Genomic DNA, 72089 nt, shown 5'->3' with positions numbered 1-72089 from the left:
AAAAACTCCGCAACTATAAACTCCGAAAATAGAAACTCCACAGCTAGAAAGTCCGCAACTAGAAACTCCGCCACTGCAATCTTCACAACTGGGAAACTCTGCAACTAGAAACTCTGCAACTAGAAACTCCGCAACTACAAACTCCACAGCTAGAAACTCCACAACTACAAACTCCACAACTAGAGACTCCACAACTATAAACTCCACAACTATGAACTCCACAACTACGAACCCCATAACTACAAACTCCACAACTAGAAACTCCACAACTAGAAACTCCACAATTTTAGACTTCGCAACTAGAAGTCCACAACTAGAGACTCCACAACTAGGAACTCCACAACTAAAGACTCCACAACCAGAAACTCCACAGCTAGAAACTCCACAACTAGAGACTTTACAACTAGAAACTCTGCAACTAGAAACTCCACAACTAGAAACTTCACAGCTAGAAACTCCAAAACTTGAATTACCACAATTGATACCACACAACTAAAATTCCACAACTAGAAACTTCACAACTTGAAACTCCATAACTAGAAACTCCACTACTAGAAACTTCTCAACTAAAAACTCCACAACTTGAAACACCACAACTATATACTCCACAACTACAAACTCCACAACTAGAAACTCTGCAACTTGAAACTCCGCAACTAGAAACTCCACAGCTAGAAACTTCACTACCTGAAACACCACAACTAGATACTTCAAAACTACGAATTCCACAACTAGAAACTCCGCAACTAGAAACTCCGCAACTAGAAACTCCGCAACTAGAAACTCCACAGCTAGAAACTCCACAACTTGAGGTTTTGCTACTAGAAACTCTGCAACTAGAAACTCCGCAACTAGAAACTCCACAGCTAGAAACTTCACTACTTGAAACACTACAACTAGATACTCCAAAACTACGAATTCCACAACAATAAACTCCAACACTAGAAACTCCGCAACTAGAAACTCCCAACATGACACTCCGCAACTAGGAACTCTACAACTTCAAAATCCACAACTATAAACTCCACAACTTGAAACTCCAAAACTAAATACTCCACAACTACAAACTCCACAACTACAAACTCCACAACTTGAAACTCCGCAACTAGAAACTCCATAACTAGAACCTCCACTACTAGAAAACTCCGCAACTAGAAACTCTGCAACTAGAAACTCCGCAACTAGAAACTCCACAACTTGAGATTTTGCTACTAGAAACTCGGCGACTAGAAACTCAACCACTAGAAACTCCACAACTAAAAACTTCTCAACTAAAAACTCCAAAACTTGAAACACCACAACTAGATACTTCACAACTACAAACTCCACAACTAGAAACTCCACAATTAGAAACTCCACTAATAGAAACTTCTCAACTTGAAACTCCATAACTAGAAACTCCACTACTAGAAAACACCACAACTAGAAACTCTGCAACTAGAAACTCCGCAACTAGAAACTCCAAAGCTAGAAACTTCACTACTTGAAACACCACAACCAGATACTCCAAAACTACGAATTCCACAACAATAAACTCCAACACTAGAAACTCCGCAAATAGAAACTCCCAACACGACACTCCGCAACTAGGAACTCTACAACTTCAAAATCCACAACTATAAACTCCACAACTTGAAACTCCACAACTAAATACTCCATAACTGCAAACTCCACAACTACAAACTCCACAACTTGAAACTCCGCAACTAGAAACTCCATAACTAGAAACTCCACTACTAGAAAACTCCGCAACTAGAAACTCTGCAAATAGAAACTCTGCAACTAGAAACTCCAAAACTTGAGATTTTGCTACTAGAAACTCGGCAACTAGAAACTCAACCACTAGAAACTCCACAACTAGAAACTTCTCAACTAAAACCTCCACGACTTGAAACACCACAACTAGATACTCCACAACTACAAACTCCACAACTAGAAACTCCACTACTAGAAACTCCACAACTAGAAACTCCACAACTTGAAACTTCATAACTAGAAACTCCAGTACTAGAAAACTCCACAACTAGAAACTCTGCAACCAGAAACTCCGCAACTAGAAACTCCACAGCTAGAAACTTCACTACTTTAAACACTACAACTAGATACACCAAAACTACGAATTCCACAACAATAAACTCCAACACTAGAAACTCTGCAACTAGAAACTCCACAACTAGAAACTCCTCAACTAGAAACTCCACAACTTGAAACACCACAACAAGATTCTCTAGAAACTCCACAACTAGAAACTCCACAACTTGAAACTCCGCAACTACAAATTCCACAACTAGAAACTCCACAACTTGAAACACCACAACTAGATACTCCACAACTAGAAACTCCACAACTAGAAGCTCCACAACTAGAAATTCCGCAACTAGAAACTCCACAACTAGAGACTCCATAACTCTAAACTTCACAACTAGAAACTCCACAACCAGAAACTCCACAAATAGAAACTCCGCAACTAGAAATCCCACATCTAGAGACTCCACAACAAGGGACTTCACAACTAGAAACTCCGCAACTAGAGACTCCACAACCAGAAACTCCACAGCTAGAAATTGCACAGCTTGAGACTTCGTATGTAGAGACTCGGCAACTAGAAACACAACAACTAGAAACTCCACAACGAGCAACTCCACAACTAGAATCTCCGCAACTAGAAACTCCACAACTAGAAACTCCACAACTAGAAACTCCGCAACTAGAAACTCCACAGCTAGAAAGTCCGCAACTAGAAACTCTGCAACTAGAAACTCCGCAACTAGAAATTCCACAGCTAGAAAATCCACCACTAGAAACTCCACAACTAGCAACTCCCAAATAGACACTCCGCAACTACGAACTCTACAACTTCAAAATCCACAACTAGAAACTCCACAACTTGAAACTCCACAACTAGATACTCCACAACTACAAACTCCACAACTACAAACTCCAGAGCTTGAAACTCCGCAACTAGAAACTCCATAACTAGAAACTCCACTACTAGAAAACTCCACAACTAGAAACTCTGCAACTAGAAACTCCGCAACTAGAAACTCCACAACTTGAGATTCCGCTACCAGAAACTGGGCAACTAGAAACTCAACCACTAGAAACTCCACAACTAGAAACTTCTCAACTAAAAACTCCAGAACTTGAAACACCACAACTAGATACTCCACAACTACAAACTCCACAACTAGAAACTCCACAATTAGAAACTCCACAACTAGAAACTCCACAACTTGAAACTCCATAACTAGAAACTCCACTACTAGAAAACTCCACAACTAGAAACTCTGCAACTAGAAACTCCGCAACTAGAAACTGCACAGCTAGAAACTTCACTACTTGAAACACTACAACTAGATACTCCAAAACAACGAATTCCACAACAATAAACTCCAACACTAGAAACTCCGCAACTAGAAACTCCCAACTTGACACTCCGCAACTAGGAACTCTACCACTTCAAAATCCACTACTAGAAACTCCACAACTTGAAACTCCACAACTAGATACTCCATAACTACAAACTCCACAACTACAAACTCCACAACTTGAAACTCCGCAACTAGAAACTCCATAACTAGAAACTCCACTACTAGAAAACTCCGCAACTAGAAACTCCGCAACTAGAAACTCCACAGCTAGAAACTCCACAACTTGAGATTTTGCTTCTAGAAACTCGGCAACTAGAAACTCAACCACTAGAAACTCCACAACTAGAAACTTCTCAACTAAAAACTCCACAACTTGAAAATCCACAACTATATACTCCACAACTGCAAACTCCACCACTAGAAACTCTGCAACTAGAAACTCCGCAACTAGAAACTCCACAGCTAGAAACTTCACTACTTGAAACACTACAACTAGATACTCCAAAACTACGAATTCCACAACAATAAACTCCAACACTAGAAACTCCGCAACTAGAAACTCCACAACTAGAAACTCCTCAACTAGAAACTCCACAACTTGAAACACCACAACTAGATTCTCTAGAAACTCCACAACTAGATACTCCACAACTTGAAACTCCGCAACTAGAAACACCGCCACTACAATCTCCACAACTGGAAAACTGCAACTAGAAACTCTGCAACTAGAAACTCCGCAACTAGAAACTCCACAGCTAGAAACTCCACAACTACAAACTCCACAACTAGAGACTCCACAACTAGAAACTTCACAACTACGAACTCCACAACTACGAACCCCACAACTACAAACTCCACAACTAGAAACTAAACAACGAGAAACTCCACAACTTTAGACTTCACAACTACAAACTCCACAACTAGAGACTCCACAACTAGGAACTCAACAACTAGAGGCTCCACAACCAGAAACTCCACAGCTAGAAACTCCACAACTTGAGACTTCGCATTTAGAGACTCGGCAACTAGAAACTCAACAACTAGAAACTCCACAACTAGAAACTCCACAACTAGAAACTCCACAACTTGAAACACCACAACTAGATACTCCACAACTACAAATTTCACAACTAGAAACTCCACAACTAAAAACTCCGCAACTATAAACTCCGAAAATAGAAACTCCACAGCTAGAAAGTCCGCAACTAGAAACTCCGCCACTGCAATCTTCACAACTGGGAAACTCTGCAACTAGAAACTCTGCAACTAGAAACTCCGCAACTACAAACTCCACAGCTAGAAACTCCACAACTACAAACTCCACAACTAGAGACTCCACAACTATAAACTCCACAACTATGAACTCCACAACTACGAACCCCATAACTACAAACTCCACAACTAGAAACTCCACAACTAGAAACTCCACAATTTTACACTTCGCAACTAGAAGTCCACAACTAGAGACTCCACAACTAGGAACTCCACAACTAAAGACTCCACAACCAGAAACTCCACAGCTAGAAACTCCACAACTAGAGACTTTACAACTAGAAACTCTGCAACTAGAAACTCCACAACTAGAAACTTCACAGCTAGAAACTCCAAAACTTGAATTACCACAATTGATACCACACAACTAAAATTCCACAACTAGAAACTTCACAACTTGAAACTCCATAACTAGAAACTCCACTACTAGAAACTTCTCAACTAAAAACTCCACAACTTGAAACACCACAACTATATACTCCACAACTACAAACTCCACAACTAGAAACTCTGCAACTTGAAACTCCGCAACTAGAAACTCCACAGCTAGAAACTTCACTACTTGAAACACCACAACTAGATACTTCAAAACTACGAATTCCACAACTAGAAACTCCGCAACTAGAAACTCCGCAACTAGAAACTCCGCAACTAGAAACTCCACAGCTAGAAACTCCACAACTTGAGGTTTTGCTACTAGAAACTCTGCAACTAGAAACTCCGCAACTAGAAACTCCACAGCTAGAAACTTCACTACTTGAAACACTACAACTAGATACTCCAAAACTACGAATTCCACAACAATAAACTCCAACACTAGAAACTCCGCAACTAGAAACTCCCAACATGACACTCCGCAACTAGGAACTCTACAACTTCAAAATCCACAACTATAAACTCCACAACTTGAAACTCCACAACTAAATACTCCACAACTACAAACTCCACAACTACAAACTCCACAACTTGAAACTCCGCAACTAGAAACTCCATAACTAGAACCTCCACTACTAGAAAACTCCGCAACTAGAAACTCTGCAACTAGAAACTCCGCAACTAGAAACTCCACAACTTGAGATTTTGCTACTAGAAACTCGGCGACTAGAAACTCAACCACTAGAAACTCCACAACTAAAAACTTCTCAACTAAAAACTCCAAAACTTGAAACACCACAACTAGATACTTCACAACTACAAACTCCACAACTAGAAACTCCACAATTAGAAACTCCACTAATAGAAACTTCTCAACTTGAAACTCCATAACTAGAAACTCCACTACTAGAAAACACCACAACTAGAAACTCTGCAACTAGAAACTCCGCAACTAGAAACTCCAAAGCTAGAAACTTCACTACTTGAAACACCACAACCAGATACTCCAAAACTACGAATTCCACAACAATAAACTCCAACACTAGAAACTCCGCAAATAGAAACTCCCAACACGACACTCCGCAACTAGGAACTCTACAACTTCAAAATCCACAACTATAAACTCCACAACTTGAAACTCCACAACTAAATACTCCATAACTGCAAACTCCACAACTACAAACTCCACAACTTGAAACTCCGCAACTAGAAACTCCATAACTAGAACCTCCACTACTAGAAAACTCCGCAACTAGAAACTCTGCAACTAGAAACTCCGCAACTAGAAACTCCACAACTTGAGATTTTGCTACTAGAAACTCGGCAACTAGAAACTCAACCACTAGAAACTCCACAACTAGAAACTTCTCAACTAAAACCTCCACGACTTGAAACACCACAACTAGATACTCCACAACTACAAACTCCACAACTAGAAACTCCACTACTAGAAACTCCACAACTAGAAACTCCACAACTTGAAACTTCATAACTAGAAACTCCAGTACTAGAAAACTCCACAACTAGAAACTCTGCAACCAGAAACTCCGCAACTAGAAACTCCACAGCTAGAAACTTCACTACTTTAAACACTACAACTAGATACACCAAAACTACGAATTCCACAACAATAAACTCCAACACTAGAAACTCTGCAACTAGAAACTCCACAACTAGAAACTCCTCAACTAGAAACTCCACAACTTGAAACACCACAACAAGATTCTCTAGAAACTCCACAACTAGAAACTCCACAACTTGAAACTCCGCAACTACAAATTCCACAACTAGAAACTCCACAACTTGAAACACCACAACTAGATACTCCACAACTAGAAACTCCACAACTAGAAGCTCCACAACTAGAAATTCCGCAACTAGAAACTCCACAACTAGAGACTCCATAACTCTAAACTTCACAACTAGAAACTCCACAACCAGAAACTCCACAAATAGAAACTCCGCAACTAGAAATCCCACATCTAGAGACTCCACAACAAGGGACTTCACAACTAGAAACTCCGCAACTAGAGACTCCACAACCAGAAACTCCACAGCTAGAAATTGCACAGCTTGAGACTTCGTATGTAGAGACTCGGCAACTAGAAACACAACAACTAGAAACTCCACAACGAGCAACTCCACAACTAGAATCTCCGCAACTAGAAACTCCACAACTAGAAACTCCACAACTAGAAACTCCGCAACTAGAAACTCCACAGCTAGAAAGTCCGCAACTAGAAACTCTGCAACTAGAAACTCCGCAACTAGAAATTCCACAGCTAGAAAATCCACCACTAGAAACTCCACAACTAGCAACTCCCAAATAGACACTCCGCAACTACGAACTCTACAACTTCAAAATCCACAACTAGAAACTCCACAACTTGAAACTCCACAACTAGATACTCCACAACTACAAACTCCACAACTACAAACTCCAGAGCTTGAAACTCCGCAACTAGAAACTCCATAACTAGAAACTCCACTACTAGAAAACTCCACAACTAGAAACTCTGCAACTAGAAACTCCGCAACTAGAAACTCCACAACTTGAGATTCCGCTACCAGAAACTGGGCAACTAGAAACTCAACCACTAGAAACTCCACAACTAGAAACTTCTCAACTAAAAACTCCAGAACTTGAAACACCACAACTAGATACTCCACAACTACAAACTCCACAACTAGAAACTCCACAATTAGAAACTCCACAACTAGAAACTCCACAACTTGAAACTCCATAACTAGAAACTCCACTACTAGAAAACTCCACAACTAGAAACTCTGCAACTAGAAACTCCGCAACTAGAAACTGCACAGCTAGAAACTTCACTACTTGAAACACTACAACTAGATACTCCAAAACTACGAATTCCACAACAATAAACTCCAACACTAGAAACTCCGCAACTAGAAACTCCCAACTTGACACTCCGCAACTAGGAACTCTACCACTTCAAAATCCACTACTAGAAACTCCACAACTTGAAACTCCACAACTAGATACTCCATAACTACAAACTCCACAACTACAAACTCCACAACTTGAAACTCCGCAACTAGAAACTCCATAACTAGAAACTCCACTACTAGAAAACTCCGCAACTAGAAACTCCGCAACTAGAAACTCCACAGCTAGAAACTCCACAACTTGAGATTTTGCTTCTAGAAACTCGGCAACTAGAAACTCAACCACTAGAAACTCCACAACTAGAAACTTCTCAACTAAAAACTCCACAACTTGAAAATCCACAACTATATACTCCACAACTGCAAACTCCACAACTAGAAACTCTGCAACTAGAAACTCCGCAACTAGAAACTCCACAGCTAGAAACTTCACTACTTGAAACACTACAACTAGATACTCCAAAACTACGAATTCCACAACAATAAACTCCAACACTAGAAACTCCGCAACTAGAAACTCCACAACTAGAAACTCCTCAACTAGAAACTCCACAACTTGAAACACCACAACTAGATTCTCTAGAAACTCCACAACTAGAAACTCCACAACTTGAAACTCCGCAACTACAAATTCCACAACTAGAAACTCCACAACTTGAAACACCACAACTAGATACTCCACAACTAGAAACTCCACAACTAGAAGCTCCACAACTAGAAATTCCGCAACTAGAAACTCCACAACTAGAGACTCCATAACTCTAAACTTCACAACTAGAAACTCCACAACTAGAAACTCCACAACCAGAAACTCCACAAATAGAAACTCCGCAACTAGAAATCCCACAACTAGAGACTCCACCACTAGAGACTTCACAACTAGAAACTCCGCAACTAGAAACTCCACAACTAGAATCTCCACAGCTAGAAACTTCACAACTTGAAACACCACAACTAGATACTCCACAACTACGAATTCCACAACAAGAAACTCCACAACTTGAAACCCAACAAATAGATACTCCACAACTATGGACTCCACAACTAGATACTCCAACACTAGAAACTCCACAACCAGAAACTCCGCAACTAAAAACTCCGCAACTAGAAACTCCACAGCTAAAAAATCCACAGCTATAAGTTCCACAACTAGAAACTCCACAACTACAGACTCCGCAACTGTAAACTCCACAACTAGACAATCTGCAACTAGGAACTCTACAACTTCAAAATCCACAACTAAAAACTCCACAACTTGAAACTCCACAACTAGATATTCCACAACTTGAAACTCCGCAACTAGAAACACCGCCACTACAATCTCCACAACTGGAAAACTGCAACTAGAAACTCTGCAACTAGAAACTCCGCAACTAGAAACTCCACAACTAGAAACTCAACAACTAGAAACTCCACCACTTGAAACTCCACAGCTAGAAACTCCCCAACTACAAACTCCACAACTAGAAACTCCACAACTATGAACTCCACAACTACGAACCCCATAACTACAAACTCCACAACTAGAAACTCCACAACTAGAAACTCCACAATTTTAGACTTCGCAACTAGAAACTCCACAACTAGAGACTTTACAACTAGAAACTCCGCAACTAGAAACTCCACAACTAGAAACCTCACAGCTAGAAACTCCAAAACTTGAATTACCACAATTGATACTGCACAACTACAAATTCCACAACTAGAAACTTCACAACTTGAAACTCCATAACTAGAAACTCCACTACTAGAAAACTCCACAACTAGAAACTCCACAGCTAGAAACTTCACTACTTGAAACACTACAACTACATACTCCAAAACTACGAATTCCACAACAATAAACTCCAACACTAGAAACTCCGCAACTAGAAACTCCACAACTAGAAACTCCTCAACTAGAAACTCCACAACTTGAAACACCACAACTAGATACTCTAGAAACTCCCCAACTAGAAACTCCACAACTTGAAACTCCGCAACTACAAATTCCACAACTAGAAACTCCACAACTTGAAACCCAACAAATAGATACTCCACAACTACGCACTCCAAAACTAGAAACTCTAACACTAGAAACTCCACAACCAGAAACTCCGACCTAAAAACTCCGCAACTAGAAACTCCACAACTACAAACTCCACAACTGAGCTTCCACAACAAGAAACTCCACAACTAGAAACTCCACAACTTGAAACTCCACAACTAATAAACTCCGCAACTAGAAAATCTGCAACTAGAAACTCCACAGTTAGATACTTCACTACTTGAAACACCACAACTAGGTACTCCACAACTTGCAACCCCACAACTAGATACTCCACAACTACAAATTGCACAACTAGAAACTCCACAACTAAAAACTCCGCAACTAGAAACTCCACAACTAGAAACTCCACAGCTAGAAAGTCCTCAACTAGAAACTCTGCAACTAGAAACTCCGCAACTAAAAACTCCACAGCTAGAAAATCCACCACCAGAAACTCCACAAGTAGCAACGCCACAACTACAGACTCCGCAACTAGAAAACTCCGCAACTAGAAACTCCGCAACTAGAAATCCCACAACTAGAGACTCAATAACTAGAAACTCCAACACTAGAAAACTCCGCAACTAGAAACTCCGCAATTAGACACTCCGCAACTAGAAACTCTACTACTTAAAAATCCACAACTAGAAACTCCACAACTTCAAAGTCCACAACTAGATACTCCACAACTACAAACTCCACATCTAGAAACTCCACAACTAGAAACTCCACAACTAAAGACTGCACAACTAGAGGCTTCGCAGTTAGAAACTCCTCAGATAGAAACTACACAACTAGAAACTCCACGACTAGAGAATCCATAAGTAGAAACTCCACAGCTAGAATTTCAACAACTAGAAAACCCACAACTAGAAACTCCACAACTAGGAACTCCGCAATTAGAAACTGCACAACTTGAGACTTTGCAACTAGAAACTAGGCAACTAGAAACTCAACCACTAGAAACTCCACAACTAGGAACTCCACAACTAGAAACTCCACAACTTGAAACACCACAACTAGATACTCCACAACATCCACAACTACAAACTTCACAACTAGAAACTCCACAACTAGGAACTCCACAAATTGAGACTCCAAAACTAGGAACTCTACAAATTGAGACTCCAAAACTACAAACTCCACAAGTACAGACTCCACAACTACAGACTCCACAACTAGAAACTCCATCACTAGAAACTCCACAAGCAGAAACTTCGCAACAAGATACTCCGCAACTAGAAACTCCACAACTAGAGACTCCACAACTAGAAACTCCACAACTAGAAACTCCACAACTACGAACCTCACAACTAGAAATTCCACAACTAGAAACTCTGGAACTACAAGCTCCACAACTTGAAACTCCCTAACTCGAGACTTCGCAACTAGAAACTTGGGAACTCGAAACTCAACAACTAGAAACTGAACAACTAGAAACTCCACAACCAGAAACTCCACAACTTGAAACACCACAACTAGACACTCCACAGCTATAAACTCTACAACTAGAAACTCCACAACTAGAAACTCCACAATTAGAAACTCCACAACTAGATGCTCCGCAACTAGAAACTCCGCAAATAGAAAGTTCACAACTAGAGACTTCGCAACTAGAAACTCCACAACTAGAGACTCCACAACTAGAAACTGCACAACTAGAAACTGCACAACTACGAACCTCACAACTAGAAACTCCACAACTAGAAACTCCACAACTAGAAACCCCACAACTAGACTCTGCACAACTAGAGACTTCGCATTTAGAAACTCCTCAGATATAAACTACACAACTAGAAGCTCCACGACTACAGATTTCATAAGTAGAAACTCCACAGCTAGAATTTCCACAACTAAAAACCCCATCCCTAGAAACTCCGAAATAGACACTCCACAACTACAAATTCCACAACTAGAGACTCCACAACTAGGAACTCCACAAATCGAGACTCCCCAACTAGGAACTTTACAAATTGAGACTCCAAAACTACAAACTCCACAAGTACAGACTCCGCAACTACAGACTCCACAACTAGAAACTACATCACTAGAAACTCCAGAAGCAGAAACTCCGCAACAAGATACTCCGCAACTAGAAACTCCACAACTAGAGACTCCACAACTAGAAACCCCACAACTAGAAACTCCACAACTACGAACCTCACAGCTAGAAACTCCACAACCAGAAACTCTGCAACTAGAAACTCCACAACTTGAAACTCCCTAACTCGAGACTTCGCAACTAGAAACTCGGGAACTCGAAACTCAACAACTAGAAACTGAACTAGAAACTCCACAACTAGAAACTCCAGAACTTGAACCACCACAACTAGACACTCCACAACTACAAATTCCCCAACCAGAAACTCCACATTTAGAAACTCCGCAAATAGAAACTCCACAACTAGAGATTCCATAACTAGGAACTCCTCAACTAGAATCTTCACAACTAGAAACTCCACAACTACAGACTACACAACTAGAAACTCCGCAACTAGAAACCCGACCACTAGAAACTTCACAAGTAGAAACTCAACACCTCTAAATTCCACAACTTGAAACTCCGCAACTGGAAACTCCACGACTGGAAACTCCACAGCTAGAAAGTCCGCAACTAGAAACCCTGAAACTAGAAACTCCGCATCTAGAAACTCCACAGCTAGAAAATCCACCACTAGAAACTCCACAACTAGAAACTTCACAACTACAGACTCCGCAACTAGAAAACTCCGAAACTAGAAACTCCACAATTAGACACTCCGCAACTAGAAACTCTACTACTTAAAAATCCACAACTAGAAACTCCACAACTTCAAAATCCACAACTAGATTTTCCACAACTACAAACTCAACATCCAGAAACTCCACAACTTGAAACTCCACAACTAAACACTGCACAACTAGAGGCTTCGCAGTTAGAAACTCCTCAGATAGAAACTACACAACTAGAAACTCCACGACTACAGAATCCATAAGTAGAAACTCCACAGCTAGAATTTCAACAACTAGAAAACCCACAACTAGAAACTCCACAACTAGGAACTCCGCAATTCGAAACTCCACAACTTGAGACTTTGCAACTAGAAACTGGGCAACTAGAAACTGGGCAACTAGAAACTGGGCAACTAGAATCACAACCACTAGAAACTCCACAACTAGAAACTCCACAACTAGAAACTCCACAAATTGAAACACCACAACTAGATACTGCACAACATCCACAACTACAAACTTCACAACTAGAAACTCCTCAACTAGAAACTTCGCAACTACAAACTCTGCAACTGGAAACTCCACAACTAGAGACTCCATAACTAGGACCTCCACAACTAGAAACTCCACAACTACAGACTCCACAACTACAGACTCCACAACTAGAAACTCCACAACTAGAAACTCCACAACTTGAAACTCCGCAACTAGGAACTCCGCCACTAGAATCTTCACAACTAGAAAACTCCACAACTAGAAACTCTGCAACTAGAAACTCCGCAACTAGAAACTCCGCAGATAGAAACTCAACAACTAGAAACTCCACAACTACAAATTCCACAACTAGAGACTCCACAACTAGGAACTCCACAAATCGAGATTCCACAACTAGGAACTCTACAAATTGAGACTCCAAAACTACAAACTCCCCAAGTACAGACTCCACAACTACAGACTCCACAACTAGAATCTCCATCACTAAAATCTCCACAAGCAGAAACTCAGCAACAAGATATTCTGCAACTAGAAACTCCACAACTAGAGACTCCACAACTAGAAACTCCACAACTACGAACCTCACAACTAGAAATTCCACAACTAGAAACTCCGCAACTAGAAACTCCTCAACTACAAATTCCACAGCTAGAAACTCTACAAGTAGAAATTCCGCAACTAGAGACTCCGCAACTAGTACCTCCACAGCTAGAAACTCCACAACTAGAGGCTTCGCAACTAGAAACTCGGCAACTAAAAACCCAACAACTAGAAACTCCACAACTAGAAACTCCACAACTAGAAACTCCGAAACTAGAAACTCCGCAACTAGAAAGTTCACAGCTAGAGACTTCGCAACTAGAAACTCCACAACTACAAACTCCACAAGTACAGACTCCACAACTACAGACTCCACAACTAGAAACTCCATCACTAGAAACTCCACAAGCAGAAACTCCCCAACAAGAAACTCCGCAACTAGAAACTCCACAACTAGAGCCTCCATAACTAGAAACTTCACAACTAGAAACTCTACAACTACGAACCTCACAACTAGAAACTCCACAACTAGAAACTCTGCAAGTAGAAGCTCCACAACTTGAAACTCCACAACTTGAGACTTCGCAACTAGAAACTCGGGAACTAGAAACTCAGCAACTAGAAACTCCACAACTAGAGACTCCATAACTCTAAACTTCACAACTAGAAACTCCACAACCAGAAACTCCACAAATAGAAACTCCGCAACTAGAAATCCCACAACTAGAGACTCCACAACAAGAGACTTCACAACTAGAAACTCCGCAACTAGAGACTCCACAACCAGAAACTCCACAGCTAGAAATTCCACAGCTTGAGACTACGTATGTAGAGACTCGGCAACTAGAAACACAACAACTAGAAACTCCACAACGAGAAACTCCACAACTAGAAACTCCACAACTTGAAACACGACAACTAGATACTCCTAAAAAACAAATTTCATAACTAGAAACTCCACAGCCAGAAAGTCCGCAACTAGAATCTCTGCAACTAGAAAACTCCGCAACTAGAAACTCCCAACCAGACACTCCGCAACTAGGAACTCTACAACTTCAAACACCACAACTAGAAACTCCACAGCTAGAAACTTCACTACTTGAAACACCACAACCAGATACTCCACAACTACGAATTCCTCAACTAGAAACTCCACAGCTAGGAAGTCCGCAACTAGAAACTCTGCAACTAGAAACTCCGCAACTAGAAACTGCACAGCTAGAAAATCCACCACTAAAAACTCCACAACTTGCTACTCCACAACTAGACTCCGGAACTAGAAAACTCCGCAACTAGAAACTCCCAACTAGCCTTTCCGCAACAAGAAACTCAGCAACTAGAAACTCCACAACTTGAGACTTCGAAACTACAAACTCCACAACTAGAAACTCCACAACTAGAAACTCCACAACTAGAAACTCCACAACTAGAAACTCCGCAACTAGAAACTCCACAGCTAGAAAGTCCGCAACTAGAAACTCTGCAACTAGAAACTCCGCAACTAGAAATTCCACAGCTAGAAAATCCACCACTAGAAACTCCACAACTAGAAACTTCTCAACTAAAAACTCCACAACTTGAAACACCACAACTATATACTCCACAACTGCAAACTCCACAACTAGAAACTCTGCAACTCGAAACTCCGCAACTAGAAACTCCACAGCTAGAAACTTCACTACTTGAACACTACAACTAGATACTCCAAAACTACGAATTCCACAACAATAAACTCCAACACTAGAAACTCCACAACTTGAAACTCCGCAACTACAAATTCCACAACTAGAAACTCCACAACTTGAAACACCACAACTAGATACTCCACAACTAGAAACTCCACAACTAGAAGCTCCACAACTAGAAATTCCGCAACTAGAAATTCCACAACTAGAGACTCCATAACTCTAAACTTCACAACTAGAAACTCCACAACCAGAAACTCCACAAATAGAAACTCCGCAAATAGAAATCCCACAACTAGAGACTCCACAACTAGAAACTTCACAACTAGAAACTCCGCAACTAGAAACTCCACAACTACAATCTCCACAGCTAGAAACTCCACAACTTGAAACCCAACAAATAGATACTCCACAACTATGGACTCCACAACTAGATACTCCAACACTAGAAACTCCACAACCAGAAACTCCGCAACTAAAAACTCCGCAACTAGAAACTCCACAGCTAAAAAATCCACAGCTATAAGTTCCACAACTAGAAACTCCACAACTACAGACTCCGCAACTGTAAACTCCACAACTAGACAATCTGCAACTAGGAACTCTACAACTTCAAAATCCACAACTAAAAACTCCACAACTTGAAACTCCACAACTAGATACTCCACAACTTGAAACTCCGCAACTAGAAACACCGCCACTACAATCTCCACAACTGGAAAACTGCAACTAGAAACTCTGCAACTAGAAACTCCGCAACTAGAAACTCCACAGCTAGAAACTCCACAACTACAAACTCCACAACTAGAGACTCCACAACTAGAAACTTCACAACTACGAACTCCACAACTACGAACCCCACAACTACAAACTCCACAACTAGAAACTAAACAACGAGAAACTCCACAACTTTAGACTTCACAACTACAAACTCCACAACTAGAGACTCCACAACTAGGAACTCAACAACTAGAGGCTCCACAACCAGAAACTCCACAGCTAGAAACTCCACAACTTGAGACTTCGCATTTAGAGACTCGGCAACTAGAAACTCAACAACTAGAAACTCCACAACTAGAAACTCCACAACTAGAAACTCCACAACTTGAAACACCACAACTAGATACTCCACAACTACAAATTTCACAACTAGAAACTCCACAACTAAAAACTCCGCAACTATAAACTCCGAAAATAGAAACTCCACAGCTAGAAAGTCCGCAACTAGAAACTCCGCCACTGCAATCTTCACAACTGGGAAACTCTGCAACTAGAAACTCTGCAACTAGAAACTCCGCAACTACAAACTCCACAGCTAGAAACTCCACAACTACAAACTCCACAACTAGAGACTCCACAACTATAAACTCCACAACTATGAACTCCACAACTACGAACCCCATAACTACAAACTCCACAACTAGAAACTCCACAACTAGAAACTCCACAATTTTAGACTTCGCAACTAGAAGTCCACAACTAGAGACTCCACAACTAGGAACTCCACAACTAAAGACTCCACAACCAGAAACTCCACAGCTAGAAACTCCACAACTAGAGACTTTACAACTAGAAACTCTGCAACTAGAAACTCCACAACTAGAAACTTCACAGCTAGAAACTCCAAAACTTGAATTACCACAATTGATACCACACAACTAAAATTCCACAACTAGAAACTTCACAACTTGAAACTCCATAACTAGAAACTCCACTACTAGAAACTTCTCAACTAAAAACTCCACAACTTGAAACACCACAACTATATACTCCACAACTACAAACTCCACAACTAGAAACTCTGCAACTTGAAACTCCGCAACTAGAAACTCCACAGCTAGAAACTTCACTACTTGAAACACCACAACTAGATACTTCAAAACTACGAATTCCACAACTAGAAACTCCGCAACTAGAAACTCCGCAACTAGAAACTCCGCAACTAGAAACTCCACAGCTAGAAACTCCACAACTTGAGGTTTTGCTACTAGAAACTCTGCAACTAGAAACTCCGCAACTAGAAACTCCACAGCTAGAAACTTCACTACTTGAAACACTACAACTAGATACTCCAAAACTACGAATTCCACAACAATAAACTCCAACACTAGAAACTCCGCAACTAGAAACTCCCAACATGACACTCCGCAACTAGGAACTCTACAACTTCAAAATCCACAACTATAAACTCCACAACTTGAAACTCCACAACTAAATACTCCACAACTACAAACTCCACAACTACAAACTCCACAACTTGAAACTCCGCAACTAGAAACTCCATAACTAGAACCTCCACTACTAGAAAACTCCGCAACTAGAAACTCTGCAACTAGAAACTCCGCAACTAGAAACTCCACAACTTGAGATTTTGCTACTAGAAACTCGGCGACTAGAAACTCAACCACTAGAAACTCCACAACTAAAAACTTCTCAACTAAAAACTCCAAAACTTGAAACACCACAACTAGATACTCCACAACTACAAACTCCACAACTAGAAACTCCACAATTAGAAACTCCACTAATAGAAACTTCTCAACTTGAAACTCCATAACTAGAAACTCCACTACTAGAAAACACCACAACTAGAAACTCTGCAACTAGAAACTCCGCAACTAGAAACTCCAAAGCTAGAAACTTCACTACTTGAAACACCACAACCAGATACTCCAAAACTACGAATTCCACAACAATAAACTCCAACACTAGAAACTCCGCAAATAGAAACTCCCAACACGACACTCCGCAACTAGGAACTCTACAACTTCAAAATCCACAACTATAAACTCCACAACTTGAAACTCCACAACTAAATACTCCATAACTGCAAACTCCACAACTACAAACTCCACAACTTGAAACTCCGCAACTAGAAACTCCATAACTAGAAACTCCACTACTAGAAAACTCCGCAACTAGAAACTCTGCAAATAGAAACTCTGCAACTAGAAACTCCAAAACTTGAGATTTTGCTACTAGAAACTCGGCAACTAGAAACTCAACCACTAGAAACTCCACAACTAGAAACTTCTCAACTAAAACCTCCACGACTTGAAACACCACAACTAGATACTCCACAACTACAAACTCCACAACTAGAAACTCCACTACTAGAAACTCCACAACTAGAAACTCCACAACTTGAAACTTCATAACTAGAAACTCCAGTACTAGAAAACTCCACAACTAGAAACTCTGCAACCAGAAACTCCGCAACTAGAAACTCCACAGCTAGAAACTTCACTACTTTAAACACTACAACTAGATACACCAAAACTACGAATTCCACAACAATAAACTCCAACACTAGAAACTCTGCAACTAGAAACTCCACAACTAGAAACTCCTCAACTAGAAACTCCACAACTTGAAACACCACAACAAGATTCTCTAGAAACTCCACAACTAGAAACTCCACAACTTGAAACTCCGCAACTACAAATTCCACAACTAGAAACTCCACAACTTGAAACACCACAACTAGATACTCCACAACTAGAAACTCCACAACTAGAAGCTCCACAACTAGAAATTCCGCAACTAGAAACTCCACAACTAGAGACTCCATAACTCTAAACTTCACAACTAGAAACTCCACAACCAGAAACTCCACAAATAGAAACTCCGCAACTAGAAATCCCACATCTAGAGACTCCACAACAAGGGACTTCACAACTAGAAACTCCGCAACTAGAGACTCCACAACCAGAAACTCCACAGCTAGAAATTGCACAGCTTGAGACTTCGTATGTAGAGACTCGGCAACTAGAAACACAACAACTAGAAACTCCACAACGAGCAACTCCACAACTAGAATCTCCGCAACTAGAAACTCCACAACTAGAAACTCCACAACTAGAAACTCCGCAACTAGAAACTCCACAGCTAGAAAGTCCGCAACTAGAAACTCTGCAACTAGAAACTCCGCAACTAGAAATTCCACAGCTAGAAAATCCACCACTAGAAACTCCACAACTAGCAACTCCCAAATAGACACTCCGCAACTACGAACTCTACAACTTCAAAATCCACAACTAGAAACTCCACAACTTGAAACTCCACAACTAGATACTCCACAACTACAAACTCCACAACTACAAACTCCAGAGCTTGAAACTCCGCAACTAGAAACTCCATAACTAGAAACTCCACTACTAGAAAACTCCACAACTAGAAACTCTGCAACTAGAAACTCCGCAACTAGAAACTCCACAACTTGAGATTCCGCTACCAGAAACTGGGCAACTAGAAACTCAACCACTAGAAACTCCACAACTAGAAACTTCTCAACTAAAAACTCCAGAACTTGAAACACCACAACTAGATACTCCACAACTACAAACTCCACAACTAGAAACTCCACAATTAGAAACTCCACAACTAGAAACTCCACAACTTGAAACTCCATAACTAGAAACTCCACTACTAGAAAACTCCACAACTAGAAACTCTGCAACTAGAAACTCCGCAACTAGAAACTCCACAGCTAGAAACTTCACTACTTGAAACACTACAACTAGATACTCCAAAACTACGAATTCCACAACAATAAACTCCAACACTAGAAACTCCGCAACTAGAAACTCCCAACTTGACACTCCGCAACTAGGAACTCTACCACTTCAAAATCCACTACTAGAAACTCCACAACTTGAAACTCCACAACTAGATACTCCATAACTACAAACTCCACAACTACAAACTCCACAACTTGAAACTCCGCAACTAGAAACTCCATAACTAGAAACTCCACTACTAGAAAACTCCGCAACTAGAAACTCCGCAACTAGAAACTCCACAGCTAGAAACTCCACAACTTGAGATTTTGCTTCTAGAAACTCGGCAACTAGAAACTCAACCACTAGAAACTCCACAACTAGAAACTTCTCAACTAAAAACTCCACAACTTGAAAATCCACAACTATATACTCCACAACTGCAAACTCCACAACTAGAAACTCTGCAACTAGAAACTCCGCAACTAGAAACTCCACAGCTAGAAACTTCACTACTTGAAACACTACAACTAGATACTCCAAAACTACGAATTCCACAACAATAAACTCCAACACTAGAAACTCCACAACTAGAAACTCCACAACTAGAAACTCCTCAACTAGAAACTCCACAACTTGAAACACCACAACTAGATTCTCTAGAAACTCCACAACTAGAAACTCCACAACTTGAAACTCCGCAACTACAAATTCCACAACTAGAAACTCCACAACTTGAAACACCACAACTAGATACTCCACAACTAGAAACTCCACAACTAGAAGCTCCACAACTAGAAATTCCGCAACTAGAAACTCCACAACTAGAGACTCCATAACTCTAAACTTCACAACTAGAAACTCCACAACTAGAAACTCCACAACCAGAAACTCCACAAATAGAAACTCCGCAACTAGAAATCCCACAACTAGAGACTCCACCACTAGAGACTTCACAACTAGAAACTCCGCAACTAGAAACTCCACAACTAGAATCTCCACAGCTAGAAACTTCACAACTTGAAACACCACAACTAGATACTCCACAACTACGAATTCCACAACAAGAAACTCCACAACTTGAAACCCAACAAATTGATACTCCACAACTATGGACTCCACAACTAGATACTCCAACACTAGAAACTCCACAACCAGAAACTCCGCAACTAAAAACTCCGCAACTAGAAACTCCACAGCTAAAAAATCCACAGCTATAAGTTCCACAACTAGAAACTCCACAACTACAGACTCCGCAACTGTAAACTCCACAACTAGACAATCTGCAACTAGGAACTCTACAACTTCAAAATCCACAACTAAAAACTCCACAACTTGAAACTCCACAACTAGATATTCCACAACTTGAAACTCCGCAACTAGAAACACCGCCACTACAATCTCCACAACTGGAAAACTGCAACTAGAAACTCTGCAACTAGAAACTCCGCAACTAGAAACTCCACAACTAGAAACTCAACAACTAGAAACTCCACCACTTGAAACTCCACAGCTAGAAACTCCCAAACTACAAACTCCACAACTAGAAACTCCACAACTATGAACTCCACAACTACGAACCCCATAACTACAAACTCCACAACTAGAAACTCCACAACTAGAAACTCCACAATTTTAGACTTCGCAACTAGAAATCCACAACTAGAGACTCCACAACTAGGAACCCCAACACTAAAGACTCCACAACCAGAAACTCAACAGCTAGAAACTCCACAACTAGAGACTTTACAACTAGAAACTCCGCAACTAGAAACTCCACAACTAGAAACTTCACAGCTAGAAACTCCAAAACTTGAATTACCACAATTGATACTGCACAACTACAAATTCCACAACTAGAAACTTCACAACTTGAAACTTCATAACTAGAAACTCCACTACTAGAAAACTCCACAACTAGAAACTCCACAGCTAGAAACTTCACTACTTGAAACACTACAACTACATACTCCAAAACTACGAATTCCACAACAATAAACTCCAACACTAGAAACTCCGCAACTAGAAACTCCACAACTAGAAACTCCTCAACTAGAAACTCCACAACTTGAAACACCACAACTAGATACTCTAGAAACTCCCCAACTAGAAACTCCACAACTTGAAACTCCGCAACTACAAATTCCACAACTAGAAACTCCACAACTTGAAACCCAACAAATAGATACTCCACAACTACGCACTCCAAAACTAGAAACTCTAACACTAGAAACTCCACAACCAGAAACTCCGACCTAAAAACTCCGCAACTAGAAACTCCACAACTACAAACTCCACAACTGAGCTTCCACAACAAGAAACTCCACAACTAGAAACTCCACAACTTGAAACTCCACAACTAATAAACTCCGCAACTAGAAAATCTGCAACTAGAAACTCCACAGTTAGATACTTCACTACTTGAAACACCACAACTAGGTACTCCACAACTTGCAACCCCACAACTAGATACTCCACAACTACAAATTGCACAACTAGAAACTCCACAACTAAAAACTCCGCAACTAGAAACTCCGCAACTAGAAACTCCACAGCTAGAAAGTCCTCAACTAGAAACTCTGCAACTAGAAACTCCGCAACTAAAAACTCCACAGCTAGAAAATCCACCACCAGAAACTCCACAAGTAGCAACGCCACAACTACAGACTCCGCAACTAGAAAACTCCGCAACTAGAGACTTCCAACCAGACACTCCGCCACTAGGAACTCTACAACTTCAAAATCAAAAACTAGAAACTCCACAACTTGAAACTCCGCAACTAGATACTCCACAACTACAAACTCCACAACTAGAAACTCCACAACTAGAAACTCCACAACTTGAAACTCCACAACTAATAAACTTCGCAACTAGAAAATCTGCAACTAGAAACTCTGCAACTAGAAACTCCACAGCTAGAAACTTCACTACTTGAAACACCACAACTAGATACTCCACAACTACGAATTCCACAACTAGAAACTCCACAGCTAGAAAGTTCGCAACTAGAAACTCTGCAACTAGAAACTCTACAACTAGAAACTGCACAGCTAGAAAATCTCCCACTAGAAACTCCACAACTACATACTCCACAGCTACAGACTCCACAACAAGAAACTCCACAACTAGAAACTCCGCAACTAGAAATCCCACAACTAGAGACTCAATAACTAGAAACTCCACTACTAGAAAACTCCGCAACTAGAAACTCCGCAATTAGACACTCCGCAACTAGAAACTCTACTACTTAAAAATCCACAACTAGAAACTCCACAACTTCAAAGTCCACAACTAGATACTCCACAACTACAAACTCCACATCTAGAAACTCCACAACTAGAAACTCCACAACTAAAGACTGCACAACTAGAGGCTTCGCAGTTAGAAACTCCTCAGATAGAAACTACACAACTAGAAACTCCACGACTAGGAACTCCGCAATTAGAAACTGCACAACTTGAGACTTTGCAACTAGAAACTGGGCAACTAGAAACTCAACCACTAGAAACTCCACAACTAGGAACTCTACAACTAGAAACTCCACAACTTGAAACACCACAACTAGATACTCCACAACATCCACAACTACAATCTTCACAACGGGAAACTCCACAACTAGGAACTCCACAAATTGAGACTCCAAAACTAGGAACTCTACAAATTGAGACTCCAAAACTACAAACTCCACAAGTACAGACTCCACAACTACAGACTCCACAACTAGAAACTCCATCACTAGAAACTCCACAAGCAGAAACTCCACAATTAGAAACTCCGCAAATAGAAACTCCACAACTAGAGATTCCATAACTAGGAACTCCTCAACTAGAAACTTCACAACTAGAAACTCCACAACTACAGACTCCACAACTAGAAACTCCGCAACTAGAAACCCGACCACTAGAAACTTCACAAGTAGAAACTCAACACCTCTAAATTCCACAACTTGAAACTCCGCAACTGGAAACTCCACGACTGGAAACTCCACAGCTAGAAAGTCCGCAACTAGAAACCCTGAAACTAGAAACTCCGCAACTAGAAACTCCACAGCTAGAAAATCCACCACTAGAAACTCCACAACTAGAAACTTCACAACTACAGACTCCGCAACTAGAAAACTCCGAAACTAGAAACTCCACAATTAGACACTCCGCAACTAGAAACTCTACTACTTAAAAATCCACAACTAGAAACTCCACAGCTTCAAAATCCACAACTAGATTTTCCATAACTACAAACTCAACATCTAGAAACTCCACAACTTGAAACTCCACAACTAAAGACTGCACAACTAGAGGCTTCGCAGTTAGAAACTCCTCAGATAGAAACTACACAACTAGAAACTCCACGACTAGAGAATCCATAAGTAGAAACTCCACAGCTAGAATTTCAACAACTAGAAAACCCACAACTAGAAACTGCACAACTAGGAACTCCGCAATTCGAAACTGCACAACTTGAGACTTTGCAACTAGAAACTGGGCAACTAGAAACTGGGCAACTAGAAACTGCGCAACTAGAAACACAACCACTAGAAACTCCACAACTAGAAACTCCACAACTAGAAACTCCACAACTTGAAACACCACAACTAGATACTGCACAACATCCACAACTACAAACTTCACAACTAGAAACTCCTCAACTAGAAACTTCGCAACTACAAACTCTGCAACTGGAAACTCCACAACTAGAGACTCCATAACTAGGAACTCCACAACTAGAAACTCCACAACTACAGACTCCACAACTACAGACTCCACAACTAGAAACTCCCCAACTAGAAACTCTACAACCAGAAACTCCGCAACTAGAAACTCCACAACTAGAGACTCCACAACTAGAAACTCCATAACTACGAACCTCACAACTAGAAACTCCGCAACTAGAAAATCCACAGCTAGAAACTCCACAACTACAAATTCCACAACTAGAGACTCCACAACTAGGAACTCCACAAATCGAGACTCCAAAACTAGGAACTCTACAAATTGAGACTCCAAAACTACAAACTCCACAAGTACAGACTCCACAACTACAGACTCCACAACTAGAAACTCCATCACTAGAAACTCCACAACTTGAAACTCCGCAACTAGGAACTCCGCCACTAGAATCTTCACAACTAGAAAACTCCACAACTAGAAACTCTGCAACTAGAAACTCCGCAACTAGAAACTCCGCAGATAGAAACTCCACAACTACAAACTCCACAACTACAAATTCCACAACTAGAGACTCCACAACTAGGAACTCCACAAATCGAGATTCCACAACTAGGAACTCTACAAATTGAGACTCCAAAACTACAAACTCCACAAGTACAGACTCCACAACTACAGACTCCACAACTAGAAACTCCATCACTAAAATCTCCACAAGCAGAAACTCAGCAACAAGATACTCTGCAACTAGAAACTCCACAACTAGAGACTCCACAACTAGAAACTCCACAACTAGGAACTCCGCAATTAGAAACTGCACAACTTGAGACTTTGCAACTAGAAACTAGGCAACTAGAAACTCAACCACTAGAAACTCCACAACTAGGAACTCCACAACTAGAAACTCCACAACTTGAAACACCACAACTAGATACTCCACAACATCCACAACTACAAACTTCACAACTAGAAACTCCACAACTAGGAACTCCACAAATTGAGACTCCAAAACTAGGAACTCTACAAATTGAGACTCCAAAACTACAAACTCCACAAGTACAGACTCCACAACTACAGACTCCACAACTAGAAACTCCATCACTAGAAACTCCGCAAGCAGAAACTTCGCAACAAGATACTCCGCAACTAGAAACTCCACAACTAGAGACTCCACAACTAGAAACTCCACAACTAGAAACTCCACAACTACGAACCTCACAACTAGAAATTCCACAACTAGAAACTCTGGAACTACAAGCTCCACAACTTGAAACTCCCTAACTCGAGACTTCGCAACTAGAAACTTGGGAACTCGAAACTCAACAACTAGAAACTGAACAACTAGAAACTCCACAACCAGAAACTCCACAACTTGAAACACCACAACTAGACACTCCACAGCTATAAACTCTACAACTAGAAACTCCACAACTAGAAACTCCACAATTAGAAACTCCACAACTAGATGCTCCGCAACTAGAAACTCCGCAAATAGAAAGTTCACAACTAGAGACTTCGCAACTAGAAACTCCACAACTAGAGACTCCACAACTAGAAACTGCACAACTAGAAACTGCACAACTACGAACCTCACAACTAGAAACTCCACAACTAGAAACTCCACAACTAGAAACCCCACAACTAGACTCTGCACAACTAGAGACTTCGCATTTAGAAACTCCTCAGATATAAACTACACAACTAGAAGCTCCACGACTACAGATTTCATAAGTAGAAACTCCACAGCTAGAATTTCCACAACTAAAAACCCCATCCCTAGAAACTCCGAAATAGACACTCCACAACTACAAATTCCACAACTAGAGACTCCACAACTAGGAACTCCACAAATCGAGACTCCCCAACTAGGAACTTTACAAATTGAGACTCCAAAACTACAAACTCCACAAGTACAGACTCCGCAACTACAGACTCCACAACTAGAAACTACATCACTAGAAACTCCAGAAGCAGAAACTCCGCAACAAGATACTCCGCAACTAGAAACTCCACAACTAGAGACTCCACAACTAGAAACCCCACAACTAGAAACTCCACAACTACGAACCTCACAGCTAGAAACTCCACAACCAGAAACTCTGCAACTAGAAACTCCACAACTTGAAACTCCCTAACTCGAGACTTCGCAACTAGAAACTCGGGAACTCGAAACTCAACAACTAGAAACTGAACTAGAAACTCCACAACTAGAAACTCCAGAACTTGAACCACCACAACTAGACACTCCACAACTACAAATTCCACAACCAGAAACTCCACATTTAGAAACTCCGCAAATAGAAACTCCACAACTAGAGATTCCATAACTAGGAACTCCTCAACTAGAATCTTCACAACTAGAAACTCCACAACTACAGACTCCACAACTAGAAACTCCGCAACTAGAAACCCGACCACTAGAAACTTCACAAGTAGAAACTCAACACCTCTAAATTCCACAACTTGAAACTCCGCAACTGGAAACTCCACGACTGGAAACTCCACAGCTAGAAAGTCCGCAACTAGAAACCCTGAAACTAGAAACTCCGCATCTAGAAACTCCACAGCTAGAAAATCCACCACTAGAAACTCCACAACTAGAAACTTCACAACTACAGACTCCGCAACTAGAAAACTCCGAAACTAGAAACTCCACAATTAGACACTCCGCAACTAGAAACTCTACTACTTAAAAATCCACAACTAGAAACTCCACAACTTCAAAATCCACAACTAGATTTTCCACAACTACAAACTCAACATCCAGAAACTCCACAACTTGAAACTCCACAACTAAACACTGCACAACTAGAGGCTTCGCAGTTAGAAACTCCTCAGATAGAAACTACACAACTAGAAACTCCACGACTACAGAATCCATAAGTAGAAACTCCACAGCTAGAATTTCAACAACTAGAAAACCCACAACTAGAAACTCCACAACTAGGAACTCCGCAATTCGAAACTCCACAACTTGAGACTTTGCAACTAGAAACTGGGCAACTAGAAACTGGGCAACTAGAAACTGGGCAACTAGAATCACAACCACTAGAAACTCCACAACTAGAAACTCCACAACTAGAAACTCCACAAATTGAAACACCACAACTAGATACTGCACAACATCCACAACTACAAACTTCACAACTAGAAACTCCTCAACTAGAAACTTCGCAACTACAAACTCTGCAACTGGAAACTCCACAACTAGAGACTCCATAACTAGGACCTCCACAACTAGAAACTCCACAACTACAGACTCCACAACTACAGACTCCACAACTAGAAACTCCACAACTAGAAACTCCACAACTTGAAACTCCGCAACTAGGAACTCTGCCACTAGAATCTTCACAACTAGAAAACTCCACAACTAGAAACTCTGCAACTAGAAACTCCGCAACTAGAAACTCCGCAGATAGAAACTCAACAACTAGAAACTCCACAACTACAAATTCCACAACTAGAGACTCCACAACTAGGAACTCCACAAATCGAGATTCCACAACTAGGAACTCTACAAATTGAGACTCCAAAACTACAAACTCCCCAAGTACAGACTCCACAACTACAGACTCCACAACTAGAATCTCCATCACTAAAATCTCCACAAGCAGAAACTCAGCAACAAGATATTCTGCAACTAGAAACTCCACAACTAGAGACTCCACAACTAGAAACTCCACAACTACGAACCTCACAACTAGAAATTCCACAACTAGAAACTCCGCAACTAGAAACTCCTCAACTACAAATTCCACAGCTAGAAACTCCACAAGTAGAAATTCCGCAACTAGAGACTCCGCAACTAGTACCTCCACAGCTAGAAACTCCACAACTAGAGGCTTCGCAACTAGAAACTCGGCAACTAAAAACCCAACAACTAGAAACTCCACAACTAGAAACTCCACAACTAGAAACTCCGAAACTAGAAACTCCGCAACTAGAAAGTTCACAGCTAGAGACTTCGCAACTAGAAACTCCACAACTACAAACTCCACAAGTACAGACTCCACAACTACAGACTCCACAACTAGAAACTCCATCACTAGAAACTCCACAAGCAGAAACTCCCCAACAAGAAACTCCGCAACTAGAAACTCCACAACTAGAGCCTCCATAACTAGAAACTTCACAACTAGAAACTCTACAACTACGAACCTCACAACTAGAAACTCCACAACTAGAAACTCTGCAAGTAGAAGCTCCACAACTTGAAACTCCACAACTTGAGACTTCGCAACTAGAAACTCGGGAACTAGAAACTCAGCAACTAGAAACTGAACAACTAGAAACTCTACAACTAAAAACTCCACAACTTGAAACACCAAAACTAGACACTCCACAACTACAAATTCCACAACTAGAAACTCCACATTTAGAAACTCCGAAACTAGAAACTCCACAACTAGAGATTCTATACTTAGGAACTCCTCAACTAGAAACTCCACAACTACACACTCCACAACTACAGACTCCACACTTAGAAACTACACAACAAGAAACTTCCCAACTAGAAACTCCACAACTATAAACTCCACAACTAGAAACTCCACAAATAAAGACTGCACAACAAGAGACTTTGCATTTAAAAACTCCTCAGATAGAAACTACACAATTAGAAACTCCACGACTAGAGAATCCATAAGTAGAAACTCCACAGCTAGAATTTCAACAACTAGAAAACTCACAACTAGAAACTCCCCAACTAGAAATTTCACAACTTGAAACACCACAACTAGATACTCCTCAACTACATAATTCACAACTAGAAACTCCACAACTAGAAACTTCGCAACTACAAACTCTGCAACTGGGAACTCCACAACTACGGACTCCATAACTAGGAACTCCACAACTAGAAACTCAACAACTACAGTCTCCAAAACTAGAAACTCCACAACTAGAAACTCCCCAACCAGAAACTCCACAACTACGAACTTCATAACTAGAAACTCCACAACTATAAATTCCACAACTTGAAAACCACAACTGGAAACTCCACAGCAAGAAAGTTCGCAACTAGAAACGCTGCAACTAGAAACTCCGCAACTAGAAACTCCACAGCTAGAAAATCCACAACTAGAAACTCCACAACTAGAAACTGCACAACTACTGAATCCGCAACTAGAAAACTCCACAACTAGAAACTGCAGAACTAGACACTCTGCAACTAGGAACTCTACAACTTCAAAATCCACAACTAGAAAACTCCGCAACTAGAAACTCCACAACTTGACACTCTGCAACTAGGAACTCTACAACTTCAAAATCCACAACTAGAAACTCCACAACTTGAAACTCCGCAACTAGATACTCCACAACTACAGGCTCCACAACTAGAAACTCCACAACTAGAAACTACACAACCAGAAACTCCGCCACTAGAAACTCCACTGCTAGAAAATCCACAACTAGAAACTCTGCAACTAGAAACTCCACAAGTAGATACTCAACAACTACAAACACCACAACTAGAAACTCCACAACTAGAAACTCCACAACTTGAGAATCCTCAACTAGGAACTCCGCCACTAAAATCTCCACAACTAGAAAACTCCACAACTAGAAACTCTGCAACTAGAAACTCCGCAACTAGAAACTCCACAGCTAGAAACTCCACAACTAGAGACTTCGCAACTAGAAGCTCCACAACTAGAGACTCCACAACTAGAAACTCCAAAACTAGAAACTCCACAACTACGAACCTCACAACTAGAAACTCCACAACTAGAAACTCAACAACTAGAAACTCCACAACTTGAGACTGCACAACTAGAGACTTCGCATTTAGAAACTCCTCAGATATAAACTACACAACTAGAAACTCCACGACTAGAGATTCCATAAGTAGAAACTCCACAGCTAGAATTTCCACAACTAGAAACTCCATCACTAGAAACTCAACAACTAGGACCTCTGACACAACAAAATCTATAACTAGTAATTTGAAAACTAAAAACTCCAACTAGAAACTCCACAACTATAAACTCCACAAATAGATTCTCCACAACTAGAAATTCCACAACTAGAGACTCCAGGACTAGGAACTCCACAAATTGAGACTCCACAACTAGAACCTGCACAGATAAAACTCCACAACTAGAATCTCCACAACCAGGAACTCCTAACTAGAAACTCCGCGACTGGAAACTCCACAACTAGAAATTGCACAACTAGAGACTCCACAACTAGAGACTCCACAACAGAAAACTCCACAACCAGAAACTCCACAACTAGAAACTCCACAACTAGAAACTCCGCCACTAGAAACCCGACCACTAGAAACTCCACAAGTAGAAACTTCACACCTATAAATTCCACAACTAGAAATTCCACAACTAGAAACTTCGCAACTACAAACTCTGCAACTGGAAACTCCACAACTAGAGACTCCATAACTAGGAACTCCACAACTAGAAACTCCACAACTACAGACTCTACAACTACAGTCTCCACAACTAGAAACTCCACAACTAGAAACTCCACAACCAGAAACTCCACAACTACGAACCTCACATCTAGAAACTCCACAACTATAAATTCCACAACTTGAAAGCCACAACTGGAAACTCCACAGCTAGAAAGTTCGCAACTAGAAACGCTGCAGCTAGAAACTCCGCAATTAGAAACTCCACAGCTAGAAAATCCACAACTAGAAACTCCACAACTAGAAACTCCACAACTACAGACTCCAAAACTACCGACTCCACAACTAGAAACTCCACAACTAGAAACTCCAAAACCAGAAACTCCACAAGTAGATACTCCACAACTAAAAACTCCACAACTAGAAACTCCACAACTACACAGAAACTCCACAGCTAGAAAATCCACCACTAGAAACTCCACAACTAGAAACTTCACAACTACAGACTCCGCAACTAGAACACTCCGCAACTAGACACTCCACAATTAGACACTCCGCAACTAGAAACTCTACTACTTAAAAATCCACAACTAGAAACTCCACAACTTCAAAGTCCACAACTAGATACTCCACAACTACAAACTCCACATCTAGAAACTCCACAACTAGAAACTCCACAACTAAAGACTGCACAACTAGAGGCTTCGCAGTTAGAAACTCCTCAGATAGAAACTACACAACTAGAAACTCCACGACTAGAGAATCCATAAGTAGAAACTCCACAGCTAGAATTTCAACAACTAGAAAACCCACAACTAGAAACTCCACAACTAGGAACTCCGCAATTAGAAACTGCACAACTTGAGACTTTGCAACTAGAAACTGGGCAACTAGAAACTCAACCACTAGAAACTCCACAACTAGGAACTCTACATCTAGAAACTCCACAACTTGAAACACCACAACTAGATACTGCACAACATCCACAACTACAATCTTCACAACGGGAAACTCCACAACTAGGAACTCCACAAATTGAGACTCCAAAACTAGGAACTCTACAAATTGAGACTCCAAAACTACAAACTCCACAAGTACAGACTCCACAACTACAGACTCCACAACTAGAAACTCCATCACTAGAAACTCCACAAGCAGAAACTCCGCAACAAGATACTCCGCAACTAGAAACTCCACAACTAGAGACTCCACAACTAGAAACTCCACAACTAGAAACTCCACAACTACGAACCTCACAACTAGAAATTCCACAACTAGAAACTCTGGAACTACAAGCTCCACAACTTGAAACTCCCTAACTCGAGACTTCGCAACTAGAAACTCGGGAACTCGAAACTAAACAACTAGAAACTGAACTAGAAACTCCACAACTAGAAACTCCAGAACTTGAACCACCACAACTAGACACTCCACAACTACAAATTCCACAACCAGAAACTCCACATTTAGAAACTCCGCAAATAGAAACTCCACAACTAGAGATTCCATAACTAGGAACTCCTCAACTAGAAACTTCACAACTAGAAACTCCACAACTACAGACTCCACAACTAGAAACTCCGCAACTAGAAACCCGACCACTAGAAACTTCACAAGTAGAAACTCAACACCTCTAAATTCCACAACTTGAAACTCCGCAACTGGAAACTCCACGACTGGAAACTCCACAGCTAGAAAGTCCGCAACTAGAAACCCTGAAACTAGAAACTCCGCAACTAGAAACTCCACAGCTAGAAAATCCACCACTAGAAACTCCACAACTAGAAACTTCACAACTACAGACTCCGCAACTAGAAAACTCCGAAACTAGAAACTCCACAATTAGACACTCCGCAACTAGAAACTCTACTACTTAAAAATCCACAACTAGAAACTCCACAGCTTCAAAATCCACAACTAGATTTTCCACAACTACAAACTCAACATCTAGAAACTCCACAACTTGAAACTCCACAACTAAAGACTGCACAACTAGAGGCTTCGCAGTTAGAAACTCCTCAGATAGAAACTACACAACTAGAAACTCCACGACTAGAGAATCCATAAGTAGAAACTCCACAGCTAGAATTTCAACAACTAGAAAACCCACAACTAGAAACTGCACAACTAGGAACTCCGCAATTCGAAACTGCACAACTTGAGACTTTGCAACTAGAAACTGGGCAACTAGAAACTGGGCAACTAGAAACTGGGCAACTAGAAACACAACCACTAGAAACTCCACAACTAGAAACTCCACAACTAGAAACTCCACAACTTGAAACACCACAACTATATACTGCACAACATCCACAACTACAAACTTCACAACTAGAAACTCCTCAACTAGAAACTTCGCAACTACAAACTCTGCAACTGGAAACTCCACAACTAGAGACTCCATAACTAGGAACTCCACAACTAGAAACTCCACAACTACACACTCCACAACTACAGACTCCACAACTAGAAACTCCACAACTAGAAACTCCACAACTTGAAACTCCGCAACTAGGAACTCCGCCACTAGAATCTTCACAACTAGAAAACTCCACAACTAGAAACTCTGCAACTAGAAACTCCGCAACTAGAAACTCCGCAGATAGAAACTCCACAACTACAAACTCCACAACTACAAATTCCACAACTAGAGACTCCACAACTAGGAACTCCACAAATCGAGATTCCACAACTAGGAACTCTACAAATTGAGACTCCAAAACTACAAACTCCACAAGTACAGACTCCACAACTACAGACTCCACAACTAGAAACTCCATCACTAAAATCTCCACAAGCAGAAACTCAGCAACAAGATACTCTGCAACTAGAAACTCCACAACTAGAGACTCCACAACTAGAAACTCCACAACTAGGAACTCCGCAATTAGAAACTGCACAACTTGAGACTTTGCAACTAGAAACTAGGCAACTAGAAACTCAACCACTAGAAACTCCACAACTAGGAACTCCACAACTAGAAACTCCACAACTTGAAACACCACAACTAGATACTCCACAACATCCACAACTACAAACTTCACAACTAGAAACTCCACAACTAGGAACTCCACAAATTGAGACTCCAAAACTAGGAACTCTACAAATTGAGACTCCAAAACTACAAACTCCACAAGTACAGACTCCACAACTACAGACTCCACAACTAGAAACTCCATCACTAGAAACTCCACAAGCAGAAACTTCGCAACAAGATACTCCGCAACTAGAAACTCCACAACTATAGACTCCACAACTAGAAACTCCACAACTAGAAACTCCACAACTACGAACCTCACAACTAGAAATTCCACAACTAGAAACTCTGGAACTACAAGCTCCACAACTTGAAACTCCCTAACTCGAGACTTCGCAACTAGAAACTTGGGAACTCGAAACTCAACAACTAGAAACTGAACAACTAGAAACTCCACAACCAGAAACTCCACAACTTGAAACACCACAACTAGACACTCCACAGCTATAAACTCTACAACTAGAAACTCCACAACTAGAAACTCCACAATTAGAAACTCCACAACTAGATGCTCCGCAACTAGAAACTCCGCAACTAGAAAGTTCACAACTAGAGACTTCGCAACTAGAAACTCCACAACTAGAGACTCCACAACTAGAAACTGCACAACTAGAAACTGCACAACTACGAACCTCACAACTAGAAACTCCACAACTAGAAACTCCACAACTAGAAACCCCACAACTAGACTCTGCACAACTAGAGACTTCGCATTTAGAAACTCCTCAGATATAAACTACACAACTAGAAGCTCCACGACTACAGATTTCATAAGTAGAAACTCCACAGCTAGAATTTCCACAACTAAAAACCCCATCCCTAGAAACTCCGAAATAGACACTCCACAACTACAAATTCCACAACTAGAGACTCCACAACTAGGAACTCCACAAATCGAGACTCCCCAACTAGGAACTTTACAAATTGAGACTCCAAAACTACAAACTCCACAAGTACAGACTCCGCAACTACAGACTCCACAACTAGAAACTACATCACTAGAAACTCCAGAAGCAGAAACTCCGCAACAAGATACTCCGCAACTAGAAACTCCACAACTAGAGACTCCACAACTAGAAACCCCACAACTAGAAACTCCACAACTACGAACCTCACAGCTAGAAACTCCACAACCAGAAACTCTGCAACTAGAAACTCCACAACTTGAAACTCCCTAACTCGAGACTTCGCAACTAGAAACTCGGGAACTCGAAACTCAACAACTAGAAACTGAACTACAAACTCCACAACTAGAAACTCCAGAACTTGAACCACCACAACTAGACACTCCACAACTACAAATTCCACAACCAGAAACTCCACATTTAGAAACTCCGCAAATAGAAACTCCACAACTAGAGATTCCATAACTAGGAACTCCTCAACTAGAATCTTCACAACTAGAAACTCCACAACTACAGACTCCACAACTAGAAACTCCGCAACTAGAAACCCGACCACTAGAAACTTCACAAGTAGAAGCTCAACACCTCTAAATTCCACAACTTGAAACTCCGCAACTGGAAACTCCACGACTGGAAACTCCACAGCTAGAAAGTCCGCAACTAGAAACCCTGAAACTAGAAACTCCGCATCTAGAAACTCCACAGCTAGAAAATCCACCACTAGAAACTCCACAACTAGAAACTTCACAACTACAGACTCCGCAACTAGAAAACTCCGAAACTAGAAACTCCACAATTAGACACTCCGCAACTAGAAACTCTACTACTTAAAAATCCACAACTAGAAACTCCACAACTTCAAAATCCACAACTAGATTTTCCACAACTACAAACTCAACATCCAGAAACTCCACAACTTGAAACTCCACAACTAAACACTGCACAACTAGAGGCTTCGCAGTTAGAAACTCCTCAGATAGAAACTACACAACTAGAAACTCCACGACTACAGAATCCATAAGTAGAAACTCCACAGCTAGAATTTCAACAACTAGAAAACCCACAACTAGAAACTCCACAACTAGGAACTCCGCAATTCGAAACTCCACAACTTGAGACTTTGCAACTAGAAACTGGGCAACTAGAAACTGGGCAACTAGAAACTGGGCAACTAGAAACACAACCACTAGAAACTCCACAACTAGAAACTCCACAACTAGAAACTCCACAAATTGAAACACCACAACTAGATACTGCACAACATCCACAACTACAAACTTCACAACTAGAAACTCCTCAACTAGAAACTTCACAACTACAAACTCTGCAACTGGAAACTCCACAACTAGAGACTCCATAACTAGGACCTCCACAACTAGAAACTCCACAACTACAGACTCCACAACTACAGACTCCACAACTAGAAACTCCACAACTAGAAACTCCACAACTTGAAACTCCGCAACTAGGAACTCCGCCACTAGAATCTTCACAACTAGAAAACTCCACAACTAGAAACTCTGCAACTAGAAACTCCGCAACTAGAAACTCCGCAGATAGAAACTCAACAACTAGAAACTCCACAACTACAAATTCCACAACTAGAGACTCCACAACTAGGAACTCCACAAATCGAGATTCCACAACTAGGAACTCTACAAATTGAGACTCCAAAACTACAAACTCCCCAAGTACAGACTCCACAACTACAGACTCCACAACTAGAATCTCCATCACTAAAATCTCCACAAGCAGAAACTCAGCAACAAGATATTCTGCAACTAGAAACTCCACAACTAGAGACTCCACAACTAGAAACTCCACAACTACGAACCTCACAACTAGAAATTCCACAACTAGAAACCCTGCAACTAGAAACTCCACAACTTGAAACTCCCTAACTCGAGACTTCGCAACTACAAACTCGGGAACTCGAAACTCAACAACTAGAAACTGAACAACTAGAAACTCAGCAACTAGAAACTCCACAACTTGAAACACCACAACTAGACACTCCACAACTATAAACTCCACAACTAGAAACTCCACATTTAGAAACTCCACAACTAGAAACTCCACAAATTGAAACACCACAACTAGATACTGCACAACATCCACAACCACAAACTTCACAACTAGGAACTCCTCAACTAGAAACTTCGCAACTACAAACTCTGCAACTGGAAACTCCACAACTAGAGACTCCATAACTAGGAACTCCTCAGCTAGAAACTTCACAACTACAGACTCCACAACTACAGACTCCACAACCAGAAACTCCACAACAAGAAACTTCACAACTAAAGACTCCACAACTATAAACTCCACAACTAGAAACTCCACAACTATAAACTCCACAAAGAAAGACTGCACAACTAGCGACTTCGCATTTAGAAGCTCCTCAGATAGAAACTACACAACTAGAACCTCCGCGACTAGAAACCCGACAACTAGAAACTCCACAAGTAGAAACTCCCTAACTATAAATTCCACAACTTGAAAGCCACAACTGGAAACTCCACAGCTAGAAAGTCTACAAATAGAAACTCTGCGACTAAAAACTCCGCAACTAGAAACTCCACAGCTAGAAAATTCACAACTAGAAACTACACAACTAGAAACATCACAACTACAGACTCCGCAACTAGAAAACTTCGCAACTAGAAACTCCACAACTAGACACTCTGAAACTAGGAACTCTACAACTTCAAAATCCACAATTAGAAACTCCACAACTTGAAGCTCCACAACTAGATACTCCACAACTACAGACTCCACAACTAGAAACTCCACAACTAGAAACTCCACAACCAGAAACTCCGCAACTAAAAACTCCGCAACTAGAAACTCCACAGCTAGAAAATCCACCACTAGAAACTCCACAACTAGAAACTCCACAAGTACAGACTCCGCAACTAGAAAGCTCCGCAACTATAAACTGCACAACTAGACAATCTGCAACTAGGAACTCTACAACTTCAAAATCCACAACTAAAAACTCCACAACTTGAAACTCCACAACTAGATACTCCACAATTACAAACTCCACAACTAGAAACTCCACAACTAGAAACTCCACAACTTGAAACTCCGCAACTAGAAACTCCGCAACTAGAAACTCCACAGCTAGAAACTCCACTACTTGAAACACCACAACTTGATACTCCACAAATACTTAATCCACAAATAGAAACTCCACAACTAGAAACTCCGCAACTAGAATCTCCACAACTAGAAACTCCACAACTAGAAACTCCATAACTTGAAACACCACAAAGAAACTCCACCACTACAAATTTCACAACTAGAAACTCCACAACTAGAAACCCCGCAACTAGAGACTCCGCAACTAGAACCTCAACAGAAGGAAACTCCACAACTAGAGACTTCGCAACTAGAAACACCACAACTAGAGACTCCACAACTAGAAACTTCACAACTACGAACCTCACAACTAGAAACTTCACAACTAGAAACTCCACAACTAGACTCTGCACAACTAGAGACTTCGCATTTAGAAACTCCTCAGATATAAACTACACAACTAGAAACTCCACGACTAGAGATTCCATAAGAAGAAACTCCACAGCTAGAATTTCAACAACTAGAAAACCCACAACTAGAAACTCCACAACTAGGAACTCCGCAATTAGAAACTGCACAACTTGAGACTTTGCAACTAGAAACTGGGCAACTAGAAACTCAACCACTAGACACTCCACAACTAGGAACTCCACAACTAGATACTCCACAACATCCACAACTACAAATTCCACAACTAGAGACTCCACAACTAGGAACTCCACAAATCGAGACTCCCCAACTAGGAACTTTACAAATTGAGACTCCAAAACTACAAACTCCACAAGTACAGACTCCGCAACTACAGACTCCACAACTAGAAACTACATCACTAGAAACTCCAGAAGCAGAAACTCCGCAACAAGATACTCCGCAACTAGAAACTCCACAACTAGAGACTCCACAACTAGAAACCCCACAACTAGAAACTCCACAACTACGAACCTCACAGCTAGAAACTCCACAACCAGAAACTCTGCAACTAGAAACTCCACAACTTGAAACTCCCTAACTCGAGACTTCGCAACTAGAAACTCGGGAACTCGAAACTCAACAACTAGAAACTGAACTACAAACTCCACAACTAGAAACTCCAGAACTTGAACCACCACAACTAGACACTCCACAACTACAAATTCCACAACCAGAAACTCCACATTTAGAAACTCCGCAAATAGAAACTCCACAACTAGAGATTCCATAACTAGGAACTCCTCAACTAGAATCTTCACAACTAGAAACTCCACAACTACAGACTCCACAACTAGAAACTCCGCAACTAGAAACCCGACCACTAGAAACTTCACAAGTAGAAGCTCAACACCTCTAAATTCCACAACTTGAAACTCCGCAACTGGAAACTCCACGACTGGAAACTCCACAGCTAGAAAGTCCGCAACTAGAAACCCTGAAACTAGAAACTCCGCATCTAGAAACTCCACAGCTAGAAAATCCACCACTAGAAACTCCACAACTAGAAACTTCACAACTACAGACTCCGCAACTAGAAAACTCCGAAACTAGAAACTCCACAATTAGACACTCCGCAACTAGAAACTCTACTACTTAAAAATCCACAACTAGAAACTCCACAACTTCAAAATCCACAACTAGATTTTCCACAACTACAAACTCAACATCCAGAAACTCCACAACTTGAAACTCCACAACTAAACACTGCACAACTAGAGGCTTCGCAGTTAGAAACTCCTCAGATAGAAACTACACAACTAGAAACTCCACGACTACAGAATCCATAAGTAGAAACTCCACAGCTAGAATTTCAACAACTAGAAAACCCACAACTAGAAACTCCACAACTAGGAACTCCGCAATTCGAAACTCCACAACTTGAGACTTTGCAACTAGAAACTGGGCAACTAGAAACTGGGCAACTAGAAACTGGGCAACTAGAAACACAACCACTAGAAACTCCACAACTAGAAACTCCACAACTAGAAACTCCACAAATTGAAACACCACAACTAGATACTGCACAACATCCACAACTACAAACTTCACAACTAGAAACTCCTCAACTAGAAACTTCACAACTACAAACTCTGCAACTGGAAACTCCACAACTAGAGACTCCATAACTAGGACCTCCACAACTAGAAACTCCACAACTACAGACTCCACAACTACAGACTCCACAACTAGAAACTCCACAACTAGAAACTCCACAACTTGAAACTCCGCAACTAGGAACTCCGCCACTAGAATCTTCACAACTAGAAAACTCCACAACTAGAAACTCTGCAACTAGAAACTCCGCAACTAGAAACTCCGCAGATAGAAACTCAACAACTAGAAACTCCACAACTACAAATTCCACAACTAGAGACTCCACAACTAGGAACTCCACAAATCGAGATTCCACAACTAGGAACTCTACAAATTGAGACTCCAAAACTACAAACTCCCCAAGTACAGACTCCACAACTACAGACTCCACAACTAGAATCTCCATCACTAAAATCTCCACAAGCAGAAACTCAGCAACAAGATATTCTGCAACTAGAAACTCCACAACTAGAGACTCCACAACTAGAAACTCCACAACTACGAACCTCACAACTAGAAATTCCACAACTAGAAACCCTGCAACTAGAAACTCCACAACTTGAAACTCCCTAACTCGAGACTTCGCAACTACAAACTCGGGAACTCGAAACTCAACAACTAGAAACTGAACAACTAGAAACTCAGCAACTAGAAACTCCACAACTTGAAACACCACAACTAGACACTCCACAACTATAAACTCCACAACTAGAAACTCCACATTTAGAAACTCCACAACTAGAAACTCCACAAATTGAAACACCACAACTAGATACTGCACAACATCCACAACCACAAACTTCACAACTAGGAACTCCTCAACTAGAAACTTCGCAACTACAAACTCTGCAACTGGAAACTCCACAACTAGAGACTCCATAACTAGGAACTCCTCAGCTAGAAACTTCACAACTACAGACTCCACAACTACAGACTCCACAACCAGAAACTCCACAACAAGAAACTTCACAACTAAAGACTCCACAACTATAAACTCCACAACTAGAAACTCCACAACTATAAACTCCACAAAGAAAGACTGCACAACTAGCGACTTCGCATTTAGAAGCTCCTCAGATAGAAACTACACAACTAGAACCTCTGCGACTAGAAACCCGACAACTAGAAACTCCACAAGTAGAAACTCCCTAACTATAAATTCCACAACTTGAAAGCCACAACTGGAAACTCCACAGCTAGAAAGTCTACAAATAGAAACTCTGCGACTAAAAACTCCGCAACTAGAAACTCCACAGCTAGAAAATTCACAACTAGAAACTACACAACTAGAAACATCACAACTACAGACTCCGCAACTAGAAAACTTCGCAACTAGAAACTCCACAACTAGACACTCTGAAACTAGGAACTCTACAACTTCAAAATCCACAATTAGAAACTCCACAACTTGAAGCTCCACAACTAGATACTCCACAACTACAGACTCCACAACTAGAAACTCCACAACTAGAAACTCCACAACCAGAAACTCCGCAACTAAAAACTCCGCAACTAGAAACTCCACAGCTAGAAAATCCACCACTAGAAACTCCACAACTAGAAACTCCACAAGTACAGACTCCGCAACTAGAAAGCTCCGCAACTATAAACTGCACAACTAGACAATCTGCAACTAGGAACTCTACAACTTCAAAATCCACAACTAAAAACTCCACAACTTGAAACTCCACAACTAGATACTCCACAATTACAAACTCCACAACTAGAAACTCCACAACTAGAAACTCCACAACTTGAAACTCCGCAACTAGAAACTCCGCAACTAGAAACTCCACAGCTAGAAACTCCACTACTTGAAACACCACAACTTGATACTCCACAAATACTTAATCCACAAATAGAAACTCCACAACTAGAAACTCCGCAACTAGAATCTCCACAACTAGAAACTCCACAACTAGAAACTCCATAACTTGAAACACCACAAAGAAACTCCACCACTACAAATTTCACAACTAGAAACTCCACAACTAGAAACCCCGCAACTAGAGACTCCGCAACTAGAACCTCAACAGAAGGAAACTCCACAACTAGAGACTTCGCAACTAGAAACACCACAACTAGAGACTCCACAACTAGAAACTTCACAACTACGAACCTCACAACTAGAAACTTCACAACTAGAAACTCCACAACTAGACTCTGCACAACTAGAGACTTCGCATTTAGAAACTCCTCAGATATAAACTACACAACTAGAAACTCCACGACTAGAGATTCCATAAGAAGAAACTCCACAGCTAGAATTTCAACAACTAGAAAACCCACAACTAGAAACTCCACAACTAGGAACTCCGCAATTAGAAACTGCACAACTTGAGACTTTGCAACTAGAAACTGGGCAACTAGAAACTCAACCACTAGAAACTCCACAACTAGGAACTCCACAACTAGATACTCCACAACATCCACAACTACAAACTTCACAACTAGAAACTCCACAACTAGGAACTCCACAAATTGAGACTCCAAAACTAGGAACTCTACAAATTGAGACTCCAAAACTACAAACTCCACAAGTACAGACTCCACAACTACAGAATCCACAACTAGAAACTCCATCACTAGAAACTCCACAAGCAGAAACTCCGCAACAAGATACTCCGCAACTAGAAACTCCACAACTAGAGACTCCACAACTAGAAACTCCACAACTAGAAACTCCACAACTACGAACCTCACAACTAGAAATTCCACAACTAGAAAGTCTGCAACTAGAAGCTCCACAACTTGAAACTCCCTAACTCGAGACTTCGCAACTAGAAACTCGGGAACTTGAAACTCAACAACTAGAAACTGAACAACTAGAAACTCCACAACTAGAAACTCCACAACTTGAAACACCACAACTAGACACTCCAAAACTATAAACTCTACAACTAGAAACTCCACAACTAGAAACTCCACATCTAGAAACTCCACAACTAGATGCTCCGCAACTAGAAACTCCGCAACTAGAAAGTTCACAACTAGAGACTTCGCAACTAGAAACTCCACAACTAGAGACTCCACAATTAGAAACTCCACGACTAGAGATTTCATAGGTAGAAACTCCACAGCTAGAATTTCCACAACTAAAATCCCCATCACTAGAAACTCCACAGTAGACACTCCACAACTACAAATTCCACAACTAGGAACTCCACAAATTGAGACTCCACAACTAGGAACTCCACAAATTGAGACTCCAAAACTACAAACTCCACAAGTACAGACTCCACAACTACAGACTCCACAACTAGAAACTCCATCACTAGAAACTCCAGAAGCAGAAACTCCGCAACAAGATACTCCGCAACTAGTAACTCCACAACTAGAGACTCCACAACTAGACACTCCACAACTAGAAACTCCACAACTACGAACCTCACAACAAGAAACTCCACAACTGGAAACTCTGCAACTAGAAACTCCACAACTTGCAACTCCCTAACTCGAGACTTCGACACTAGAAACTCGGGAACTCGAAACTCAACAACTAGAAACTGAACAACTAGAAACTCCACAACTAGAAACTCCACAACTTGAAACACCACAACTAGACACTCCACAACTACAAATTCCACAACTAGAAACTCCACATTTAGAAACTCCGCAAATAGAAACTCCACAACTAGAGATTCCATAACTAGGAACTCCTCAACTAGAACTCGACAACTACAGACTCCACAACTACAGACTCCACAACTAGAAACTCCACAACAAGAAACTTCACAACTAGAGACTCCACAACTATAAACTCCACAACTAGAAACTCCACAACTATAAACTCCACAAATAAAGACTTCACAACTAGCGACTTCGCATTTAGAAACTACTCAGATAGAAACTACACAACTAGAAACTCCGCAACTAGAAACCCAACAACTAGAAACTCCACAAGTAGAAACTCCAGAACTATAAATTCCACAACTTGAAAGCCAAAACTGGAAACTCCACAGCTAGAAAGTCCGCAAATAGAAACTCTGCGACTAAAAACTCCGCAACTAGAAACTCCACTGCTAGAAAATTCACAACTAGAAACTCCACAACTAGAAACTTCACAACTACAGACTCCGCAACTAGAAAACTCCGCAACTAGAAACTCCACTCCTAGACACTCTGCAACTAGGAACTCTACAACTTCAAAATCCACAACTAGAAAACTCCGCAACTAGAAACTCCACAACTAGACACTCTGAAACTAGGAACTCTACAACTTCAAAATCCACAACTAGAAACTCCACAACTTGAAGCTCCACAACTAGATACTCCACAACTACAGACTCCACAACTTGAAACTCCACAACTAGAAACTCCACAACCAGAAACTCCGCAACTAAAAACTCCGCAACTAGAAACTCCACAGCTAGAAAATCCACAACTAGAAACTCCACAACTAGAAACTCCACAAGTACAGACTCCGCAATTACAAACTCCGCAACTAGAAACTCCGCAGATAGAAACTCCACAACTAGAAACTCCACAACAAGATACTCCACAACAACAAGCTCCACAACTAGAAACTCTACAACTAGAAACTCCACAACTTGAAACTCCGCCACTAGAAACTCCGCAACTAGAAACTCCACAGCTAGAAACTACACTACTTGAAACACCACAACTAGATACTCCACAACTACATAATCCACAAATAAAAACTCCACAACTAGAAACTCCACAACTAGAAACTCCACAACTAGAAACTCCATAACTTGAAACACCACAAAGAAAGTCCACCACTACAAGTTTCACAACTAGAAACTCCACAACTAGAAACTCCGCAACTAGAGACTCCGCAACTAGAACCTCCACAGCTGGAAACTCCACAACTAGAGACTTCGCAACTAGAAACACCACAACTAGAGACTCCACAACTAGAAACTCCACAACTAGAAACTCCACAACTACGAACCTCACAACTAGAAACTCCACAACTAGAAACCCCACAACTAGACTCTGCACAACTAGAGGCTTCGCATTTAGAAACTCCTCAGATATAAACTACACAACTAGAAACTCCACGACTAGAGATTCCATAAGAAGAAACTCCACAGCTAGAATTTCCAGAACTAAAAACCCCATCACTAGAAACTCCACAAATAGACACTCCACAACTACAAATTCCACAACTAGAGACTCCACAACTAGGAACTCCACAAATCGAGACTCCACAACTACAGACTCCACAACTAGAAACTCCATCACTAGAAACTCCAGAAGCAGAAACTCCGCAACAAGATACTCCGCAACTAGAAACTCCACAACTACAGACTCCACAACTAGAAACTCCACAACTACGAACCTCACAACTAGAAACTCCACAACTAGAAACTCTGCAACTAGAAACTCCACAACTTGAAACTCCCTAACTCGAGACTTCGCAACTAGAAACTCCGGAACTCGAAACTCAACAACTAGAAACTGAACAACTAGAAACTCAGCAACTAGAAACTCCACAACTTGAAACACCACAACTAGACACTCCACAACTACAAACTCCACAACTAGAAACTCCACATTTAGAAACTCCGCAACTAGAAATTCTACAACTAGAGATTCCATAACTAGGAACTCCTCTACTAGAAACTCCACAAATTCAGACTCCACAACTACAGACTCCACAACTAGAAACTCCACAACAAGAAACTTCACAACTAGAAACTCCACAACTATAAACTCCACAACTAGAAACTCCACAACTAGAAACTCCACAATTAGAAACTCCACAACTAGATGCTTCGCAACTAGAAACTCCGCAACTAGAAAGTTCACAACTAGAGACTTCGCAAGTAGAAACTCCACAACTAGAGACTCCACAACTAGAAACTCCACAACTAGAAACTCCACAACTACGAACCTCACAACTAGAAACTCCAAAACTAGAAACCCCAACACTAGACTCTGCACAACTAGAGACTTCGCATTTAGAAACTCCTCAGATATAAACTACACAACTAGAAACTCTACGACTAGAGGTTTCATAAGTAGAAACTCCACAGCTAGAATTTCCACAACTAAAAACCCCATCACTAGAAACTCCACAATAGACACTCCACAACTACAAATTCCACAACTAGAGAATCCACAACTAGGAACTCCACAAATCAAGACTCCACAACTAGGAACTCCACAAATTGAGACTCCAAAACTACAAACTCCACAAGTACAGACTCCACAACTACAGACTCCACAACTAGAAACTCCATCACTAGAAACTCCAGAAGCAGAAACTCCGCAACAAGATACTCCGCAACTAGAAACTCCACAACTAGAGACTCCACAACTAGAAACTCCACAACTAGAAACTCCAAAACTACGAACCTCACAACTAGAAACTCCACAACTAGAAACTCTGCAACTAGAAACTCCACAACTTGAAACTCCCTAACTCGAGACTTCGCAACTAGAAACTCGGGAACTCGAAACTCAACAACTAGAAACTCCACAACTAGAAACTCCACAACTTGAAACACCACAACTAGACACTCCACAACTACAAATTCCACAACTAGAAACTCCACATTTAGAAACTCCGCAAATAGAAACTCCACAACTAGAGATTCCATAACTAGGAACTCCTCAACTAGAAACTCCACAACTACAGACTCCACAACTACAGACTCCACAACCAGAAACTCCACAACAAGAAACTTCACAACTAAAGACTCCACAACTATAAACTCCACAACTAGAAACTTCACAACTATAAACTCCACAAATAAAGACTGCACAACTAGCGACTTTGCATTTAGAAACTCCTCAGATAGAAACTACACAACTAGAGACTCCGCGACTAGAAACCCGACAACTAGAAACTCCACAAGTAGAAACTCCACAACTATAAATTCCACAACTTGAAAGCCACAACTTGAAACTCCACAGCTAGAAAGTCTACAAATAGAAACTCTGCGACTAAAAACTCCGCAACTAGAAACTCCACAGCTAGAAAATTCACAACTAGAAACTCAACAACTAGAAACTTCACAACTACAGACTCCGCAACTAGAAAACTTCGCAACTAGAAACTCCACAACTAGACACTCTGAAACTAGGAACTCTACAACTTCAAAATTCACAACTAGAAACTCCACAACTTGAAGCTCCACAACTAGATACTCCACAACTACAGACTCCACAACTAGAAACTCCACAACCAGAAACTCCGCAACTAAAAACTCCGCAACTAGAAACTCCACAGCTAAAAAATCCACCACTAGAAACTCCACAACTAGAAACTCCACAAGTACAGACTCCGCAACTAGAAAGTTCCGCAACTATAAACTGCACAACTAGACAATCTGCAACTAGGAACTCTACAACTTCAAAATCCACAACTAAAAACTCCACAATTGAAACTCCACAACTAGATACTCCACAATTACAAACTCCACAACTAGAAACTCCGCAACTAGAAACTCCACAGCTAGAAACTCCACTACTTGAAACACCACAACTTGATACTCCACAAATACATAATCCACAAATAGAAACTCCACAACTAGAAACTCCGCAACTAGAATCTCCACAACTAGAAACTCCACAACTAGAAACTCCATAACTTGAAACACCACAAAGAAACTCCACCACTACTAATTTCACAACTAGAAACTCCACAACTAGAAACCCCGCAACTAGAGACTCCGCAACTAGAACCTCAACAGCTGGAAACTCCGCAACTAGAGACTTCGCAACTAGAAACACCACAACTAGAGACTCCACAACTAGAAACTCCACAACTACGAACCTCACAACTAGAAACTTCACCACTAGAAACCCCACAACTGGACTCTGCATAACTAGAGACTTCGCATTTAGAAACTCCTCAGACATAAACTACACAACTAGAAACTCCACGACTAGAGATTCCATAAGAAGAAACTCCACAGCTATAATTTCAACAACTAGAAAACCCACAACTAGAAACTCCACAACTAGGAACTCCGCAATTAGAAACTGCACAACTTGAGACTTTGCAACTAGAAACTGGGCAACTAGAAACTCAACCACTAGAAACTCCACAACTAGAAACTCCACAACTAGAAACTCCACAACTTGAAACACCACAACTAGATACTCCACAACATCCACAACTACAAACTTCACAACTAGAAACCCCACAACTAGGAACTCCACGAATTGAGACTCCAAAACTAGGAACTCTACAAATTGAGACTCCAAAACTACAAACTCCACAAGTACAGATTCCACAACTACAGACTCAGCAACTAGAAACTCCATCACTAGAAACTCCAGAAGCAGAAACTCTGCAACAAGAGACTCCACAACTAGACACTCCACAAGTAGAAACTCCACAACTACGAACCTCACAACCAGAAACTCCACAACTGGAAACTCCACAACTGGAAACTCTGCAACTAGAAACTCCACAACTTGCAACTCCATAACTCGAGACTTCGACACTAGAAACTCGGGAACTCGAAACTCAACAACTAGAAACTGAACAACTAGAAACTCCACAACTAGAAACTCCACAACTTGAAACACCACAACTAGACACTCCACAACTACAAATTCCACAACTAGAAACTCCACATTTAGAAACTCCGCAAATAGAAACTCCACAACTAGAGATTCCATAACTAGGAACTCCTCAACTAGAAACTCCACAACTACAGACTCCACAACTACAGACTCCACAACTAGAAACTCCACAACAAGAAACTTCACAACTAGAGACTCCACAACTATAAACTCCACAACTAGAAACTCCACAACTATAAACTCCACAAATAAAGACTGCACAACTAGCGACTTCGCATTTAGAAACTCCTCAGATAGAAACTACACAACTAGAAACTCCGCGACTAGAAACCCAACAACTAGAAACTCCACAAGTAGAAACTCTACAAGTATAAATTCCACAACTTGAAAGCCACAACTGGAAACCCCACAGCTAGAAAGTCCGCAAATAGAAACTCTGCGACTAAAAACTCCGCAACTAGAAACTCCACTGCTAGAAAATTCACAACTAGAAACTCCACAACTAGAAACTTCACAACTACAGACTCCGCAACTAGAAAACTCCGCAACTAGAAACTCCACTCCTAGACACTCTGCAACTAGGAACTCTACAACTTCAAAATCCACAACTAGAAAACTCCGCAACTAGAAACTCCACAACTAGACACTCTGAAACTAGGAACTCTACAACTTCAAAATCCACAACTAGAAACTCCACAACTTGAAGCTCCACAACTAGATACTCCACAACTACAGACTCCACAACTTGAAACTCCACAACTAGAAACTCCACAACCAGAAACTCCGCAACTAAAAACTCCGCAACTAGAAACTCCACAGCTAGAAAATCCACAACTAGAAACTCCACAACTAGAAACTCCACAAGTACAGACTCCGCAACTAGAAAGCTCCGCAACTATAAACTGCACAACTAGACAATCTGCAACTAGGAACTCTACAACTTCAAAATCCACAACTAAAAACTCCACAACTAGATACTCCACAATTACAAACTCCGCAACTAGAAACTCCGCAGATAGAAACTCCACAACAAGATACTCCACAACAAGCTCCACAACTAGAAACTCTACAACTAGAAACTCCACAACTTCAAACTCCGCAACTAGAAACTCCGCAACTAGAAACTCCACTGCTAGAAACTCCACTACTTGAAACACCACAACTAGATACTCCACAACTACATAATCCACAAATAGAAACTCCACAACTAGAAACTCCGCAACTAGAAACTCCACAACTAGAAACTCCACAACTAGAAACTCCATAACTTGAAACACCACAAAGAAAGTCCACCACTACAAGTTTCACAACTAGAAACTCCACAACTAGAAACTCCGCAACTAGAGACTCTGCAACTAGAACCTCCACAGCTGGAAACTCCACAACTAGAGACTTCGCAACTAGAAACACCACAACTAGAGACTCCAAAATTAGAAACTCCACAACTAGAAACTCCACAACTACGAACCTCACAACTAGAAACTCCACAACTAGAAACCCCACAACTAGACTCTGCACAACTAGAGGCTTCGCATTTAGAAACTCCTCAGATATAAACTACACAACTAGAAACTCCACGACTAGAGATTCCATGAGAAGAAACTCCACAGCTAGAATTTCCAGAACTAAAAACCCCATCACTAGAAACTCCACAAATAGACACTCCACAACTAGAGACTCCACAACTAGGAACTCCACAAATCGAGACTCCACAACTACAGACTCCACAACTAGAAACTCCATCACTAGAAAATCCAGAAGCAGAAACTCCGCAACAAGATACTCCGCAACTAGAAACTCCACAACTACAGACTCCACAACTAGAAACTCCACAACTAGAAACTCCACAACTACGAACCTCACAACTAGAAACTCCACAACTAGAAACTCTGCAACTAGAAACTCGACAACTTGAAACTCCCTAACTCGAGACTTCGCAACTAGAAACTCGGGAACTCGAAACTCAACAACTAGAAACTGAACAACTAGAAACTCCACAACTTGAAACTCCACAACTTGAAACACCACAACTAGACACTCCACAACTAGAGATTCCATAACTAGGAACTCCTCAACTAGAAACTTCACAACTAGAGACTCCACAACTATAAACTCCACAACTAGAAACTCCACAACTATAAACTCCACAAATAAAGACTGCACAACTAGCGACTTCGCATTTAGAAACTCCTCAGATAGAAACTACACAACTAGAAACTCTGCGACTAGAAACCCGACAACTAGAAACTCCACAAGTAGAAACTCCACACCTATAAATTCCACAACTTGAAAGCCACAACTGGAAACTCCACAGCTAGAAAGTCTGCAAATAGAAACTCTGCGACTAGAAACTCCGCAACTAGAAACTCCACAAGTAGAAACTTCACAACTACAGACTCTGCAACTAGAAAACTCCGCAACTAGAAACTCTACACCTAGAGACTCTGCAACTAGGAACTCTACAACTTCAAAATCCACAACTAGAAAACTCCGCAACTAGAAACTCCACAACTAGACACTCTGCAACTAGGAACTCTACAAATTCAAAATCCACAACTAGAAACTCCACAACTTGAAGCTCCAGAGCTAGATACTCCACAACTACAGACTCCACAACTAGAAACTCCACAACTAGAAACTCCACAACTTGAAACTCCGCAACTAGGAACTCCGCCACTAGAATCTTCACAACTAGAAAACTCCACAACTAGAAACTCTTCAACTAGAAACTCCGCAACTAGAAACTCCGCAACTAGAAACTCCGCAGATAGAAACTCCACAACTAGAAAATCTACAACAAGATACTCTACAACAAGCTCCACAACTAGAAACTCCACAACTAGAAACTCCACAACTTGAAACTCCGCAACTAGAAACTCCGCAACTAGAAACTCCACAGCTAGAAACTCCACTACTTGAAACACCACAACTTGATACTCCACAAATACATAATCCACAAATAGAAACTCCACAACTAGAAACTCCGCAACTAGAATCTCCACAACTAGAAACTCCACAACTAGAAACTCCATAACTTGAAACACCACAAAGAAACTCCACCACTACTAATTTCACAACTAGAAACTCCACAACTAGAAACCCCGCAACTAGAGACTCCGCAACTAGAACCTCAACAGCTGGAAACTCCGCAACTAGAGACTTCGCAACTAGAAACACCACAACTAGAGACTCCACAACTAGAAACTCCACAACTACGAACCTCTCAACTAGAAACTTCACCACTAGAAACCCCACAACTGGACTCTGCATAACTAGAGACTTCGCATTTAGAAACTCCTCAGACATAAACTACACAACTAGAAACTCCACGACTAGAGATGCCATAAGAAGAAACTCCACAGCTAGAATTTCAACAACTAGAAAACCCACAACTAGAAACTCCACAACTAGGAACTCCGCAATTAGAAACTGCACAACTTGAGACTTTGCAACTAGAAACTGGGCAACTAGAAACTCAACCACTAGAAACTCCACAACTAGGAACTCCACAACTAGAAACTCCACAACTTGAAACACCACAACTAGATACTCCACAACATCCACAACTACAAACTTCACAACTAGAAACCCCACAACTAGGAACTCCACAAATTGAGACTCCAAAACTAGGAACTCTACAAATTGAGACTCCAAAACTACAAACTCCACAAGTACAGACCCCACAACTACAGACTCCACAACTAGAAACTCCATCACTAGAAACTCCAGAAGCAGAAACTCTGCAACAAGAGACTCCACAACTAGACACTCCACAAGTAGAAACTCCACAACTACGAACCTCACAACCAGAAACTCCACAACTCGAAACTCCACAACTGGAAACTCTGCAACTAGAAACTCCACAACTTGCAACTCCATAACTCGAGACTTCGACACTAGAAACTCGGGAACTCGAAACTCAACAACTAGAAACTGAACAACTAGAAACTCCACAACTAGAAACTCCACAACTTGAAACACCACAACTAGACACTCCACAACTACAAATTCCACAACTAGAAACTCCACATTTAGAAACTCCGCAAATAGAAACTCCACAACTAGAGATTCCATAACTAGGAACTCCTCAACTAGAAACTCCACAACTACAGACTCCACAACTACAGACTCCACAACTAGAAACTCCACAACAAGAAACTTCACAACTAGAGACTCCACAACTATAAACTCCACAACTAGAAACTCCACAACTATAAACTCCACAAATAAAGACTGCACAACTAGCGACTTCGCATTTAGAAACTCCTCAGATGGAAACTACACAACTAGAAACTCCGCGACTAGAAACCCAACAACTAGAAACTCCACAAGTAGAAACTCTACAACTATAAATTCCACAACTTGAAAGCCACAACTGGAAACTCCACAGCTAGAAAGTCCGCAAATAGAAACTCTGCGACTAAAAACTCCGCAACTAGAAACTCCACTGCTAGAAAATTCACAACTAGAAACTCCACAACTAGAAACTTCACAACTACAGACTCCGCAACTAGAAAACTCCGCAACTAGAAACTCCACTCCTAGACACTCTGCAACTAGGAACTCTACAACTTCAAAATCCACAACTAGAAAACTCCGCAACTAGAAACTCCACAACTAGACACTCTGAAACTAGGAACTCTACAACTTCAAAATCCACAACTAGAAACTCCACAACTTGAAGCTCAACAACTAGATACTCCACAACTACAGACTCCACAACTTGAAACTCCACAACTAGAAACTCCACAACCAGAAACTCCGCAACTAAAAACTCCGCAACTAGAAACTCCACAGCTAGAAAATCCACAACTAAAAACTCCACAACTAGAAACTCCACAAGTACAGACTCCGCAACTAGAAAGCTCCGCAACTATAAACTGCACAACTAGACAATCTGCAACTAGGAACTCTACAACTTCAAAATCCACAACTAAAAACTCCACAACTTGAAACTCCACAACTAGATACTCCACAATTACAAACTCCGCAACTAGAAACTCCGCAGATAGAAACTCCACAACTAGAAACTCCACAACAAGATACTCCACAACAAGCTCCACAACTAGAAACTCTACAACTAGAAACTCCACAACTTCAAACTCCGCAACTAGAAACTCCGCAACTAGAAACTCCACTACTTGAAACACCACATCTAGATACTCCACAACTACATAATCCACAAATAGAAACTCCACAACTAGAAATTCCGCAACTAGAAACTCCACAACTAGAAACTCCACAACTAGAAACTCCATAACTTGAAACACCACAAAGAAAGTCCACCACTACAAGTTTCACAACTAGAAACTCCACAACTAGAAACTCCGCAACTAGAGACTCTGCAACTAGAACCTCCACAGCTGGAAACTCCACAACTAGAGACTTCGCAACTAGAAACACCACAACTAGAGACTCCAAAACTAGAAACTCCACAACTAGAAACTCCACAACTACGAACCTCACAACTAGAAACTCCACAACTAGAAACCCCACAACTAGACTCTGCACAACTAGAGGCTTCGCATTTAGAAACTCCTCAGATATAAACTACACAACTAGAAACTCCACGACTAGAGATTCCATAAGAAGAAACTCCACAGCTAGAATTTCCAGAACTAAAAACCCCATCACTAGAAACTCCACAAATAGACACTCCACAACTACAAATTCCACAACTAGAGACTCCACAACTAGGAACTCCACAAATCGAGACTCCACAACTACAGACTCCACAACTAGAAACTCCATCACTCGAAAATCCAGAAGCAGAAACTCCGCAACAAGATACTCCGCAACTAGAAACTCCACAACTACAGACTCCACAACTAGAAACTCCACAACTAGAAACTCCACAACTACGAACCTCACAACTAGAAACTCCACAACTAGAAACTCTGCAACTACAAACTCCACAACTTGAAACTCCCTAACTCGAGACTTCGCAACTAGAAACTCGGGAACTCGAAACTCAACAACTAGAAACTGAACAACTAGAAACTCCACAACTTGAAACTCCACAACTTGAAACACCACAACTAGACACTCCACAACTAGAGATTCCATAACTAGGAACTCCTCAACTAGAAACTTCACAACTAGAGACTCCACAACTATAAACTCCACAACTAGAAACTCCACAACTATAAACCCCGCAACTAGAGACTCCGCAACTAGAACCTCAACAGCTGGAAACTCCACAACTAGAGACTTCGCAACTAGAAACACCACAACTAGAGACTCCACAACTAGAAACTCCACACCTATAAATTCCACAACTTGAAAGCCACAACTGGAAACTCCACAGCTAGAAAGTCTGCAAATAGAAACTCCGCGACTAGAAACTCCGCTACTAGAAACTCCACAAGTAGAAACTTCACAACTACAGACTCTGCAACTAGAAAACTCCGCAACTAGAAACTCTACACCTAGACACTCTGCAACTAGGAACTCTACAAATTCAAAATCCACAACTAGAAACTCCACAACTTGAAGCTCCAGAACTAGATACTCCACAACTACAGACTCCACAACTAGAAACTCCACAACTAGAAACTCCACAACTTGAAACTCCGCAACTAGGAACTCCGCCACTAGAATCTTCACAACTAGAAAACTCCACAACTAGAAACTCTGCATCTAGAAACTCCGCAACTAGAAACTCCGCAACTAGAAACTCCGCAGATAGAAACTCCACAACTAGAAAATCCACAACAAGATACTCTACAACAAGCTCCACAACTAGAAACTCCACAACTAGAAACTCCACAACTTGAAACTCCGCAACTAGAAACTCCGCAACTAGAAACTCCACAGCTAGAAACTCCACTACTTGAAACACCACAACTTGATACTCCACAAATACATAATCCACAAATAGAAACTCCACAACTAGAAACTCCGCAACTAGAATCTCCACAACTAGAAACTCCACAACTAGAAACTCCATAACTTGAAACACCACAAAGAACCTCCACCACTACAAATTTCACAACTAGAAACTCCACAACTAGAAACCCCGCAACTAGAGACTCCGCAACTAGAACCTCAACAGCTGGAAACTCCACAACTAGAGACTTCGCAACTAGAAACACCACAACTAGAAACTCCACAACTACGAACCTCACAACTAGAAACTTCACAACTAGAAACCCCACAACTAGACTCTAAACAACTAGAAACTTTGCATTTAGAAATTCCTCAGATATAAACTACACAACTAGAAACTCCACGACTAGAGATTCCATAAGAAGAAACTCCACAGCTAGAATTTCCAGAACTAAAAACCCCATCACTAGAAACTTCACAAATAGACACTCCACAACTACAAATTCCACAACTAGAGACTCCACAACTAGGAACTCCACCAATCGAGACTCCACAACTAGAAACTCCATCACTAGAAACTCCACAAGCAGAAACTCCGCAACAAGATACTTCACAACTAGAAACTCCACAACTAGAGACTCCACAGCTAGAAACTCCACTACTTGAAACACCACAAAGATACTCCACAACTACAAATCTCACAACTAGAAACTCTGCAACTAGAAACTCCGCAACTACAAACTCTGCAACTAGAAACTCCACAACTAAAGACTCCATAACTAGGAACTTCACAGCTAGAAACTCCACAACTACAGACTCCACAACTAGAAACTCCGAAACTAGAAACCCGACCACTAGAAACTTCACAAGTAGAAACTCCACACCTCTAAATTCCACAACTTGAAACCCCACAATTGGAAACTCCACGGCTGGAAACTCCACAGCCAGAAAGTCCGCAACTAGAAACCCTGAAACTAGAAACTCCGCAACTAGAAACTCCACAGCTAGAAAATCCACCACTAGAAACTCCACAACTAGAAACTTCACAACTACAGACTCCGCAACTAGAAAACTCCGCAACTAGAAACTCTACTACCTAAAAATCCACAACTAGAAACTCCACAATTTCAAAGTCCACAACTAGATACTCCACAACTACAAACTCCACATCTACAAACTCCACAACTAGAAACTCCACAACTAAAGACTGCACAACTAGAGGCTTCGCAGTTAGAAACTCCTCAGATAGAAACTACACAACTAGAAACTCCACGACTAGAGAATCCATAAGTAGAAACTCCACAGCTAGAATTTCAACAACTCGAAAACCCACAACTAGAAACTCCACAACAAGGAACTCCGCAATTAAAAACTGCACAACTTGAGACTTTGCAACTAGAAACTGGGCAACTAGAAACTCAACCACTAGAAACTCCACAACTAGAAACTCCACAACTAGAGACTCCACTACTTGAAACACCACAACTAGATGCTCCACAACTACAAATTCCACAACTAGAAACTCCGCTACTAGAAACTCCACAACTAGAAACTCCGCAAGTAGAAACTCCACAACTAGAAATTCCACAACTAGAAACTCCGCAACTACAAACTCTGCAACTAGAAACTCCACAACTAAAGACTCCATAACTAGGAACTTCACAACTAGAAACTCCACAACTACAGACTCCACAACTAGAAATTCCGCAACTAGAAACCCGACCACTAGGAACTCCACAAGTAGAAACTCCACACCTCTAAACTCCACAACTTGAAACTCCACAACTTGAAACTCCACAACTAGAAACTTCACGACTACAGACTCCGCAACTAGAAAACTCCGCAACTAAAAACTCCACAATTAGACACTCCGCAACTAGAAACTCTACTACTTGAAAATCCACAACTAGAAACTGCACAACTTCAAAGTCCACAACTAGATACTCCACAACTACATACTCCACATCTAGAAACTCCACAACTAGAAACTCCACAACTAAAGACTGCACAACTAGAGGCTTCGCAGTTAGAAACTCCTCAGATAGAAACTACACAACTAGAAACTCCACGGCTAGAGAATCCATAAGTAGAAACTCCACAGCTAGAATTTCAAGAAATAGAAAACCCGCAACTAGAAACTCCACATTTAGGAACTCCGCAATTAGAAACTGCACAACTTGAGACTTTGCAACTAGAAACTGGGCAACTAGAAACTCAACCACTAGAAACTCCACAACTAGAAACTCCACAACTAGAAACTCCACAACTTGAAACATCGCAACTAGATACTCCACAACATCCACAACTACAAACTTCACAACTAGAAACTCCTCAACTAGAAACTTCGCAACTACAAACTCTGCAACTGGAACCTCCACAACTAGAGACTCCATAACTAGGAACTCCACAACTAGAAACTCCACAACTACAGACTCCACAACTACAGACTCCACAACTAGAAACTCCCCAACTAGAAACTCTACAACCAGAAAATCCGCAACTAGAAACTCCACAACTAGAGACTCCACAACTAGAAACTCCATAACTACGAACCTCACATCTACAAACTCCGCAACTAGAAAATCCACAGCTATAACCTCCACAACTACAAATTCCACAACTAGAGACTCCACAACTAGGAACTCCACAAATCGAGACTCCAAAACTAGGAACTCTACAAATTGAGACTCCAAAACTACAAACTCCACAAGTACAGACTCCACAACTACAGACTCCACAACTAGAAACTCCATCACTAGAAACTCCACAAGCAGAAACTCCGCGACAAGATACTTCGCAACTAGAAACTGCACAACTAGAGACTCCACAACTAGAAACTCTGCAACTAGAAACTCCAAAACTTGAAACTCCCTAACTCGAGACTTCGCAACTAGAAACTCGGGAACTCGAAACTCAACAACTAGAAAATGAACAACTAGAAACTCAACAACCAGAAACTCCACAACTTGAAACACCACAACTAGACACTCCACAACTACAAACTCCACAACTAGAAACGCCACATTTAGAAACTCCGCAACTAGAAATTCTACAACTAGAGATTCCATAACTAGGAACTCCTCTACTAGAAACTCCGCAACTACAGACTCCACAACTACAGACTCCACAACTAGAAACTCCACAACAAGAAACTTCACAACTAGAAACTCCACAACTATAAACTCCACAACTAGAAACTCCACAACTAAAGACTGCACAACTAGCGACTTCGCATTTAGAAACTCCTAAGATAGAAACTACACAACTCGAAACTCCACGACTAGAGAATCCATAAGTAGAAACTCCACAGCTAGAATTTCAAATACAAGAAAACCCACAACTAGAAACTCCACAACTAGGAACTCCACAACTAGAAACTACGCAACTTGAGACTTTGCAACTAGAAACTCGGCAACTAGAAACTCAACCACTAGAAACTCTACAACTAGAAACTCCACAACTAGAAACTCCAAAACTTGAAACACCACAACTAGAGACTCCACAACCAGAGACTCCACAACTAAAAACTCCCCAACTAGAAACTCCACAACTAGAGACTCCGCAACTAGAAACCCGACCACTAGAAACTCCACACCTATAAATTCCACAACTTGAAAGCCACAACTGGAAACTCCACAGCTAGAAGGTTCGCAACTAGAAACTCTGCAACTAGAAACTCCGCAACTAGAAACTCTACAGCTACAAAATCCACAACTAGAATCTCCACAACTAGAAACTCCACAACTACTGACTCCGCAACTAGAAAACTTCACAACTATAAACTGCACAACTAGACACTCTGCAACCAGGAACTCTACAACTTCAAAATCCACAACTAGAAAATTCCGCAACTAGAAACTCCACAACTAGACACTCTGCAACTAGGAACTCTACAACTTCAAAATCCACAACTAGAAACTCCACAACTTGAAACTCCACAACTAAATAGTCCACAACTACAGACTCCACAACTAGAAACTCCACAACTTGAAACTCCATAACTTGAAACCCCGCAACTAGGAACTCCACCACTAGAATCTTCACAACTAGAAATCTCCACAACTAGAAACTCTGCAACTAGAAACTCCGCAACTAGAAACTCCGCAGCTAGAAACTCCACGACTAGAAACTCCACAACTAGAGACTCCAAAACTAGAAACTCTGCAACTAGGAACTCTAGAACTTCAAAACCCACAATGAGAAAACCCACAACTTAAAACTCCACAACTAAATACTCCACAACTACAAACTCCACAACTAGAAACTCTACAACTAGAAACTCCACAACTAGAAACTCCACAACTTGAAACTCCGTAACTAGAAACTCCACAACTAAAGACTCCATAACTAGGAACTTCACAACTAGAAACTCCACAACTACAGACTCCACAACTACAAACTCCAGAACTAGAAACTCCACAACCAGAAACCCCGCAACTAGAAACTCCACAGCTAGAAAATCCACAACTAGAAACTCCACAACTAGAAACTCCACAAGTACAGACTCCGCAACTAGAAAGCTCCGCAACTATAAACTGCACAACTAGACAATCCGCAACTAGGAACTCTACAACTTTAAAATCCACAACTAAAAATCCACAACTTGAAACTGCAAAAATAGATACTTCACAATTACAAACTCCACAACTAGAAACTCCGCAACTAGAGCCTCCGCAACTAGAACCTCCACAGCTAGAAACTCCACAACTTGAAACTCCGCAACTAGGAACTCCGCCACTAGAATCTTCACAACTAGAAAACTCCACAACTAGAAACTCTGCAACTAGAAACTCCGCAGATAGAAACTGCACAACTAGAAACTCCACAACTAGAGACTCCAAAACTAGAAACTCTGCAACTAGGAACGCTACAACTTCAAAATCCACAATAAGAAACTCCACAACTTGAAACTCCACAACTAGATACTCCACAACTACAAGCTCCACAACTAGAAACTCTACAACTAGAAACTCCACAACTTGAAACTCCGCAACTAGAAACTCCACAGCAAGAAACTCCACTACTTGAAACACCACAACTAGATACTCCACAACTACAAAATCCATAAATAGAAACTCCACAACTAGAAACTCCGCAACTAGAAACTCCACAACAAGAAACTCCACAACTAGAAACTCCATAACTTGAAACACCACAAAGAACCCTACAACTACAAATTTCACAACTAGCAACTCCACAACTAGAAACTCCGCAACTATGAGCCTCCGCAACTAGAACCTCCACAGCTAGAAACTCCACAACTAGAAACTCCACAACGAAAGACTGCACAACTAGAGGCTTCGCAGTTAGAAACTCCTCAGATAGAAACTACACAACTAGAAACTCCAAGACTAGAGAATCCATAAGTAGAAACTCCACAGCTAGAATTTCAACAACTAGAAAACCCACAACTAGAAACTCCACAACTAGGAACTCCGCAATTAAAAACTGCACAACTTGAGACTTTGCAACTAGAAACTGGGCAACTAGAAACTCAACCACTAGAAACTCCACAACTAGATGCTCCACAACTACAAATTCCACAACTAGAAACTCCAAAGCTAGAAACTCCGCTACTAGAAACTCCACAACTAGAAACTCCGGAAGTAGAAACTCCACAACTAGAAACTCCACAACTAGAAACTCCGCAACTACAAACTCTGCAACTAGAAACTCCACAACTAAAAACTCCATAACTAGGAACTTCACAACTAGAAACTCCACAACTACAGACTCCACAACTGGAAATTCCGCAACTAGAAACCCGACCACTAGGAACTCCACAAGTAGAAACTCCACACCTCTAAATTTCACAACTTGAAACTCCACAACTTGAAACTCCACAACTGGAAACTCCACGACTGGAAACTCCACAGCTAGAAAGTCCGCAACTAGAAATCCTGAAACTAGAAACTCCGCAACTAGAAACTCCACAGCTAGAAAATCCACCACTAGAAACTCCACAACTAGAAACTTCACAACTACCGACTCCGCAACTAGAAACTCCATAATTAGACACTCCGCAACTAGAAACTCTACAACTTAAAAATCTACAACTAGAAACTCCACAACTTCAAAGTCCACAACTACATACTCCAACACTAGAAACTCCACATCTAGAAACTCCACAACTAGAAACTCCCCAACTACAGACTCCACAACTACAGACTCCACAACTAGAAACTCCACAACTAGAAACTCTACAACCAGAAACTCCGCCACTAGAAACTCCACAACTAGAGACTCCACAACTAGAAACTCCACAACTACGAACCTCACAACTAGAAACTCCGCAACTAGAAACTCCACAGCTAGAAACTCCACAAATATACACTCCACAACTACATATTCCACAACTAGAGACTCCACAACTAAGAACTCCACAAATCGAGACTCCAAAACTAGGAACTCTACAAATTGAGACTCCAAAACTACAAACTCCACAAGTACAGACTCCACAACTACAGACTCCACAACTAGAAACTCCATCACTAGAAACTCCACAAGCAGAAACTCCGCGACAAGATACTCCGCAACTAGAAACTCCACAACTAGAGACTCCACAACTAGAAACTCCACAACTAGAAACTCCACAACTACGAACCTCACAACTAGAAATTCCACAACTAGAAACTCTGCAACTAGAAACTCCACAACTTGAAACTCCCTAACTCGAGACTTCGCAACTAAAAACTCGGGAACTTGAAACTCAACAACTAGAAAAAGAACAACTAGAAACTCCGCAACTAGAAACTCCGCAGCTAGAAACTCCACGACTAGAAACTCCACACCTAGAGACTCCAAAACTAGAAACTCTGCAACTAGGAACTCTACAACTTCAAAACCCACCATGAGAAAACCCACAACTTAAAACTCCACAACTAGATACTCCACAACTATAAACTCCACAACTAGAAACTCTACAACTAGAAACTCCACAACTTGAAACTCCGTAACTAGAAACTCCGCAACTACAAACTCCGCAACTAGAAACTCCACAACTAAAGACTCCATAACTAGGAACTTCACAACTAGAAACTCCACAACTACAGACTCCACAACTACAAACTCCAGAACTAGAAACTCCACAACCAGAAGCCCCGCAACTAGAAACTCCACAGCTAGAAAATCCACAACTAAAAACTTCACAACTAGAAACTGCAAAACTAGCTACTTCACAATTACAAACTCCACAACTAGAAACTCCGCAACTAGAGCCTCCGCAACTAGAACCTCCACAGCTAGAAACTCCACAACTTGAAACTCCACAACTAGATACTCCACAACTACAAGCTCCACAACTAGAAACTCTACCACTAGAAACTCCACAACTTGAAACTCCGCAACTAGAAACTCCACAGCTAGAAACTCCACTACTTGAAACACCACAACTAGATACTCCACAACTACAAAATCCACCAATAGAAACTCCACAACAAGAAACTTCACAACTAGAAACTCCATAACTTGAAACACCACAAAGAACTCCACAACTACAAATTTCACAACTAGCAACTCCACAACTAGAAACTCCGCAACTATGAGCCTCCGCAACTAGAACCTCCACAGCTAGAAATTCCACAACTAGAAACTCCACAACGAAAGACTGCACAACTAGAGGCTTCGCAGTTAGAAGCTCCTCAGATAGAAACTACACAACTAGAAACTCCACGACTAGAGAATCCATAAATAGAAACTCCACAGCTAGAATTTCAACAACTAGAAAACCCACAACTAGAAACTCCACAACTAAGAACTCCGCAATTAAAAACTGCACAACTTGAGACTTTGCAACTAGAAACTGGGCAACTAGAAACTCCACAACAAGAAACTCCTCAACTAGAGACTCCACTACTTGAAACACCACAACTAGATGCTCCACAACTACAAATTCCACAACTAGAAACTCCAAAGCTAGAAACTCCGCTACTAGAAACTCCACAACTAGAAACTCCGCAAGTAGAAACTCCACAACTAGAAACTCCACAACTAGAAACTCCGCAACTACAAACTCTGCAACTAGAAACTCCACAACTAAAGACTCCATAACTAGGAACTTTACAACTAGAAACTCCACAACTACAGACTCCACAACTAGAAATTCCCTACTAGAAACCCGACCACTAGGAACTCCACAAGTAGAAACTCCACACCTCTAAATTCCACAACTTGAAACTCCACAACTTGAAACTCCACAACTGGAAACTCCACGACTGGAAACTCCACAGCTAGAAAGTCCGCAACTAGAAACCCTGAAACTAGAAACTCCGCAACTAGAAATTCCACAGCTAGAAAATCCACAACTAGAATCTCCACAACTAGAAACTCCACAACTACTGACTCCGCAACTAGAAAACTTCACAACTATAAACTGCACAACTAGACACTCTGCAACTAGGAACTCTACAACTTCAAAATCCACAACTAGAAAACTCCGCAACTAGAAACTCTACAACTAGACACTCTGCAACTAGGAACTCTACAACTTCAAAATCCACAACTAGAAACGACACAACTTGAAACTCCACAACTAAATACTCCACAACTACAGACTCCACAACTAGAAACTCCACAACTTGAAACTCCACAACTTGAAACCCCGCAACTAGGAACTCCACCACTAGAATCTTCACAACTAGAAATCTCCACAACTAGAAACTCTGCAACTAGAAACTCCGCAACTAGAAACTCCGCAGCTAGAAACTCCACGACTAGAAACTCCACAACTAGAGACTCCAAAACTAGAAACTCTGCAACTAGGAACTCTAGAACTTCAAAACCCACAATGAGAAAACCCACAACTTAAAACTCCACAACTAGATACTCCACAACTACAAACTCCACAACTAGAAATTCTACAACTAGAAACTCCACAACTTGAAACTCCGTAACTAGAAACTCCGCAACTACAAACTCTGCAACTAGAAACTCCACAACTAAAGACTCCATAACTAGGAACTTCACAACCAGAAACTCCACAACTACAGACTCCACAACTACAGACTCCACAACTAGAAACTCCACAACTAGAAATTCTACAACCAGAAACTCCGAAACTAGAAACTCCACAACTAGAGACTCCACAACTAGAAACTCCGCAACTAGAAACTCCACAGCTAAAAACTCCACAAATTTACACTCCACAACTACAAATTCCACAACTAGAGACTCCACAACTAGGAACTCCACAAATCGAGACTCCAAAACTAGGAACTCTACAAATTGAGACTCCAAAACTACAAACTCCACAAGTACAGACTCCACGACTACAGACTCCACAACTAGAAACTCCATCACTAGAAACTCCACAAGCAGAAACTCCGCGACAAGATACTCCGCAACTAGAAACTCCACAACTAGAGACTCCACAACTAGAAACTCCACAACTAGAAACTCCACAACTACGAACCTCACAACTAGAAATTCCACAACTAGAAACTCTGCAACTAGAAACTCCGCAACATGAAACTCCCTAACTCGAGACTTCGCAACTAAAAACTCGGGAACTCGAAACTCAACAACTAGAAAATGAACAACTAGAAACTCAACAACTAGAAACTCCACAACTAGATACTCCACAACTACAAAATCCACAAATAGAAACTCCACAACTAGAAACCCCACAACTAGAAACTCCACAACAAGAAACTCCACAACTAGAAACTCCATAAATTGAAACACCACAAAGAACTCCACAACTACAAATTTCACAACTAGCAACTCCACAACTTGAAACTCCGCAACTATGAGCCTCCGCAACTAGAATCTCCACAGCTAGAAACTCCACAACTAGAAACTCCACAACGAAAGACTGCACAACTAGAGGCTTCGCAGTTAGAAACTCCTAAGATAGAAACTACACAACTCGAAACTCCACGACTAGAAAATCCATAAGTAGAAACTCCACAGCTAGAATTTCAAATACAAGAAAACCCACAACTAGAAACTCCACAACTAGGAACTCCACAACTAGAAACTGCGCAACTTGAGACTTTGCAACTAGAAACTCGGCAACTAGAAACTTAACCACTAGAAACTCTACAACTAGAAACTCCACAACTAGAAACTCCAAAACTTGAAACACCACAACTAGAGACTCCACAACTAGAGACTCCACAACTAAAAACTCCCCAACTAGAAACTCCACAACTAGAGACTTCGCATTTAGAAACTCCTCAGATATAAACTACACAACTAGAAACTCCAAGACTAGAGACACTCCACAACTACAAATTCCACAACTAGAGACTCCACAACTAGGAACTCCACAAATCGAGACTCCACAACTAGGAACTCCACAAATGGAGACTCCAAAACTACAAACTCCACAAGTACAGACTCCACAACTACAGACTCCACAACTAGAAACTCCATCACTAGAAACTCCAGAAGCAGAAACTCCACAAAAAGATACTCCGCAACTAGAATCTCCACAATTAGAGACTCCACAACTAGAAACTCCACAACTAGAAACTCCACAACTACGAACCTCACAACTAGAAACTCCACAACTAGACACTCTGCAACTAGAAACTCCACAACTTGAAACTCCACAACTAGAGACTCCACAACTAGAAACTCCACAACTACGAACCTCACAACTAGAAACTCCGCAACTAGAGACTCCACAACTAGGAACTCCACAAATCGAGACTCCAAAACTAGGAACTCTACAAATGGAGACTCCAAAACTACAAACTCCACAAGTACAGACTCCACAACTACAGACTCCGCAACTAGAAACTACATCACTAGAAACTCCACAAGCAGAAACTCCGCGACAAGATACTCCACAACTAGAAACTCCACAACTAGAGACTCCACAACTAGAAACTCCACAACTACGAACCTCACAACTAGAATTTCCACAACTAGAAACTCTGCAACTAGAAACTCCACAACTTGAAACTCCCTAACTGGAGACTTCGCAACTAGAAACTCGGGAACTCGAAACTCAACAACCAGAAAATGTACAACTAGAAACTCAACAACTAGAAACTCCACAACTTGAAACACCACAACTAGACACTCCACAACTACAAACTCCACAACTAGAAACTCCACATTTAGAAGCTCCGCAACTAGAAATTCTACAACTAGAGATTCCATAACTAGGAACTCCTCTACTAGAAACTCCACAACTACAGACTCCACAACTACAGACTCCACAACTAGAAACTCCACAACAAGAAACTTCACAACTAGAAACTCCACAACTAGAAACTCCACAACTAGAAACTCCACAACTAAAGACTGCACAACTAGCGACTTCGCGTTTAGAAACTCCTAAGATAGAAACTACACAACTCGAAACTCCACGACTAGAGAATCCATAAGTAGAAACTCCACAGCTAGAATTTCAAATACAAGAAAACCCACAACTAGAAACTCCACAACTAGGAACTCCACAACTAGAAACTGCGCAACCTGAGACTTTGACACTAGAAACTCGGCAACTAGAAACTCAACCACTAGATACTCTACAACTAGAAACTCCACAACTAGAAACTCTAAAACTTGAAACACCACAACTAGAAACTCCACAACTAGAGACTCCACACCTATAAATTCCACAACTTGAAAGCCACAACTGGAAACTCCACAGCTAGAAAGTTCGCAACTAGAAATTCTGCAACTAGAAACTGCGCAACTAGAAACTCTACAGCTAGAAAATCTACAACTAGAATCTCCACAACTAAAAACTCCACAACTACTGACTCCGCAACTAGAAAACTTCACAACTATAAACTGCACAACTAGACACTCTGCATCTAGGAACTCTACAACTTCAAAATCCACAACTAGAAAACTCCGCAACTAGAAACTCCACAACTAGACACTCTGCAACTAGGAACTCTACAACTTCAAAATCCGCAACTAGAAACTCCACAACTTGAAACTCCACAACTAAATACTCCACAACTACAGACTCCACAACTAGAAACTCCACAACTTGAAACTCCACAACTTGAAACCCCGCAACTAGGAACTCCACCACTAGAATCTTCACCACTGGAAATCTCCACAACTAGAAACTCTGCAACTAGAAACTCCGCAACTAGAAACTCCGCAGCTAGAAACTCCACGACTAGAAACTCCACAACTAGAGACTCCAAAACTAGAAACTCTGCAACTAGGAACTCTACAACTTGAAAACCCACAATGAGAAAACCCACAACTTAAAACTCCACAACTAGATACTCCACAACTACAAACTCCACAACTAGAAACTCTACAACTAGAAACTCCACAACTTGAAACTCCGTAACTAGATACTCCGCAACTACAAACTCTGCAACTAGAAACTCCACAACTAAAGACTCCATAACTAGGAACTACACAACTAGAAACTCCACAACTACCGACTCCACAACTACAAACTCCAGAACTAGAAACTCCACAACCAGAAACCCCGCAACTAGAAACTCCACAGCTAGAAAATCCACAACTAGAAACTCCACAACTAGAAACTCCACAAGTACAGACTCCGCAACTAGAAAGCTCCGACACTATAAACTGCACAACTAGACAATCCGCAACTAGGAACTCTACAACTTTAAAATCCACAACTAAAAACTCCACAACTTGAAACTGCAAAACTAGATTACTTCACAATTACAAACTCCACAACTAGAAACTCCGCAACTAGAGCCTCCGCAACTAGAACCTCCACAGCTAGAAACTCCACAACTTGAAACTCCGCAACTAGGAACTCCGCCACTAGAATCTTCACAACTAGAAAACTCCACAACTAGAAACTCTGCAACTAGAAACACCGCAACTAGAAACTCAGCAGATAGAACTGCACAACTAGAAACTCCACAACTAGAGACTCCAAAACTAGAAACTCTGCAACTAGGAACTCTACAACTTCAAAATCCACAATAAGAAACTCCACAACTTGAAACTCCACAACTAGATACTCCACAACTACAAGCTCCACAACTAGAAACTCTACAACTAGAAACTCCACAACTTGAAACTCCGCAACTAGAAACTCCACAGCTAGAAACTCCACTACTTGAAACACCACAACTAGATACTCCACAACTACAAAATCCACAAATAGAAACTCCACAACTAGAAACCCCACAACTAGAAACTCCACAACAAGAAACTCCACAACTAGAAACTCCATAAATTGAAACACCACAAAGAACTCCACAACTACAAATTTCACAACTAGCAACTCCACAACTTGAAACTCCGCAACTATGAGCCTCCGCAACTAGAATCTCCACAGCTAGAAACTCCACAACTAGAAACTCCACAACGAAAGACTGCACAACTAGAGGCTTCGCAGTTAGAAACTCCTAAGATAGAAACTACACAACTCGAAACTCCACGACTAGAAAATCCATAAGTAGAAACTCCACAGCTAGAATTTCAAATACAAGAAAACCCACAACTAGAAACTCCACAACTAGGAACTCCACAACTAGAAACTGCGCAACTTGAGACTTTGCAACTAGAAACTCGGCAACTAGAAACTTAACCACTAGAAACTCTACAACTAGAAACTCCACAACTAGAAACTCCAAAACTTGAAACACCACAACTAGAGACTCCACAACTAGAGACTCCACAACTAAAAACTCCCCAACTAGAAACTCCACAACTAGAGACTTCGCATTTAGAAACTCCTCAGATATAAACTACACAACTAGAAACTCCAAGACTAGAGACACTCCACAACTACAAATTCCACAACTAGAGACTCCACAACTAGGAACTCCACAAATCGAGACTCCACAACTAGGAACTCCACAAATGGAGACTCCAAAACTACAAACTCCACAAGTACAGACTCCACAACTACAGACTCCACAACTAGAAACTCCATCACTAGAAACTCCAGAAGCAGAAACTCCACAAAAAGATACTCCGCAACTAGAATCTCCACAATTAGAGACTCCACAACTAGAAACTCCACAACTAGAAACTCCACAACTACGAACCTCACAACTAGAAACTCCACAACTAGACACTCTGCAACTAGAAACTCCACAACTTGAAACTCCACAACTAGAGACTCCACAACTAGAAACTCCACAACTACGAACCTCACAACTAGAAACTCCGCAACTAGAGACTCCACAACTAGGAACTCCACAAATCGAGACTCCAAAACTAGGAACTCTACAAATGGAGACTCCAAAACTACAAACTCCACAAGTACAGACTCCACAACTACAGACTCCGCAACTAGAAACTACATCACTAGAAACTCCACAAGCAGAAACTCCGCGACAAGATACTCCACAACTAGAAACTCCACAACTAGAGACTCCACAACTAGAAACTCCACAACTACGAACCTCACAACTAGAATTTCCACAACTAGAAACTCTGCAACTAGAAACTCCACAACTTGAAACTCCCTAACTGGAGACTTCGCAACTAGAAACTCGGGAACTCGAAACTCAACAACCAGAAAATGTACAACTAGAAACTCAACAACTAGAAACTCCACAACTTGAAACACCACAACTAGACACTCCACAACTACAAACTCCACAACTAGAAACTCCACATTTAGAAGCTCCGCAACTAGAAATTCTACAACTAGAGATTCCATAACTAGGAACTCCTCTACTAGAAACTCCACAACTACAGACTCCACAACTACAGACTCCACAACTAGAAACTCCACAACAAGAAACTTCACAACTAGAAACTCCACAACTAGAAACTCCACAACTAGAAACTCCACAACTAAAGACTGCACAACTAGCGACTTCGCGTTTAGAAACTCCTAAGATAGAAACTACACAACTCGAAACTCCACGACTAGAGAATCCATAAGTAGAAACTCCACAGCTAGAATTTCAAATACAAGAAAACCCACAACTAGAAACTCCACAACTAGGAACTCCACAACTAGAAACTGCGCAACCTGAGACTTTGACACTAGAAACTCGGCAACTAGAAACTCAACCACTAGATACTCTACAACTAGAAACTCCACAACTAGAAACTCTAAAACTTGAAACACCACAACTAGAAACTCCACAACTAGAGACTCCACACCTATAAATTCCACAACTTGAAAGCCACAACTGGAAACTCCACAGCTAGAAAGTTCGCAACTAGAAATTCTGCAACTAGAAACTGCGCAACTAGAAACTCTACAGCTAGAAAATCTACAACTAGAATCTCCACAACTAAAAACTCCACAACTACTGACTCCGCAACTAGAAAACTTCACAACTATAAACTGCACAACTAGACACTCTGCATCTAGGAACTCTACAACTTCAAAATCCACAACTAGAAAACTCCGCAACTAGAAACTCCACAACTAGACACTCTGCAACTAGGAACTCTACAACTTCAAAATCCGCAACTAGAAACTCCACAACTTGAAACTCCACAACTAAATACTCCACAACTACAGACTCCACAACTAGAAACTCCACAACTTGAAACTCCACAACTTGAAACCCCGCAACTAGGAACTCCACCACTAGAATCTTCACCACTGGAAATCTCCACAACTAGAAACTCTGCAACTAGAAACTCCGCAACTAGAAACTCCGCAGCTAGAAACTCCACGACTAGAAACTCCACAACTAGAGACTCCAAAACTAGAAACTCTGCAACTAGGAACTCTACAACTTGAAAACCCACAATGAGAAAACCCACAACTTAAAACTCCACAACTAGATACTCCACAACTACAAACTCCACAACTAGAAACTCTACAACTAGAAAATCCACAACTTGAAACTCCGTAACTAGATACTCCGCAACTACAAACTCTGCAACTAGAAACTCCACAACTAAAGACTCCATAACTAGGAACTACACAACTAGAAACTCCACAACTACCGACTCCACAACTACAAACTCCAGAACTAGAAACTCCACAACCAGAAACCCCGCAACTAGAAACTCCACAGCTAGAAAATCCACAACTAGAAACTCCACAACTAGAAACTCCACAAGTACAGACTCCGCAACTAGAAAGCTCCGACACTATAAACTGCACAACTAGACAATCCGCAACTAGGAACTCTACAACTTTAAAATCCACAACTAAAAACTCCACAACTTGAAACTGCAAAACTAGATACTTCACAATTACAAACTCCACAACTAGAAACTCCGCAACTAGAGCCTCCGCAACTAGAACCTAACAGCTAGAAACTCCACAACTTGAAACTCCGCAACTAGGAACTCCGCCACTAGAATCTTCACAACTAGAAAACTCCACAACTAGAAACTCTGCAACTAGAAACACCGCAACTAGAAACTCAGCAGATAGAAACTGCACAACTAAAACTCCACAACTAGAGACTCCAAAACTAGAAACTCTGCAACTAGGAACTCTACAACTTCAAAATCCACAATAAGAAACTCCACAACTTGAAACTCCACAACTAGATACTCCACAACTACAAGCTCCACAACTAGAAACTCTACAAGTAGAAACTCCACAACTTGAAACTCCGCAACTAGAAACTCCACAGCTAGAAACTCCACTACTTGAAACACCACAACTAGATACTCCACAACTACAAAATCCACAAATAGAAACTCCACAACTAGAAACCCCACAACTAGAAACTCCACAACAAGAAACTCCACAACTAGAAACTCCATAAATTGAAACACCACAAAGAACTCCACAACTACAAATTTCACAACTAGCAACTCCACAACTTGAAACTCCGCAACTATGAGCCTCCGCAACTAGAACCTCCACAGCTAGAAACTCCACAACTAGAAACTCCACAA

This window comes from Rhipicephalus microplus, unplaced genomic scaffold (assembly GCF_043290135.1).
Source record: "Rhipicephalus microplus isolate Deutch F79 unplaced genomic scaffold, USDA_Rmic scaffold_14, whole genome shotgun sequence".
Taxonomy (NCBI): domain Eukaryota; kingdom Metazoa; phylum Arthropoda; class Arachnida; order Ixodida; family Ixodidae; genus Rhipicephalus; species Rhipicephalus microplus.
The sequence above is the reverse complement of the archived record's forward strand: the minus strand, read 5'-3'. Positions refer to the sequence as shown.